Genomic DNA, 66,526 nt, shown 5'->3' on the forward strand with positions numbered 1-66,526 from the left:
TCATGGCCGCAGGCGCTCACCTGGGGCAGGTAGGCAGCCTCACCTGCGCCTTAAAGGGGCAGCGACCCCTTTCTTTATTTGGAGGTGGCTTTCCCGCCTCCCAGGGAATACCCGGAGCGGGGGTTCAGCTGAGGCGCATGGATGCGATCCTGCGGCGTGAGCAATGTGATCCCGGTCACCCGCCGCGTCCAACCACGCAGATGCTGCCCACATCTGGGTTGTTTCCCCGCAACGGCCCGGGAGCATCCGTGTGCCGGGCACGCGCCCGCTCGGAGCGCAGCAATAACGAGGCGGACAGCGCGGAGCTGCGGCAGCCGGCGCTTCCCGGCGTTTATGGCGGTGCCCGGGGCGCTCAGAGGGCCAGGCAGCACGGGCGCCGCTCCGGCTGTGCCGGCGCCGCGCTCCCGGCGCTCCCGCCGGCGAGCTCCACGGTGCCGTCGGGGCCGCCGCGCTGCTTCCGCTCCTGCACCTTGCCGAAGATCTCTGCAAGAGAGCGGCGCCGCGGCGGGGACCCGGCTCAGCGCCCGGTTGCCCCCGGAGCCGCTTCGCTCCGCTCCGCTCCCTTGGGTGCCCGGGAACACCCTGAGCGTTTGGGCAATTTCCTCTTGCCCAAGACCCATGTAGCGCTTTGCCCCGATGCTCCCGGCACACGCTGCTCCCAGATACACCCCTGCTTTGGCGGGATGCACATTGCACTGGGAACAGGCGGATCAGGGGACTAGGGAAGAGGATGAGCATGGAGCATCCTGGCGGCCGCCCCTACCCTTGAGGATGCTCTCGAAGGCGAGCTCCACGTTGGTGGCGTCCAGCGCCGAGGTCTCGGTGAAGAGCAGCCCGTTGCGCTCTGCGGGGACAGGGGTGAGCGGAGCCGCCGTCCCCGTCCCCGTCCCCACGGCGGCCCCTGCCCGGCACCTGCGAACATCCTGGCCTCCTCGGTGGGCACCTCGCGAGCTTGCGCCAGGTCCGTCTTGTTGCCCACCAGCATGACGACGACGGCGGCCTCGGCGTGCTCGTAGAGCTCCTTGAGCCAGCGCTCCACGGCGTCGTACGTCTGGTGCTTGGTGATGTCGAAGACCACCAAGGCGCCCACGGCCCCGCGGTAGTACCTGGGCACGGGGCACGGAAATGAGCCCCCCTCGCAGCGGGCCGGCCCGTCCCCGTCCCCGCGGCCCTTACGCGGAGGTGATGGCGCGGTAGCGCTCGAGCCCGGCCGTGTCCCAGATCTGCGCCTTGACGGCGGCGGTGCCGAGCAGCACGGTGCGCGTGGAGAACTCCACGCCGATGGTGGTGCGGCTGTCGTGGTTGAACTCGTTGCGGGTGAAGCGCGACAGCAGGTTGGTCTTGCCCACGCCGGACTCGCCCACGAGCACCACTGCGTGGGGACACGCGGGGCGGTCACGGGGAGCGCGCGCGGCCCCCCCGTCCTGCCGCCGGCCACCGCTCACCCTTGAAGACGAAGTTGTAATCCTCCTCGGCGGCGCCCATCTCCGCGGTGTTCCGGCCGCGCCGGCGAGCGCCGCTCTCCTCCTTCCCCTTTGCGGGGCACCGCGCGGGGGGACAAGTTTCGGCGGCCGAGCGGAGGCCGCGGCGCCGCCGCTTGCGTTGACTCAAGGGGTGGGGAAGGCGGTGGCGCAGGTCGGGCAGGTAATGTCACCGCCGGGACCGCGCGCGGCAGGAGGAGGAGGAGGAGCTGCAAAGCGCTGCCCCGGCACTGGCACCGCCGGCCCGGCCGCCGCCGCCGCGGGCCCCGTGCGTTCCCGCGTCTCTGCTGCCATCGTGCGAGAACCGGGAAGAGCAAGGGAGAGTCGGCAGCAAGCGGGGACCCAGCTCCGGGTTAGGCCCCAAAGGGCTCATGCATCTTGCAAGCTGCCCATGCATTTTGCTCTATTTTGCTGTATTTCGCTGCATTTTGCTCGTCACAGAGCCCAGCGGACCCCAGCCCACTCCCAAATGCAGGGCCAAATCCTATGACTCTTCATTTAAAAAACAAACACACGCAAGGTAGGGAACAAGCATCAGCCACGATTTTATTCTCCCCTTCCCTCCCGCTCCCCATATTTTTCAAGGCAGGACAAAACACCAGGATCGGTTCCCGTATTCCTGTGCCGGCTCCGGAGGTGGAAGCAGACGGTGACGGCCTCGGAGCGCTCAGGACGCGGCCACCTGCGTCAGTGGCTCCTCCAGGTACTGGACAAGAGCTTGCGCCTGCGAGCGGAGAGTGCCGTGAGCTCCAACCCGCGTCCCGGCGGCTTTGATTTAATTGCACTTTAATTTAATTGCACTTTAATTGCACTTGGGGGCTTCAAAGAAGCAGCATTTTAGTGCTGGGGCTGGCATGGGAGGTGCCATAGCAGCCCCTCACCCTTCTCCATCATTTCTATTCCCATCTTTAGGGGATTTGCACAATATTCCCTGTTTTCCCCCCGGCACCGTGTGGCAGCTCCCGCCTTACCTTGGCTTTCAGCATCCCAAATCCGACCGTCTCTTTGGCGTACATGCACAGCAGCAGGTTTGCCACGCGCGTGATGGCGACCCGACCCTCCTGCGGGAGGGAAAAAGGGGAAAAATAATTTAAAAACAACCCCAGAAGCCAAAGGAGGCGGGGGGGGCGGGGGGACGCACCATGCAGTCCATGAGGATGAACTTGAGGTTGTCCTCGTTGAAGGCCTGGTGGCCGTTCTTGTCATAGGCCACCCAGATGTTGCTGGCGATGGCCGCGGTGACGCGGGCGTCTGTGTCCCCGTAGCCGGAATAGGCGAGCAGGGAGCCCTCGTTGTTCAGGAGCCTGCAGGAGAGAGCGGGAGCCTGGAAAACCCTGGGAAAGGGTGGGAAAGGAGCGGCGGGGGGTCCGCGATGCTCCGCAGCGGGATCACCCCCTTCCTCCCGCCTCGGGACCCCGTCCCAGTCCCGATCTCCCCACGCAGGAGCGTTTCCCAGGGGGTTTTCCAGCCGGGGCGGCTCCGATGGCGGCTCGGCCGCATCCCGCAGCGGGCGGGATGGCCGCACTCACAGGGTGCTCTGGACGCCGCCGGTGTTGGCCTGGCTCAGCACCTGCGTGAGCGCCTTGGGGCGCAGCATGGTGGCCCCGCTGGCGACCGGGCGGCGACGAGGGAGGCGGGCCCGGCACCCCCCCCCCCGCGGCAGCGGCGCCGCGCGCCGCCCGGAGCAGCCTGGGACTTGTAGTCCCGTCCCGGGCGATCCCGAGCGCTCCCGGCCGATCCCGGGTGCTGCCGGCCCATCCCAGGTGCTCAGCCCATCCCGGTGTACTCGGCCCATCCCGGGGTGCTCCCGGCTGCATCCCGGTGTGCTCAGCCCATTCCGGGGTGCTCAGCCCATCCCGGTGTACTCGGCCCATCCCGGGGTGCTCCCGGCTGCATCCCGGGGTGCTCAGCCCATCCCGGGGTGCTCCCGGCCGCGTCCCGGGGTACTCAGCCCATCCCGGGGTGCTCCCGGCCGCGTCCCGGGGTGCTCAGCCCATCCCGGGGTGCTCCCGGCTGCATCCCGGTGTGCTCAGCCCATTCCGGGGTGCTCCCGGCTGCATCCCGGTGTGCTCAGCCCATCCCGGTGTGCTCAGCCCATCCCGGGGTGCTCAGCCCATCCCGGGGTGCTCCCGGCCGCACTCCAGGATTCTCAGCCCATCCCGGGGTACTCAGCCCATCCCGGATCTCTCCTGGCTGCATTCCGGGATTCTCTGCCCATCCCGGGGTGCTCAGCCCAACCCGGAGCGCTCTTGGCTGCGTCCCGGGGTGCTCAGTGCATCCCGGGGTGCTCAGCCCATCCCGGTGTGCTCAGCCCATCCCGGAGTGCTCAGCCCATCCCGGGGTGCTCCCGGCCGCATCCCGGGGTGCTTAGCCCATCCCGGAGTGCTCTCAGCTGCATCCCGGAGTGCTCAGCCCATCCTGGAGAACTCAGCCCATCCCTGGATGCTCAGCCCATCCCGGGCTGCTCCCGGCTGCATTCCAGGGTGCTCAGCCTATCCTTGAATGCTCAGCCCATCCCAGGGTGCTCCCGGTCACTTTCTGGGGTGCTGAGCCCATCCTGGAGTGCTCAGCCCATCCTGGGATGCTCCTGGCTGCATCCTGGGGTTCTCAGCCCATCCTGGGATGCTCCTAGCTGCATCCCGGAGTGCTCAGCCCATCCTGGGATGCTCCTGGCTGCATCCTGGGGTTCTCAGCCCATCCCAGGATGGTCCTAGCTGCATCCCGGAGTGCTCAGCCCATCCTGGGATGCTCACAGCACTCCCCATGTCACAACCTGCATCCCTGCTTCCCCCCTTCCCCCCACGAGGGAGCCCGGCACTATCCTGGCCACAGATTCATGGAAAATCCATCTGGACCGAAGCAGGGAAGGTGGTGCAAGGCTGGGAACCCAGGATTTCCCTCCCTTCCTCCTGGCCCTGCAAAGCAGGCAGCAAAACGCTGCTTTTTGACCCCTGTTTTATATCCTTGCAAAAGTCTAGCGGGGAGCTCCACATTGCAGTGGGGAGGTCGCAGACAAGAACACTTGGGGGTAAGCAACCTCAGGGAGCAAAAATAAGCTGGAAAAGCCTCAATATAATCACTTGAAAAATCTGTATTTTTTGTTTTATCCAGCAAACCAGCCAGCCCGGGGCTGTTATCAGCGGGTGCAGACGGGCAGCAGCTCACGCGAAGCGGGCTGGGGCACCCAGGGAAAGACGCTGCCTGTAGATCCCGAGTAATTAAACGGCGTTAATGACACATGGCCCCAAAAGCGGCCGCTTTTGCCCCGTTTCGCTCGGCCCGCCCGCCGAGCGGCGCCCCCGGCGGGGTCCTCCCGCGCTGCCGTTCCCCTCCCGGCCGCCAGGGGGCGGCGCGGCGCGGCGGGGGCGCCGCTCTGCCGCGCGCGCCGCGCTCCTCTGGCCGCGGCCCGGGCTGGCGGCGAAGATGGCGGAGCCGAGTGGCGGTGGCGGCGGCCCCGGTTCCGGCCCCGGTTCCGGCCCCGGCGGGGAGGGCGCGGCCGAGCCGGGCGGCCCCCTCATCCGCGTCACGGTGAAGACCCCCAAGGACAAGGAGGAGATCGTCATCGCGGACGGCGCCTCCGTGCGCGAGGTGGGGGCGGCGGCGGCGGGGGGGGCGGCGGCCGGCGAGGGCGTTGGGCGGGTGTGAGGGCCCGGGGGGGGGAGGTTGGGTTTTGGGGGGGCAGAATCTGGATTTAGGGAAGGCGGGTGGGAACCCCCGGGGGAGGGGGCGGTTTGGGTGGGTGCGAGGAGCTGGGGGACGGATGTGGCTTCAGGGGACGTAGTGGGGGTGGGAGGGACGGCGGGGGTCTGTGAGGCTGGGGGCGGGCGGGGGGGGCCATGGGGCCTCGGCTGGGGTGGGGGGTGTGTGGGGTCTGGGGGGCTGTGAGGGAGCTGGGGAGGGGGCTTGGGAGGGCGAGAAGGAACTGGAGGCTTTGAGGGAGCCTGGGGGAGGGTTTGTGGTAAGGGGGGACACGGGGGAGTCTGGGGCGTTAGACGGGGGAGCCGGGGGGGATTGGCCTTTGGGGCGGGGGGCTCTGGGCAGGGCCCGGCGGGGGCGGCCGTGACGGGAGAGTCGGAGCCCGGAGCCGGGGGAGGCACCGGGGGCCCGGGCAGGGCTGCCCTTTACCCCGCTGGCCCGGGAAGGGCTGCGCAATCGGGGCCGCGCGGGAGGCCCGGCCGCCGCGGCCGCGCGGGAGGCACCTTCGAGGGCCCGTCCCGCCGAGGGGGGTCCCGGGCTGGAGGCGGCGGGCCGGGATTCGCCGGGAACGGCTCTGCCGAGGTGCCCGTCCCCGCGGGAGCCCCATGCGGATCACCGGGGCTCCGGTCGGGAGCGCAGCGTGACGGGGCTGCGCTCCGGGCGGCGCGGGGCACGCAGGGCCTGCGCTCTCCGGGGCTCTCCCGCTCCGTCCCGGCCGGCTCCCTGAGCCTGCCGGGATAAACAGGGTGTCCAGGGACCGCTCTGTTGAGGAGAAAACGCTGATTAGCTTCGTAAGCAGGTTGAGGCTTGGGCCCGCTCTCTGCAGCGTGGGCTGCACGGGTTATAACGCAAAGGCTTTAAGCTCCGCTAGGACAGGTGTTTGTCATCCCGGCGTTTCCGTGCGAATTCCCTCTTGTCTCTGGCTTCCAAGCGCAAAGCTCTTTCCTGCTAAGTGAACTTGGGAACGCGCTAGCCGAGGCAGCAGCGGTGATCTTGTTGGCAGGTGTTAATCCCACCTCGTTACACAGTTAGGAGGAGATGTCCGCGTTCGTGCTCGTGGGGAATACAGGCGCAGAAAGGGGAATTAGGAAAGACCTAGTTTATTTCCATTGGCTGGTAAAGAATTGTTCCCTTTTCCACAGAGCTCTGCCCTGTATTAAATCACAGAGAGTTGGGCTTTCCCTAGGAAAAAAAAAGAAAAGATTTTTCTTTCTTTTTATTTCCCGTTAATGCATCAGATATGTTCAGTAATTGGTGAATGAGTTGGCATGTGCACGGGCTGCTCCTGGGTGAAGTTCAGAGGGAGTGCCCGTTCCTCATGCTGTTTCCATAGGGAATGCGTTGTCTGAAATATTTGGGTTTCTGTTTTCGGGTCCTTTCCTGAAAAGTGCTCTGGTTTTGTTTTCTAGTTCAAAGAAGAGATTTCCAGGCGGTTTAAAGCCAAACAGGATCAGCTGGTTCTGATCTTTGCGGGGAAGATCTTGAAGGATGGAGACACTTTGAATCAACATGGGATCAAAGATGGGCTGACTGTGCATTTGGTCATTAAGACTCCGCAGAAGTAAGAACCGGTGCCGTGGGGGGCAGGGGGGACGTGGTGGATTTGGGCCATTTGTGAGCGGTGACAGGGATCTGGCAGGAGGAGTCCTTGAGGTTCCTGCTTTCCACGTAACCGGGGCTTATCCCTTGGCCTGTCTTTTTGCTGCTTGAACACATTCCCTGTGTAAATTTACAGGTACCTCAGGGGGCTGAGTCTTCTCTAACACAATTATAAACACAGCACACAAACATGAGGGTTTGGTAATTGTGCAGGGGCCCGCGTGAGCGTGGTGCTGCCGTAGCTCTGATAAATACGAGGCGTTAGCAAGAGTCACACTCCTGCTGAGCCCCCGTTGAATTTCAACGTGGCACATTCAGTACCTGGTTATTCTGCTAGTTCCTGTCACGCGCTCCACTCTTGGGCTCGTGCTGCCTTCCAGCTCCTGCAAACTCGTACAGGGCACGGAGAGCAGGACACACGGAGCACATTGATCCTGGGATCCTCGGAGAGAAGCTCTCCGTACACACGTGTCTGGATTCTGCATCTCCAGGCAGCCCGACAGGCTGGTGCCGTCTCCACAGCAAGCCCTGGTACCTGTGACCCGTTTCCAAGAGTAAACGAGAACGCTGCCCGCGTTGCTGGTTTTAGTCTCTAACAGCCATCGCTCGCTGAAGACCTTGCAGCCTCTTCCTGTGCACAGAGAAGCCAAGTGACCTCCCTGCAGCTTCCTCCTTCCCTCTCTTTTTGTTCAGCTTCCCACTTGCTTTGTTTCCCCACGTGCCCGGCCTCCTCCTCGGGGGCTTTCAGTTGACTTTTGGCAGCAATCAGTTGAATCTGGAAAATGGAAAGGGGTTTTCAGGTTAGATTTATGTAAGTCATGGAGTAACAATGAAAGAAGAAAGAGAATTAGAAACAGGAATCGTTCTTGGGAAAACAACTAGTTTTGGTTCTTTGTTGGTGGCATATATGTATTTTTTAATTTGGAGGGAGTAAGGTGGATTTTGTGGGTTAGTTCCGAAGTGCTTCTGCAGGGTTGTCCCTGCAGTGCCTGCAGATGCTTCGGAGTATCTTTAAATGTGGGGGTGTCTGGCCTTGGGCCTGGAGAGGAGCTGGGATCTCCAAGTGCCTGTGATCCAAGTGATCCAAGCCTCCCGGATCCAGGGATCCAGCACAGCCAGCAGCAAGGATGTGCACTCGCAGCCACGCTGTCCAGGAACATGTCGTAGTTTCATGGCACGGATGATATTAGCAGCTCGTGCCTCAGTTTCCCCCTCTCCAGAATAGAGCTAAATCTTCTTTTGTCCCCCAGGAGCACTGCTAGTAATGGAAGGAATTGCAGCAAAGCAGCTTCTGGCTTTCCTCATGCATTAGCCCTGCTCTAGCCTCCTGTGGCTCCCATCGGGGAGCAGGAGGATTTTCCTGTTTGGAGCAAGCTCGTTGCTCAAGGATATGGCTGAGGTAAATAGTTCAGTGCAATTCAAGGAAGAGCCAGCTGTAATTCAGAGTAAGACCAGTCAAGCCACTTGATGCAGGCCAGGATAAAATGTCAGGGCTGTTACGCATCACGATGGGAGGCTGATATTCCAACACATGGAAGGCATCTGGAAAACACAGCTGTGAATCTGTGCACACCGTGGTGGCTGCTGCTGGAACCACTGGCTTCATGGGTGACTTCAGAGTGCGGGGCACAGTCCTGTGTCCCCTACAGAAAGGACTCTGCTTAACTTGCCCGAATCTTAGGAATTTAATGATGTTTCTGTTTTTCCTTCTTGCAGAGTCCAAGATCCTACAGCTGCTGCTTCTGCCCCCACTGCTGCTTCCGCCCCCACTGCAACCCCTTCGTCTCCCGCTGCCCCGTCTCAGCCTTCCACGTCCGGCAGCGCCGGCTCGGACACGGGCAGCGGCAGCCGGCGGAGCAGTGGGTCAGGGACCATGGCAGGTACCGGAGACGGAGCCCCTCACAGTGCCGCGTCCATCCTGTGTAAGTGACGGTCGCCAGAGGAAGAATTACTTAGGATGAGAGCAAGGAGCTGGGGTTCTCGGCCCCTGGTAGTCGTCTCTGTTGCTTGCTATGGGCTTTGCATGAGGCACTTCTTCACTGTGCCTCAGTTTCCCTGCTCAGGGATCTGCAATCCCTTTTGGAAGCGCTCGGAAGCGTGTGTGGGATGTCCTCGCGCAGAGCTGGCTGCTGTGGGAGTAGGAAACCCGTAGGTGCAGCGCAGTCAGTTGATGCTCTCGTCCCCTTTTTGCAGCTGCCCACAGTTACTGACTCACGCCTCTCTCCCCGCCTGTTGTTCCTTCTCCAGCTGGTTTTGGTGGCATCACTGGGCTGGGCAACCTCGGGATGGGCTCCGCCAACTTCATGGAGCTCCAGCAGCAGATGCAGCGGCAGCTCATGTCCAACCCGGAGATGCTCTCTCAGATCATGGAGAACCCCTTGGTGCAGAACATGATGTCCAACCCCGACCTCATGAGGCAGATGATCATGGCCAACCCCCAGATGCAGCAGCTCATGGAGCGAAATCCGGAGATAAGCCACATGCTGAATAACCCAGAGCTCATGAGGCAGGTGAGTCAGCAAAGCCAGGACCTGTCTGAAACACAGCTAGGAGCATCTCTGGACTTGCCTTGGGGTCTCCTTGCAAGGCAGAGTGTAAATTCCAGCTCCAGTGAATTTGGAGATCTTTCTTTCTGCTGTGATCTTCCCCCCAAACAGATGGTGCTCTTGAGTTATATGAGTAGTTATGGATTGCAAGCACGTGGACTGAGTAATATCTCCCTTCCAGGACTACTGAATCCATCATGTGTTGGGCAAAAAGGATGCTGTGATATTCCCATTGTGCTGCATGCAAGGCGACTCTGTTCTGACTCAGGCATGGGAGCAAAACCAGTTGTGGTGAAGTGCAGCTGCTGCAAAAGCTCTTTGTTCCTCTCTGTTTCTCTTTGTAGATTGTTAAGTTAAAGACTACAGGGCTGTATGAACAATATCTTGCCACATATTATCAGTGGAGAGCACTAGTCACAGGCTGGGGCCCAAAATTCTCAATTTTGTCTCTGGTCCCAGCACAGAGAGACCCCGTTTCCTAGAGAACAGAGTGTAAGACCTCAAGCCTATCGGGAGTATGGAGGGAGAGTGAAAGCCCAGGTACTAAATAGCCCCTGCCAGGGCTCTGCTTTCCCCAGGCAGCCTCATCAGGAGCAGTTTCCAGGTTCTTGCTCAGTGAGACTAGTTTCTGTCTGCTTCTCAGTTACGTTTTTTAGGGCTGAGTCAGTTGTGCCCCAAATCTCAGACTTGCTGGACCAAACCACAGATGATCTGTACTTCAAATCCGCTCTGGAGGTTTCTTGTGCAGGGGTTACCCACCTGAAGTCTGGAGATGGTGAATCACTTGCTTTTCCTGAAACAGGAAGCATCCAAACTCCTCTACCTTCTCAGTTTTTGAATGCACTGCCTCAACTTGAGTGGGAACATATGGGTGTTAAATGTTTGGATGTCCTGATACTGCTTAGAAACGAAACAACCTTATCCAGCTGAGCTGAGGTTGTGAAGGAAGAGAGCTTAGCGAGGAGGGGAGGAGCCAGGATCCCTGGGCTCTCTTTGCTTGGATAAATGATCTCTGTGCTCTCTGGCTGCAAAACGGGTTTAATTATGCTCTTTCTTCTGGGAGCTGAGATTTAACTCCTTCAGTGCTGGACTAGATCAGCAGAATGGTATCACTGGCCTGCTAACCAGCCTCTCCATCCCCTGCTGTGCGTAGGCTTCAACTTTCCGCATTTCCCTCTTTCTCCCAGACCATGGAATTGGCTCGTAACCCTGCCATGATGCAGGAAATGATGCGGAACCAGGACCGGGCTCTGAGCAACCTCGAGAGCATCCCGGGAGGATACAACGCCCTGCGCCGTATGTACACGGACATCCAGGAGCCCATGTTCAGCGCGGCCAGGGAGCAGGTACGGCCGCAGCCGCCCCTGGGGCTGGGAACGGTCCCCGTGTCACATCCAGCCCGCTTGTCCCCTCCCCTGTTAGATGACAGACGGGAGGAGCACGTTGTGCCACGTTCCCGTTGCCGGCTTTTCCTACGGAGCCTGGTTTCTCCCAGCAGCACGGCTGCACGGACACGCTCCAGCGTAGCGTTACCTACCGGCGTGCCCAGCTGCTGGTTCTGCATCAGTGTTTTGCAACCCCGTATTTGGGAGCCAAATTCAGGGCTGTGGCTGTTTCTTGAGCCTCTTTCTGAATGCGGTGCGCTGAGGATTGCAGCTTTCTTGGAGGCAGATTATGGCACGTGTTTAGCAAGGGCTGGGCCTGGATGCACGTGAGGGGCTGTTCTTTAGTTCGTGCCGTGTTGGGGTTAGTCTCATGCTCTCCTTTAGGGCTGACTGATTAAGGTTGATCCTTTTTTTTTCCCCCCTAGTTTGGCAACAATCCGTTCTCTTCCTTGGCGGGGAATTCTGACAGCTCGAGCTCTCAGCCTTTACGGACAGAAAACAGGGAGCCGTTACCGAACCCCTGGAGCCCCACGCCGCCCGCTTCCCAAAGCCAGGCGCCCAGCAGCGAAGGGAACGCGGGCTCTACAACCCCTCAGAGCACCCCGACTGTATCCAACCCGTTTGGGCTGAACGCTGCTAACATCGGGGCTGGTACGTACGCAGGCGGCAAGCGGAGCAGCCTCCTGGCTGGGCAGGTAGCCAGATTTCCTTGGAGGGAGGTTCCCCGTCTGTGACTCTGCCAGATGGATGGTTCTAGCCCAGTTGGGAGTAATGGGTCATTCGTTGTGTGCCTGGCTGGGGACACTTTGGGACTCGGAGGTGTCCCTGCAGCTCGTGAGAGGACAGGAGGTGGCAAGCAAAGCACCACCGCTGTTCACAGCTGCATTTGCTGCTGGCCAGTGATGTCACCCTGTTGTGCATCATGTTGCATTGCAGCCACTGCAGCAGGGCTCAGCGTAAGGGGTTTATTTGCTTCTCTTCCCTTCCCCTTGCAGGCATGTTTAACAGCCCAGAGATGCAAGGACTTCTGCAGCAGATTTCCGAAAATCCTCAGCTGATGCAGAACATGATCTCCGCCCCGTATATGCGGAGCATGATGCAAACTCTTGCCCAGAACCCAGACTTTGCAGCACAGGTAAAAGTTGCAGCGTGTCTGCTACCCTCAGGCCTCAAGCACAACCCCCATGAGACCAGCCTGCTGCTATAGCTGGACAGGTTTCTCTTTGCAGGAATTTGAGCGTTGAGTGAATAGGCAGTCGGGTTGTATTTCTCGATAGCTTGAAGCCAGCCGTAGTCCTGAGCCCTAAGGCTTCAAAAATTCTCTGTATCTCGGTAGATCCCCAAAAAGAAGGCGGCAGCTTTCAGAGGGATGTGGGAATGGCCTCCCTCGGCCTGTGGGCGGCAGCCCCGGCTCAGCCCTGTTTCCAGGAATTGAGCTGGCTCATTCAGCCCCTGTTACCAGGGCAGTAAGCTGAAAGCCAGGGAGGGAGTCATGGGCACGTGTGACTTGCTGTTCGTGGTCTGGTTGCAGAGGGTTTAACAGCCACCCTCTGACCCTGCCTACGTGTGCTGTCTCTTGCTAGATCATGGTAAATGTCCCCCTCTTTGCTGGGAATCCACAGCTTCAAGAACAGCTCCGCCTTCAGCTCCCTGTCTTCCTGCAGCAGGTAAAGGCCCCTGTCTGGCCCTGTGCTGCTCTCAGCCCCTTTCATCCCGTAGGAAGGGGAGCATCTCAGCTGCCTGGTCGAGTGGGGTAGGAAGCATGTGGCTCCGGGGGGTTTGGGCTGCCGAGAAAGGGGTTTCCAAAGGGGAGAGAGAAACCAGAGCTTGTTTAGAATCTAAGTTGTCTAAAGGTGAACTTTAAATTAGGCTAGTTAAGCTATGTGAAACCCCAGTGTGGACAGTAAAAAATTAAGACAGCTAATTGCACTAGAGCAGCTGCTTCATTCGAATAAAATCACTCCGGCTCTGCAGGCGGATGCGCCCGGTTCTGCTATGATGCACTTAGCTCGTCTAGGGAGTCTGAGCTGACCTTTGTCCAGGTACCTCTGTGCAGATGAGCCCTTTTGCTTTCCTCCGCAGATGCAGAACCCAGACTCCCTCTCCATCCTCACCAACCCTCGCGCCATGCAGGCGCTCCTCCAGATCCAGCAGGGCCTCCAGACGCTGCAGACGGAGGCCCCAGGACTAGTGCCAAGGTAGTAAGTGCTTTAGAGGGGGGTTCTGCAGGCAGAACCCGCACGCTTGGTACCGGGAGCTGTTGATTCGGAGATCTTCTGTCCTGGGAATTTGTGTGTGCGCCTGCGGGCCTCTCTGAGCTCTAATTAGCACGGTCTGCTTGTTTGTACATGGTGTGGGAAGTCCTTGACCCTTTCCTTCTGCAAACGAAAAGGAAAAAAATTTGGGAAATGTTTGGTCCTCCCCGCCACCATCTTTTGCCTCTGGTATTTGGCATCGCCTCCCTCAAGAATTTTATCCCTGGGGAGAAGCACGAGATGCAGAGCCACAAGGCTGGGTGGGTGCGTTGGGGCAGCCCTCGGGCTCGCCCCTGAGCGCAGCCTGCTTTTCCCTGCAGCCTCGGTTCCTTCGGCATGCCTCGAATGCCCCCGTCCTCTACAGGAGGAAGCACAATCCCGGAGAACCCCGTTCCCTCCGCTTCGACGCCGGCCAGTGCCTCTCCAGCCGGGGGTGGTAACCCTCAGCAGCAGCTGATGCAGCAGATGATCCAGCTGCTGGCTGGAGGAAGCTCTCAAGTATGTACCACATGCCCACGTGCTCCTGGGGCAGCTCGGGGCTGAACCACACGCTTTTCTGATCCCACCTACTCCAGACTTGTGGGTCCCCAACAGGTTTTTCCTGGCTACGGTGATTTCTGCTAAATTGGCATGGTTTGGTGTCTCGGGATGGCTGGCTCTCTGGGGAACAGAGAGACCCTTTGAGGGGATCTAATCAGTGTATATAAATACCTCAAGGGAGGGAGTGCAGAGGATGGTGATGGTCTCTTTTCAGTGGTGGCCACTGATAGGACTAGAGGAAATGGCCGGAAACTGAAACATCAAAAGTTCCACAGGAACTTAAGGAAAAATCCCTTCCCAGTGAGGGTGCCAGAGCACTGGAACAGGCTGCCCAGAGAGGTTGTGGAGTCTCCTTCTCTGGAGATCTTCAAACCCGCTTGGCCGCAGCCCTGTGCCACGTGCTCTAGGTGACCCTGCGTGTGCAGGGGGGTTGGACTAGATGATCTCTAGAGGTCCCTTCCAACCCTAAGCATTCTATGATTCTATGGTTCTATGATTTGCACAGGCTTGAAGTTCAGGAATTAGAGGGACAGATCAAGTGCTGGGCATCCTCCTGCCAGCTCTGCTGTCGCCTGAGGTACTGATTTTGGGCTAGAGCTGTGTGCGCTGGCTGTTTTCATGTCCCTCGGAGAGCCTGGAGGGCTTCAGTATTGTGAAAATTGGTTTGGGGCCCCTGCTCAGCCCTTGTTACTGACCCTGCCCGCAGGAGCCACCTGTGCTCTCCGAATCCCAGCTCTTCCCGTCCTTTCCCTCCCGCAGGCGCAGAGTCCTGAAGTGCGATTCCAACAGCAGCTGGAGCAGCTCAACGCCATGGGCTTCATCAACCGCGAGGCCAACCTGCAGGCGCTCATCGCCACCGGCGGGGACATCAACGCAGCTATTGAGAGACTGCTGGGCTCCCAGCCTTCCTAAACTCCGGTCCTGCTGCCCCACAGACGTCAGCACACGCATCCATACACATGCACAGGGGGACCTTTCGAGAAAGCCCACCATCATTTTCATATCTGACAGCTGTCCATGTATTTAAAACAAAAAAAAAAAAGATACAGCTTAACCCCTGACCTTCCTACTAAGTTAAGATTTCATGTTGAAATGCTCTTTAACTGGCTTGTATGTGGATTCCAGTTCTCATCGTGGCCACAGAGACTTCAGATGTGTATTTTTTCCTAAATATGCCCTCTGTCTCAGACACTCTTCTTCTCTCTAGATGGTAGAGGCGATACTTCTAGTTACTTAACAGAATGATTGTGTTTTGAGTAGCTTGATTTTAACTGTACATGATTCCCTCCCCTAGACCTCGTTCCAGGCAAATATTTAAAATTGAAGCCAAGTTGGTTTTGGTTACTTCTCCCGGCATCTTATTGGGAATGGATCAAAAGAAAAATTGAAGTGACTTGGAAATTTCTGATGTCCTTTGTTTTAATATTTCCCTTGGATGAGCCGAGCCTGTGTCCCTTGCACACAGGTGTGTGCCCGATTTCCTCGTTAAAAGGGTTGATGCGCATGAAAAATACATTTGAACTATGGCCTTTTTATGCTGTGGGGATGGTGTAGGAGCCTTTAGGATGCCTTTAGGCATCAGGCTTGCTGTTCTTGAACCTGAGGTTGAAAGTGCTGTGCAGATGGAAGTGCTTTAAAGGGGTCTTCCCGCACGAGCAATCCAGTTCCTGTGCGGTGGCGTCAGAGGGGTGACTCTTGTGCTCAGCAGACTCGCTTATGAAAGTGTAAAAGCAAAAGGAAACAAACAGAGCTCTTCTCTTCACTGGAAAATGTTGAAGTTTTCATGTTCGGCCCCATTTAGCCCCATCATCTCTCTCTCCACCTCTTCTCCCCCCCATTTTGCTGTGTTTGAGTGTCACTGCTCTCCAAGAACCCCTTCCCCAGGACCAGCAGGGTGACACTTTCCCCAGAGCCTGCGTGGCTGTGTAATTTGCGTACCATTTTTATCAAAGAAAAATAAATGCGCACAACCATCCGTCTTCCTGCGCTCCATGTATCTTCCTTGATTGCTGCATTTAAGCTGATTGAGGTTCCCCTCGTCACCTGCCATTAATTAGTCCTGTGCCACTTCTGCCACCCGCTTCCCTCTTGTTGATGACTTGGGCCCTTGGGCAACCTGCCCACTTTTGGGGGCTTCCTTCCCTTTCTGACACTTAACTAGTAAGAAATGCTCTTGGGTGAAGTTTGGCACTACCCAGTGCTGCTTTAGTAGCCTAAGTGCATCCAAGGGGGTGTAGGATAAACAGACTGGGTGAGTGCTAACGGCTGAGGGTGGAAAGGGGATTTGAGCCTGGCTTTTCCATAGGGAACATGGCTTGCCAGGAGCTGCCGCCTCGGTATATCCCGGCCAAGGATCTCCTTGGCTTTCCTTTGGGAATGCCAGGAAGGTGGTTTTGCAGCCCGAGCAGGACCAGGCAGGCCCTTGCATCCTGGCTCTCGCCAGCTCCCTCTGACCTTGGGTCCAAAGCCGGTGAGGAGGGAGCTTTCCAGTGCAACCTAAAGCCCCTCCGGGAGCTTTCCCTAATCCCTGCTCTTCAACCCCCATTTTAGAGGCAAAATTGCACTTTCTACCAACGTGTCCCTCTCTCCCAGAGGACCTGCCCCAAGGTGCTTCTTACCGGTGTTTTCCTTGTGCTTTTCTCCATTAAATAGAATTAATGCCTTTAAAATGCAATGGAAGGAGCAATTTCCTCAGCAGGTAGTGATGAATCCGGCTGATTGCTTGGAGTGATTTCTCCCGTAAAAGGACTTGTTTGTGCTTTGCAATTGTGCTTTGCAGACCTGGCAGGGGCACGTTGGGGCTGTGTTAACAACGCTTTGAGTTTATCCTGAACAAACACGTGCGAGGCGCACGTGCAAGGCAGTGGGTGCTGTGCAATGGCATAGGGTGCTGGTGTTGCATGCATTAAGTACTCGGCTGCAGTTTGGCAATGCACAACTGCCAGTGCGTGTGCAATCCCGCGTGTAGCAAATCCTGAGTGGGTTTGCACACAGGTCATGCAAGGCACAGCTTGCAGCACACAGCTCCCATGCACAGCACAGGTCGGTGCATGTGTGCATGCGTGTGCATGCAATGCAGGGCCAGCAGGCTGCATGCCTGCATGCAATGCACAACTGCCAGCTCGTGTGTGCAACGGCATGCATAGGTGCATGGGCATGTATATATGCAGCCTGCGTGTGCCTGCAGGCAAGGAACACACTGCTAACAGCATGTAGATGCAATGCAAAGAGCAGGTCGGTGTGCATGTGCGGCTGTGCATAGGTGTGTGCAACCCCGTGCATAGGTTTGTGTGCAAACCCAAGCAGAGATGCGGCTGTGCATAGGTGTGTGCAATCCGGTGCATAGGTGTGATAACCCCATGCACAGGTGTGCGCAACCCTCTGCATAGGTGTGTGCAATCCCGTGCATACGTGTGTGTAACCCTGTGCATAGGTTTGTGCAAACCCATGCATAGGTGTGCGTAACACGTATAGGTGTGTACAACCCCATGCATAGCTGTGCGCAACCCTGTGCATTGGTGTGCACAACCCCGTGCATAGGTGTGTGTAACCCTGCGCATAGGTGTGTACAGCCCCGTGCATAGGTGTGTACAATCCCATGCAGAGGTGTGTACGGCTGCGTGCATAGGTGTGTACAACCCTGTGCATAGGTGTGTACAATCCCATGCATAGGTGTGCATAACCCCGTGCATAGGTGTGTGTAGCCCCGTGCATAGGTTTGTGCAACCCCGTGCATAGGTGTGTGCAATCGTGTACATAGGTGTGTGCAATCCCGTACATAGGTGTGCGCAACCCCATACATACGTGTACACAGCCCCATACATTGGCGCGCACGCGCAATGCACACCCAGGGCGCTCCCCCCCGCCCCCGCACAGGGCGCGCCCTCTGCGCATGCGCCGACTTCCGTCTTGTGCCCCGCCCACCCGGCCCCGCCCATTCGCTCCCCCGCTCTGCGCGCGCAGGGCCCCGCCCCCACGCGCATGCGCAGTGTGCGCGGCGGCGGGGGCGCGTGAGGCGACTCGTGCGGCGCCGCGGGCAGCCCCGTCCCGTCCCGTCCCGTCCCGTTCCGTCCCCGCCGCCATGGGCCCCCCGGCGCCGCCGGGCCGCGGGATGCAGTTCGCCGAGCGGCAGCTGCTGCGGCACGGCTGGAAGCGAGGTGCGGCCCGGCCCCCCGGAGCGCCGTTCCCCGCCGGGGACCCGCATGTCCCCCCGCCAAGGAGAGCCCCAAACCTCCCCGTGTCCCGTCCGTCCGCAGGGGATCCCCCCCCCCCCCCAAACCTTCCCGTTTCCCCCCCACCTCCTCAGGTGTCCCCCAGCTCCTTCACGGTGCAGCCTCCCCCTTCCCAAGGCTCCCCTAGTCCCCTTTCACCAGCCGCCTGGCCCCAAACCCTCCCCACAGGGTTTGGGGTGATGCTGCAGCCACACAGCCACCCCCCCTTGCTGCCACCCCCGTGACGCCACCCCTTGTCCCCAGGCCGAGGGCTGGGCAAGCGCGAGGACGGCATCGCCGAGGCCATCCGGGTGAAGGTGAAGTGCGACACGGCTGGGGTAAGGGGGCAAGGCCGGGAGGGGGCGGCCCGGGGGGCGTCCGGCCGGCGATGCCACCCTCCGTGTCCCGCAGGTGGGCCACGACGCGGCGGAGCCCTTCACCTTCCACTGGTGGGACCACGTCTTCAACAAGTCGGCCGCCAACATCGCCGTGGAGGCCGCGCAGGTACCGCGGGAAGCCGCGATGCTCCCGGCCCTCCCGCCGTGCCCCCCGGTGCCGGGAGCCCCCGAGCGGCACCGTGACGGCTCCGCGTCCTAGGACGGCGTCTCCGTGAAGACGCTCTCCGAGCAGGACGCCGCGATCAGCAACAAGAAGCCGCGGCGGGCGGGCGGCGCGGCCGCCGTGCTGCTCTACGGCCGCTTCGTGAAGGTGAGCGGCCGCGGGGAAGGTGCCTTGGGCGCCCGCGCCTTCCTCCGCGCCCTTCCTCATCCTCGCCGCTCCCGCTGCAGGCGGCCACGCTCACGGCACGCGGGGAGGAGGCTGCGGAGCCGCCGGCCGCCTCGGAGAGCAGCGAGGAGGAGGAGGAGGAGAAGCTGGATCTCTCTTCGGCCAGGAGGCAAGGCCTGGGGAGCTGTTTGCACCTGATTCCTGCTGATTGCAGCTCTGGTGGGACAAGGCGGGGAAAGAGCAGAGCATCTTGTGCTGTGGGCCTGGATCCTGGTCCCCTGTGCAGGTCACAGCGCAGGGGGTGACATGTCTTGCGTCCTGCAGGCTGACGGACGAGGAGCTGATCCGAGCGTGCGGAGGTCGCACGGCGCACAAGTAAGTGGCTGGGGAGGGGGCTGCCCTCTCGGACTCCCCGCTCCTGCAGGGGCTTCGAAGGAGGCTGCGCTGGGTGGCACCGGCCCTGCCAGGCCCTGCCGGACGCCTGGGCCCCTTGCAGGGGCGCCCGGCACGGCCTGACCATGAGCGCCAAGCTGGCCCGCCTGGAGGAGCAGGAACGAGCCTTCCTGGCCGCGCACAGGCTGGAAAAGGGGCAGCCGGAGGCCCTGGAGAGCGGCCCCCCGGCAGAAAGGGGAAGGAAAAAGAAGAAAAAGAAACAGTCCAAAGACAGAGGTGAGGCCGAGCAGAGCCAGGAGGCCAGCGGGGAGGAGAGCAGAGCGCAAGAGGAAGAGAAGGTCACGAAGAGAAAGAAAAAGAAGAAGAAGCACAAAGAATTCGTCGAGAGAGAGGAGAGCGCAACAGAGGCACCGGCAGAAGAGTCAGGTCATGCTGGGCACAGCCCCAAGAGGAAGAAGAAGAGGAGGAAGAAGAGGCAGGAGGAGGCAGAGTGAAGGGGTGCCGGGGTTGCGGGCTCCTGATCCGGCCCCGGTGCACTTGCCGGTGCTGCTGGGACTCCGAGGTGCTCCCGGCGCCGCTGGAGCAGCCCTGTTTGCTCCTGGTGCCGGAGGGGACGGGCCAGCGCCGTCACCCACTGAGCCTTCCCGCCAGCGAGGGCCACCCTGCCCCTCAGCAGGCCTTGGACGTGTCCCCTTGCGCACGGGCCGTGAGGGGACAGACACCGCTGCTCTTTTTGAAGAGCGTCAATAAATTTTTATTGTAGAGAAACGGTGCCGCGGCCGGCAACGGCCCCAGTGCCGCGGAGCGCCGCGGCGCCGCGCGCTAGGCCAGCTGCTGCACGCAGTCGGTGCCGGGGTACGGCGGCAGGCCCAGCGCGTATTTCTCCTGCAGCGCCGCGGGCACGAAGCGGCCGCCGAGGAAGTGGTAGCGGCCGCGGAAACGCGCCGCCGCCTTCTTGGGCGCCGTGAGCGAGATGAGCGTGTCCGGCTGCAGCCCGTCCGCGCTGCCCTGCTCCACGTCCCAGCCTGCAGGGACAGGGGCAGCTCCAGCCGCGGGGGCGGCAGGGACCCTCCAAACGCCACACGCGCTGTCCCGAGCTGGGGACCGTCCCCCGACGGGCGCCCTGGCTCACCCGATGGGACGTCGATGCTGGCGATGGGGACGGTGACGCGCTTGAGGGTGTCCAGGATGCTGCCGAAGGGCTCCCGCACGGCTCCCGTGAAGCTGAAGCCAAAAATCGCGTCCACCACGAGGCCGTAGAGCTCGTCGATGAGCGCCGCCTGCCAGGGGCGAGGGACGGGCCGTCACGGCACCTCCGCGGAGCAGGCGCCGGCCGCGCCGCGCTCCGGCCGTCCTACCTCCGCGGGGAACTCGGCCAGGAAGGAGATGCCCATTTTCTGGCACTGGGTGGTCAAGCCTTCGAAGAGGGGCTTGTTGGGGCGCTTGGGGTAGTGCACGGTCGGCTCGTAGCCCTGCGAGGAGGGGAGGGAGCTGAGCGCGGCCGCGGGGACGCTCCGGCGCTCCCGGCATTCCCGGCCGCGGCAGCAAGAGACTCACAAACATCTTGAGGTGCCGGGCGCACACCAAGCCGTCGCCTCCGTTGTTGCCCGGCCCGCACACGACGAGCACCGTGGGCCGGCTCGTGGTGAAGGAGTCCGGCGGGTAAGCCTGGAGAGAGGGGGGAAGATGTTCTCCTCCAAGGCGGAGTGTCCCGGGATAGGCGGGATGCTCCGGCCGGGATGCGGGGGTTGCCCACCTTAGCGATGGCCGTGGCGCAGCTCAGCCCTGCCAGCTCCATCAGCTGGTCCACGCTGAACTTGTACTCGTTGAAGAGCTCCTGGTCGATGGCCTGAGCCTCGGCCTGCCTGGGGACAGGGAGGGCACCATGAGGACGGAATGGGCACCGTGGGGATGGGGACAGGGACAGGACAGGCACCGTGGGGATGGGGTGGGCACTGTGGGGACGGGAATGGGGACAGGACGGGCACCATGGGGACAGGGAGGGCACCATGGGGATGGGACAGGGACAGGACAGGCACTGTGGGGATGGGGAGGGCACCGTGGGGACGGGGATGGGGACAGGATGGGCACCGTGGGGATGGGACAGGGACAGGACAGACACTGTGGGGACGGGGATGGGGACAGGACAGGCACTGTGGGGACAGGGAGGGCACCATGGAGATGGGATAGGACAGGACAAGCACCATGAGGATGGGATGGGCACCGTGGGGATGGGGACAGGGACAGGAAAGACACCGTGGGGATGGGGAGGGCACCGTGGGGACGGGGATGGGGACGGGACGGGCACCATGGGGACGGGACAGACACTGTGGGGATGGGGATGGGGACGGGACGGGCACCATGGGGATGGGACAGACCCATGGGGACAGGGACAGGACAGGCACTGTGGGGATGGGGAGGGCACCGTGGGGATGGGGACAGGATGGGCACCATGGGGACAGGGAGGGCACCGTGGGGATGGGGACAGGGACAGGGACAGGACAGGCACCGTGGGGATGGGGAGGGCACCGTGGGGATGGGACAGGGACAGGACAGACACTGTGGGGATGGGGACAGGACAGGCACTGTGGGGACGGGGAGGGCACCATGGAGATGGGATGGGACAGGACAGGCACCGTGAGGACGGAATGGGCACCGTGGGGATGGGGACAGGGACAGGACAGGCACTGTGGGGATGGGGAGGGCACCGTGGGGACGGGGATGGGGACAGGACGGGCACCGTGGGGATGGGACAGGGACAGGACAGACACTGTGGGGACGGGGATGGGGACAGGACAGGCACTGTGGGGACAGGGAGGGCACCATGGAGATGGGATAGGACAGGACAAGCACCATGAGGATGGGATGGGCACTGTGGGGATGGTGACAGGGACAGGAAAGACACCGTGGGGATGGGGAGGGCACCGTGGGGACGGGGAGGGGGACGGGACGGGCACTGGGGATGGGACAGACCCATGGGGACAGGGACAGGACAGGCACCGTGGGGACAGGGAGGGCACCGTGGGGGTGGGACGTGGACGAGACGGGCACCATGGGGATGGGTACAGGGATGGGACAGGCACCGTGGGGATGGGGTGGGCACTGTGGGGACGGAGTGGGCACCATGGGGATGGGACAGGCATGGTGGGGACAGACTGGCATAGGGCACTGCAGGAAGCCTTTGGGCAGGGGGGCCGCCTGGGTCCCCCCAGCAGGGAGGGCCGACAAGTGAACAGGGTTGGGGCAGGAGGGGACGATGCTGGGCAGGGGAGGCCTGGGGGGCAGCGGCTACAGCCTGTTGTGTCCCCTGCACCCCCTGCCACCCTCTGCACCCCCTGCCACCCCAGGAACCCCCTGCCACCCTCTGCACCCCAGGGACCCCTGCACCCTAGGGATCCCCTGAACCCCCTGCCACCTTCTGCACCCGCTACTGCACCCCCTGCCACCCCCTGCACCCCAGGGTTCCCCTGCACCCCAGGGACCTCCCTGCACCCCATGCTCCCCCTTTGCCCTCCAGGGACCCCCCCGCACCGCTCCCTACACCCCAGCCCCCCCGCGCGGCGCTACCCGAGCAAGCGGGGCCCGCCGGGTCCGGCCATGTCGCAGTGGGGGCGGCCCCAGTCCCAGGCGCGTCCCCAGGGGCGGCTCGAGCACCGCCCGGCCCCCCGCGCCGCCGCCACCAGCAGCCCCAGCCCCAGCAGCGCCCGCGGCCCCGGCATGCGGCGGGCCCGGCCCGGCCCGGCCCGGTTCGGCTCCTCCCGCTCCGCTCGGCTCCTCCCGAGCCCGCTCGGCTCCTCCCGCTCCGCTCTGCTCCTCCCGAGCCCGCTCGGCTCCTCCCGCTCGACCCCGCTCGGCTCCTCCCGGCCCCGCTCGGCTCCTCCCGGCCCCACTCGGCTCCTCCCGGCCCCGCTCGGCTCCTCCCGGCCCCGCTCGGCTCCTCCCGGCCCCGCTCGTCTCCGTCCCGCCCCGCTCGTCTCCGTCCGGCTTCGCTCGGCTCTTCCCGGCTTCGCTCGGCTCCTCCCGAGCCCGCTCGGCTCTTCCCGGCTTCGCTCGGCTCCTCCCGAGCCCGCTCGGCTTCTCCCGCTCGACCCGGCTCGGCTCCTCCCGAGCCCGCTCGGCTCCTCCCGCTCGGCCCCGCTCGGCTCCTCCCGGCCCCGTTCGGCTGCCCCCGGCGGCGGGGCGGCACCGACGGGCCCGGGCCCCGCGGGACCCAGCGGCGACTCGGAACCCCCCCGCCCCGTCCCCCGGCCCCTCCGAGGCGCCCGCGGGGCTCGGCAGCCGGTGCACGTCCAGACCCGTCACGTTTGCCGGGGATGAGGCCCCGGGCAAGAGGCTCCCTACAAAACCCAGCTTTATTTGCAATTATTTTGGAAATAAAAATACGGCCCCAAAGCTGCTGTCGGCTTTGGAAACAGCGGCGCGTTGGAGCTCCGGACAAGCCCCCCAGGCGGGTGAGCAGCCTGTCCCACTCCGGCTCTGGATCCCGGTACCCGCGTCTCGGTGCCAGCCCCTGGCCGGGCTCGTGGGACCCCGCGGGTGTCACAAGAGGCTGCAGATGAGGGACGCGATGCGGCTCCTCTTGCGCCGCCGCGGGGAGCGGGATGCGGCCCCCGGCGCTGCTGCGCTGCAGTCGCCGCTCCCTGTTCTTCTGTGTGCATAAATATACGGGTATAAACGCGTGGATAACATGCAGCCCGGGCGCTGCTGTGCGATGAGCTGTGTCCGTGCTCCGCTCGCCCTCGCTCGCCTACCTGCGAGCCCCACGCGGGAGGCGAGCGCGGCTTCCTCGGCCTGGCCTGCGGCAACGCGGAAAGAGAAGGGCCACGAGGGGCTTAAACCTTGACTCCGAGGGAGATGCACGGAGGGGCTCGAGGGAACGGTCGGATTTGAATTTGCAAGCGGGGTTTTAACTGGACGGAGGGGAGGTTTGGGGTTCTCCGCTCCTTGCTGCTGAGCGGGTGTCAGTGTCCAGCAGAAGGCGACATCCGCCTGCAATTTTGCCGCTTTCTGGCTCATCCCAGTTTCTGGAAGGGGCCGAATCCGGCTCCGGGAGCGCGGCCCCACCACGGCGGCCGCGGCGACGCTCCCCGCTCGCCCTTCCCCTGCAGCCGCTCTCCGGCGGCGCCCGCTGCCCCTTTCCCGGCGGGAAGGCAGCGCTCCAGCTCCCTGCTCGGCCGGGCTCGCGGGCAGGCGGCTTCGTCCCGCGGGCAGGGACCAGCGGAGAGGCTCGGCAGGACGCGGCCGGGCAGGGACCGGCCACCGCGGCGGGTGCAGGACGGGGCCGGGCCAAGGCGGGCGGCGGGGACGCTCCGGCGGGCACCGGGCGGGAGGGAGCCGGGACCCACGCGTGACCGGCAGCAGCCGCCGCTCCGCGGGGAGAGCTCGCGCGTGACGGCGCCCGCCCGCTCGTCCCCCAGGCGCTCCACGGGGCGCCCGGCGGTGCCACCCGCTGTCCCGCCGCCTCGGGACTCCCCCCGGTATCGGGAAAACAGCCTCCTCGCGTCCTCGTAGCGCCCGCGGCTTTGCCGGGCGCTCCCAGGCGCGGCTGGGATGCTCCCGGCGCCCGGCTCGGTTGCCACTGGCCCTGCAGGTCGCCTGCCAGGCGGAGGGCGCGCGTTGCCACCGGGCAAGCGGCACGCAGGGCGCGCGGTGCCGAGGCCACCCCCCCGGGACGCGCAGGGAACCGCTTATCCCGGGAAGCTCGCGGGTCATTCTCCGTCACGGCCTCGCGGGGGCCCAGGCAACCCAGGGCATTCGCCAGGTTGCCAAAACACCGGCCCTGCGCCCGCTGGTCACCCAGGGCACCTGCGGGGGGGGCGACACGTGGCCCGTGGCTGCGGGACAGGGAGCAAAACCCCCGTCCACGCCGGCTTGACAGGGCCTGGCTGCTACGGAGCATGCAAATATATCGGGAAGTGCCTAGGGACGTATACACTACAAGCCAACTTAAAAGTACTTATATTGCACATGCAAATATATAAGCACTGCGGATCCCAGCTGAGAATGAAGGTGGCCCAAGGGCCCCTCCTGCCCTCCTGCTGCTGCCCCCGCGGGCTGCTCTGTCCTTCTCCTCCGGCTCTGCTTCCCGGCATCGGCTCTGCGGCCTCGGAGCCAACAGCTTGAGCGGGAGAATGGAGAAAAGTCTTGGGAGCTTTTGGCTGCAAAATAAATACAGGAAAAAAGTTTCTTCGTGGAGATGCCCATCCCAGACTCGCCAGAGCTCCCCTGATCCATGTGGCTGCTGGAGGGAAGGAGAGGGGAGCACTCACCGATCGCCCTCCCTTGGGGTGCCGGGGGGCGCGGGGCAGCCCATGGCTGCCGGGAAGGAGCACAGCAGCCATGGCCCGTCCGGCTCCGGTTTCCCGGCCATCGGAGCCGGGACACGTGGATGGTGCTGCGGCAACTCGGCTGCCACCAGCCGGGCCCTGGGGAGCGCTGCGCATGGGGTAGGATCCCCAAATCCTTGGGGATGGGGAGCTGCTCCCAGGCCCTTGTGAGCATTCCCGTGCACCTTGGCATTAGCAGATCCCGGTGTCATCCTGGTTCATCCAGACCCTGTGCGCCTCCCTGTGCATCCAGGCTTGCGGGATTCCCATTGCGCACGGAGCTTTGTCACCCTCAGCGCCTCCATCTCCCTGTGCACCCACAGCCTGGTGCACCCAGACCCTGGTGCACCCAGGCCCTTCACTGCATGCCGGGTGTCCCCCTTTCCTGGGGTACCCATATCCCGGTGCCCCCTATCCTGGAGTTCCCCCAGCTTGGTACCCCCTATCCCAGGGTACCCATATCCCGGTGCCGCCTGTCCTGGTGTACCCATATCCTAGTGCCCCCTCTTTCCTGGGGTGCCCCTATCCGGGTGTCCCCTATCCTGGTGTTCCCCCAGCCTGGAACCCCCTATCCTGGGGTACCCGTATCCCGGTGCCCCCTATCCTGGGGTACCCCATCCCGTGCCAGTCCTATCTCGCTGCACCCCTGTGCGCACGGAGGCCTCAGGGATGTCACGAGTTTGAGGAAGAGCAGCTCGACTGAGAGGTGCCAGAGCCCTGCGACCACCTGCCCAGAGGCTGCGGAGTCTCCTGCTCCGGAGAGCTCCAAACCCGCCTGGACACGGACCTGTGCAGAGGGCCAGGGTGCCCCTGCTTGTGCGAGGGGATGGATTAGGGGATCTCCAAAGGTCTCCACCAACCCCATTCGTTGTGTGGCACCATGTACTGTAGAGGAACCCAACACTGGGCTCCTCTTACAATGAACAACTGGGCTCCATCATAATGAATAATTACTTTTATTATTATTATTATTAGCTGTCCATGCTCTTGCTAATGCACTTCAGCATACAGTTAGCTTTAATCAGCACGAAGGAACACGAATGACTTCACTCACTGCCCGTCAGTTCTGCCAGGCCCTTTTCCACAAGGCTGCTCAGTGGCTGGCCAGCCTTGTCCTGTACTGATATATGTTTTTAATTCCTGCAGGTCTATGACTTTACGCTCATCGTTTTGGAAGTTCATGAGCTATGTCAGAGCATTCTCCACATTGTCAGGCTCCTTATCAATGGCGGGTGACTTTTAAATGAACAAGGTGCACTGCCTCACATAAACACTTCTCAGATTGGTACCATGCACAGACTTGGTGAGGGAACACTCCATCCCACTGTGTAGAATAATGAATAACATGCCGAACAGTCCAGACCACAGTATAGACCTCAGAGGATGCCCGTAGTCTGAAACCAATAGTCCGGACAGCTTACTATTCACCTTAGAGTCCACTCACCCTATCCACACCTCCCTGGTCTGGCTGCAAGGGTGTTATAAGAGGTTTATTAGGTTATGTGCGATAATGCAAGCACCAAGCAACACAGAGAGATAATGGCAGGTGGGTGAACTGAAATCTCCAGGTCCTCACAAAAGAGGGATCAACCCATCAAGGCTGCATCTGCCCTAGAACAGAAAAGTTCAGAGGCAAAATGACAGGTGGGAAAACCCGCGTGATCTGCTCAGGTAAATGGAAACCCTTTCCGTGCTCTTCCCGAGGCTGTTCCAGGGCAGCAATCCACGCCAATGTCCGGGTATGAAGCACATCAGGATAAGTCAGTGCCCTGTGTGCTGGGTGGCCCTGCTGGAGCAGGGGGCTGGACAGGATGATCCCTAGAGGCCCCTTCCAACCTCAGCCGTTCCGTGATTCCGTTTCTCCCCCGTGACCTGTGTGCGTGTGACCCGGGACATACCCTGGCCAGGCCTGACCACACCACACTGTACATGGAATCGGAGAAGCACTGTGGGTGGGAAAGACCCAAGATCACCGAGTCCAACCATCAACCCTTCAACACCATGCCTGTTTGTTAAACCATGTCCTCAAGTGCCTGATCTATACATCACCTGTTTTCTGCCTCCAAGAATTTGCCCAACCAGTGAAATGTTCCCAATGAATGTTTTTTTTCCAGCTACTGAGGTTGGAATTTCTTTATCCTAACAGCAAGAGTAGCAGCTGGGCTTTGGGACTTGGTAAAAGGAAGGGAAGGGGCTTCATATAATGTAGATGATGGGAGACTGTGAAGGGAGAGAGGGGCACGTAGGGAAGGAGACTTCTTGACATGAGGGTGAGCTGGGCATTGCTCATCCTTTGGTCTGTACAAGAACAGAGCCCTGGGGGACTTTAGGGAGGTGTTACGGCCACCTGAGGCTCTGGAAGAGCTCCTTCATGGAGCACCCACCTGGAAAGGAGGGCCCAAAGTGCCTGGGGTGCCGCTTCCTTCTGCCTTTCACTTTGTGGTGCCCTTCGAACAAGCACAGGCCAAGTCCTGGAACAAATCATAGAATCATAGGATCATGGAATGCTGAAGGTTGGAAGGGAGCTCTAGGGATCATCCAGTGCAGCCCCCTGCACACGCAGGGTCACCTAGAGCACGTGGCACAGGGCTGCGGCCAAGCGGGTTTGAAGATCTCCAGAGAAGGAGACTCCACAACCTCTCTGGGCAGCCTGTTCCAGGGCTCTGGCACCCTCACTGGGAAGGAATTTTTCCTTAAGTTCCTGTGGAACTTTTGGTGCTTCCGTTTGGGGCCGTTTCCTCTAGTTGTGTCGGTGGCCACCAGTGCAAAGAGGCCGCCCCATCCTCCTCACGGCCTCCCTTGAGGTACTTCTAGACACTGCTCAGGTCCCCTCTCAGCCTTCTCTTCTCCAGCTGAACAGGCCCAGCTCCCTCAGCCTCTCCTCACAGGGCAGATGTTCCAGGCCCCTCCTCATCCTCGGAGCCCTGCGCTGGCCTCTCTCCAGCAGCTCCACATCCCTCTTGTCCTGTGGAGCCCAGAACTGGACACAATCCTGCAGATGTGGCCTCAGCAGGGCTGAGCAGAGGGGCAGGATCCCCTCCCTGGACCTGCTGCAGACGCTCTCCTTAACGCAGCCCAGGATCCCATTGGCCACGATCCTTCCTGGCCATGAGGGCACCTGCTGCCTCATGGTCACCTTGTCACCCACCACGATGCCCAGGTCCCTCTCTGCAGAGTAGGTGCAGGTGGCACCAGCGCGTTGGGAGGACTCCCCAAGGAGCGTGGAGCCATTGGCGATGGCAAGGACCGGTGTGGGCAGGCAGAGGGCAGGACGAGCACTGGGCTGGTGGGGTGACAAGGAGATCTGGTGGCAGATGCCCCATGGCTGAGCAGCCCAACTAGGTAGTGTGAGCAGTGTCGGGGTGCCATGGTGGCCCCACACATTGCACCACCTTGTGTCCCACCACACTGTGGGGCTGTGGGCATCGCGTGGGCCCTTCTCCTCTGCGTGGGGTCTGTGTGAGGTCACAGAGGGGCCTTTCCAGACCCAGGAGGCCCCTCCTGGCACATACACAGCCTCGAGAGCGGGAGGAGGTGGCAGCTGCTGGCAAGGGGCAGCATGGTGCAAACATGGGCAACCTGGGCCACCGGCCACCTTGGTGCCTCCCTCCTCCTCCTGACCCTGCGTGCCTGGGACGCCCGGGCTGCTCAGCGGGGAGCACCAGGCCCAGGTAGGACGGGGGGCACGTGAGCACGGGGACAGCGTCGCTGCCGCCAAGCCCCAACGCTCCAGAGCAACGTGGTGGCCATGGCCGGGGTGGCCATGGAGGAGCCGCTTTGGAAAACCAGCAGCCTGCTGGGCCAAAGGACCCAATATTGGCTGACTTGTGATAGGAAAAGTCTTATTTAAGGCTGCACTGCACTCCTGAGGATGCCAGTTGCCCAACTGGCAACTGGATGCCCAACGGGACGCTCAGAGAAACAGGGGGTGCCAGAGAAGGCTCAGCCTTTCCCTGGCCAGTGCGGTATGTGGAAGGGAATGTAACCTACCGTTTTTACCCTACACTGCTCCTGTTTTGTTTCTGCATCTTTCCTGCATGTTAGAAACCTCCTGGAAGAGAAAGCTTGGAGAGGCAGGCTGTTTGGGTGGTCCTTGATGGGTGGAGGACGTTGAGGAAGGTTTTGAGAGGCACCAGGTCCTGGCCAAGGAATACACACACAGACCCCTTTGCAGCTTTGAGAAACTAGGCCTGCATATACATGACAGGTAATTGCCTGATCCACTTCCTTGCAGCACAATCCCCCTCAGAAAGCTGCATCCAAACATTCTCGCTTGTTTTTCCTGGTTGCCGTCCCTCTAGGCTACACTTACTCACCTGAATGCTGTTCTCAAGCCTCAGGGAGACCCCATGGGAAGGCAGGATTCACGTTCCTGCAAGAAGAACCACTCACAGAGTCTATGGAAGTGAACTTCAACTCCATACTACCTCTTCAGGTCTCCACAGATCCAAATCCCAGGACAGAATCGCTGCATCTTCTGATGTCGTGTTTGAAGTTGCCAAGGAGCAGGGAACAGACTTGCCGCGAGCGCATGGTGTGTCCATCTCCCTCTGCTATCCCTAATGGTTGGTGAGGCCGAGGTTTTACAAACATACCTGGATACGGCACAAAAACCCTTCCTCTTCACAAGGATCTTTTTTCCCAGCTGGATTGGCAACACCCCTGTCCTATCTTCTTCAAAGTAAATGATTCAAAAGCATTGCAGGATTGCTCCAGAGGTGTAAGCAAGAAGATGGCATGCAGTGCATCTGGTTTGAGCTTCTGCCTTGGTCTTCTGGAAGCTGTTGTGATGCCCTTGTATTTTCTCCCTATGCGAAACGTTGTTTGCACTAGTGACCAAGTCACACTCTCTGCTCCCCACTTCTCTGCCCTGAACACACATAGAAAAAGTGCTTTTGTTTTTAAACTTCTTGAAAGCAGAGGAGGCTGCCCTTGGAAGCAGTTCTTCAGGCATCTGGATATGTGTAACTGTTCGAGTAATTCAGTGGTGGACAAGCCTTCTGAGCAGAGTATTTGGGAGAATACTTGGAAGGTTGCACTTAGGACAGTTGCACAAGAGGATCCTTTACCACAGCAGAAGCAATCATCTGGATGAGCCAGGAGACTCTTTTTTTTGGGTTTTAATCCAACAGGTTTCCTATGTAGAGATGAACCCCTCCCTTTGAAGAAGTGGTTTTAAGCCAATGCCTGCACTTCACTTCCTGAGGAGTAGCTTTAACCTCCAGACTGTGAGATTGTACATGCAGAAATGAGGAAAAAACACCCATTAGACACAGGATCTGACCAATATCTTCATTAAAGAAAAAGTATCCTCCTTTGAAGCTCCACGTTCTGCATCAGAACATTCTCATGCCTATTTCATGTCTAGGTCTTACCCTTGCTGCTCTGAACCTTCAGGGAGACCCCATGGGTAACACTATATATTTACTGACAAGAAGCAGCATTTCCCTTTCCATACATTACTGCTGTTAAACATAACTCAACCCTGTCTCTTCAGGCTTCCACAGACCTAAACCCCACGACAGAATCGCTGCCTCTTCTGATATCTTGTACGAAGCTGCTGAGGAGATGGGGGTGGACGTGCAGAGGGCACAAGGTGTGTATATTCCCCCTGGGGGTTGCTAATCGTAATGATTATTACAGCCAAAGTTTTAGAAAACTGCTCTCTGGTTCCTCAGACTTTCTCCCAGCTGTGCCCTCTACACCTTTTTTTTTCTGCCTGCTTTTAAGTGAATAATTTGAGGGCATCATAAAATTGGCCAAGGAAGTGCTAAGTGGCAGGTATCAAAAAGACCACCTGCACCACACTAAAGCAACACATGGTTTTGGTGTCTGCCCTAACTCTCTGGAAGCTTTTTGTACCCACTTGAAAAAGTATTAGCACAAGTGAATCGGCTTCCTTTGAAAACTGAAGATGCAACTGCCCAGGTCAGAGATTACTGAAGATCCTGCTCCTTGCTGTTTTCCAGACAAGTTTTTATCAGCTCACAAGGAAGCAGGTTGTTCATGGATTCAGCTGGCTCCTGGCTGGTCCTTTCTGTAAATCCTTGGGTAGACAGTGAGGGCAGGAGGGAATCTCTCTGCCTCTCACCAGGTCCAAGCTGTAAAAGAGTCAAAACTGCCATAGTTGTAAGAGCAGCCCTGGAGCTCTAAAGCAAGGCTTCATACCATATTTTTCTGTAAGAGCAATAAGAAACCAAGGGCTGTGATACCAGGACTTTTGCTCACGGAGCATAGTAACAAAGTACTGCAGAACCATTCCTGGGACCATCTTGGCTAAGAAGTAACGCATGCAGAATCTGCCCCTCTAACACATAAAACCGTATGACTTCCTCCAGCAGGTGTGGATAGCGAGAACAAAACGAAGGCTGCGGAAGACAAGGAGCTCCAAAAGCCCCGTAAACCAACCCCTGCAGTAGTGTTTGGCTTGATATTGGCTGGCATTGTGCTGGGCTGCTTACTTGCTTTGCTGCTGTGGAAGAGAAAACAGTGAGTGGTTTCCTCACACATGTTTCTGTAGAACTCATTGGCAATGAAGTGCCTCTTACTGAGTACTCCGGAGGGCTAAGTTAGCTGTTGACGATATTCTATTGAGGTGTCCCGGTTTGTTTTCTTTTTAACTGGCCTCTTCATTCATTCCTATGAACATTCTTTCCTGAGTCCTTCTTTTGTTACTGCAGAGAAGAAGTATTACCTAATACTGATGCTGCTTATAAAAGTAAAGACACAGAAACTGAAGGAGGCGGCAGGAGTTCAAGGGAAACAAAAGAGGGTGAATTTGCCCCAGAAGAGGAGAACATCTGCAACAGCTGCAATGCACAAGTGCATTTACGCATAGACATGACCTTGTCACCCAGTGCTGATAATTCACATACTTCAACTAAGCCTAGATGCTGGTGCAACTCAGATCCTGGTTGTGACTCTCCATCCAACGTATGCACTTGTTCACATTCATCAGAAGAGGAGGAGAATGTGTCCAGAATATCTGGGGATGATGGGTCAAAATGTGGGCGTTCTCACTAACAGCTGGGATTAGATTCCTCCTCTGTGTAGACCACGAAGAGCTCTGAGTGGAGCATAGGTGTCTCCTGTAGATACATCCAGAAAAGTTTAACCACCTTCACTTGACATGGTATGATCATATCTTTGTCCTGTTTGTGTTGAAGGTCAGCTTCTCTTCTGCAAGCATGGTGGTAAATTAATAAAGTCATTTTGAAGCTGGGATTACTTCTACCAGGACTACAATTACCTGTGGGTTATGGGGGCTCCAATGGCAAGTGGGAAATGAGCCAACATAGCTTGGTCTGCCTTTTTCCTCTCCAAGAAAACATTGCTAGACTAAAATTGAGCGGGTCCTTGGCTATTCCAAAGACGCTGCTATAGAGAAATGCAGTACCAATGCACGCAAGCACTCAGGTTAACCAAAACAGAAAACCAAGCTTTTACTGACAGAAACACAAACAGCATTCACATAAATACGAACGGCACAGCCTGAGCCTCTTCCTCCTCCTTGGGCTAGTCATGCTTCAAGTTAGCATTAGGTCTGTCAAATATCCGTGCCCAGTCTCTGGGATCTTTAATGAGTGTCTCTCTCAGACCTTGCATCCTTCTGGGGGATGCTGAGGGGCCATTCCCTCCCTCCTCTTTTCAACACTGCTGGAAATCACAGAATTACAGAATGCTAAAGGTTGGAAGGGACCTCTAGACATCAGTGAAGAAGAAAGGGCAAAAGGGACCAAATGGCAAAAACAAGAACCGACTGAACCCAGGTCAAGTCGGATGTGTCTTGCTGACTAGGCACAAGAACAAGTCAAAGGGGACCTTTTCTGTGATGGGATATCTCCAGTTATGCAAGCCTCGGATGAGGCTGGATTGGCTATCGGGGCGCGTGTAAGACCCATGTACTGCCTTGTTTGCTTGTAAACAGGAGGTTGTAACCCCATAAAATGGCTATTGGCCATGAGCTTTTAGGAGCACGGAAGCGCCGGGAGGCTGAACGAAATCTCGTAGGGCCCCCCGTCCCAGGGCGCATGGAGGCCCCGAGAGGCTGCATGGAAGCCCGAAGGGTCCCCCTGGCCCAGGCTTGACACCAGACTCACAGATCATCCAGTTCAACCCTCCTGCTCCAGCGGGGACACCCAGTGCACGTAGCACAGGGTCCAGCCAGGCAGGGTTTGAAGATCTCCAGAGAAGGAGCCTCCACAACCTCTCTGGGCCGCCTGTTCCAGGGCTCTGGCACCCCCACAGTAAAGTAGTTCTTCCTCACATGGAGGTGGAACTTCTTCTGTTTCAACTTACACCTGTTACCCCTTGTCCTGCTGCCGGCCACCACAGAGAAGAGCCCTGCCCCATCCTCCCTTCAGTCACCCCTCAGGTACTTGAACATGTTGATCAAGTCTCTTTGGTCTTCTCCAGATTAAACAGGCCCTGCTAGCTTAGTCTTTCCTCATATGACAAATGCTCCAGTCCCTTAATCATCTTTGTGGCTGTTCGCTGGACCCTCTCTAGAAGCTCAATGTCCTCCTTGTCCTGGTGCGGCCTCACCAGAGCTGAGTAGAGGGGCAAAATCACCTCCCTTGACTTGCTGACAACGCTCCTCTTGATGCAGGCCAGGATCCCCTTGGCCTTCTTGGCCACGAGGGCACATTGCTGCCTCATGGATAACCTGTGGTCAACCAGGACTCCCAAATCCCTCTCCACAGAGCTGCTTTCCAACAGGTCCACCCCTAATCTGTACTGGTGCCTGGGGTTATTCCTGCCCAGGTGCAGGACGCTGCACTTGTCCTTGTAAATCAAAGGCAGGCAGCGCTGTACACCACAGCAGGATGATGGCATCGAGAGCATGAGGCTGGAAGAGGACATGCAGTTCTCAGCATGGCACACAACTAGAGAGGAGAAGATCCTTGCCTTTCACAAGAAGATCCTTGCCTTCCTCATCACAAGGATGAGGAGGGGCCTGGAACATCTGCCCTGTGAGGAGAGGCTGAGGGAGCTGGACCTGTTCAGCTGGAGAAGAGAAGGCTGAGAGGGGACCTGAGCAGTGTCTAGAAGTACCTCAAGGGAGGCCGTGAGGAGGATGGGGCGGCCTCTTTGCACTGGTGGCCACCGACACAATGAGAGGAAACGGTCCCAAACGGAAGCACCAAAAGTTCCACAGGAACTTCAGGAAAAATCCCTTCCCAGTGAGGGTGCCAGAGCCCTGGAACAGGCTGCCCAGAGAGGTTGTGGAGTCTCCTTCTCTGGAGATCTTCAAACCCGCTTGGCCGCAGCCCTGTGCCACGTGCTCTAGGTGACCCTGCGTGTGCAGGGGGCTGCACTGGATGATCCCTAGAGGTCCCTTCCGACCTTCAGCATTCCATGATTCTATGATTCCTGAAGAACTGAGTTACTCTGGCCAGAAAGAGGAAACGGTGCAGAGGGAGGCAAACAGAGCAGAGAGACCAGAAGCTGGAGGAAGGAACGTGCCTCTTGGGGAGGGCTGTGGGGGGTGTTTTGGCTGCAAGCTGGCGGTGGGACAGCGGCCCCTTCCTCTCCTGGACGAGAGCTGTCCCTAAAGGCCTGGGGACACCCCGGCAGGGCAGCGGGCGGGCGCAGCTCCCCTGTGACCCGCTCCGCGCTCACAAAGGGTCGTCCCTATATCATGGCGCCGCTGCCAGGCCCCGGCCGCACTTCGCTGCGCGGCAGGGCCGTGTCCGGGCGCCGCTGGCCGCTCTTCCCTGGAGAAGCCGCTTTGCCGCACCCAGGAGAAGGCAGCGGGAGGAAGCAGCACCGTTTGGGGCCTGCTTGTGAAGTGCAGCCTTCGTGGAGAGCCTTGGAGACGAGGCGATCCCAGCTCACCCTCCAGCTCGGGGAGATACCCAAAGCAAGGAGGGAGAGAGATGGAGTTTGAGGGGCCTGTCATCTGCCCCATCCTCAGGCAGCTCAACCGCAAAGGTAGGGTCTTCAGGAGCTTCTGGAGCTCATCTCCCAGCCGTATCAGGCACAGAAAGAGCTGTGGAGCCCTGAGCATGTGTGCGGTGCTGGCACAGGGCTCATGCTGCAACAAGAGCCCTGTCCAGGCCTTCCCAGGCCACCCACAAGCAGCAGGTCCTCGCACCAGGGCTTGGGTTGATGACAGCTCTACCTGTGGTCTCCTTGCTTTGCTTGTGCTGGCTGCTGCTGAGCTTGCTGACCCACAGCACGCACCACGGGCCTCTCGTTTGCTTTCCAGATGTCATCAGGATTTGGGCTGCTGTATCTCATTATATTCGGATGCAGCTGCTGCTCAATAAGGTGGGATTTGGCTCCTCTTCCTCCCAGCTTCAGCCCCTACAGCAGCACTGAAATGCCCCCAGGCTGTGCCAAGCGCTTGGTCTTCTCCTTCTTTGAAAATGGAAGAAAAAACCCAAGGGGACATTGGAAGGGATCAGCATGCCACACACCCGTTTCTCCATTCATTTGGCCCAAAATTACAGTCGAGATCCAGAGAGAGAAAGTGGGCCTCCTTCCTGGGCCTTCTGCCTTTCCCGCTGCTGGGGAAGGAGCACACAGACACCCCGGCAAACGCTTCTGCCTTCATGGCCTTTCTGGGAAAGCTCTTGGAGTTCCAATCCGGAGCAGAGAGGTTGTCTTAGCATCACATAGGTGCTCTCTAGAGCTCTGGAGCGTGGCCCCATCCTCGCTCTGCCCTCATGCAGGAAAGGCAGCGCACCAAGAGCCCCCTCTCCTCGCTCCTGTGGGTCAGCAGTCTCTTCTTACAGCCAACCTGAGCCTTCTTCCCTCCTTTCTCTTTCTCATCTCAGGCAGTGAAAATAACAGGAATCGGCACGTTCTTCACCGTGAAGGAGAAGTTTGACGGTGCCGACAGGAATGCTCCTCTCTTTTTTCGGAGGCCTGCATTCCTGCCCTCGGAGGCTTTTGTGACGCTCCGGGGGCTCAATCCTCCTGACGAGAAGGTTCTTGGTAAGCAGACAGGGGAAAGCCTGGCTTCTCCTTGCCGTGGCTTCTCGGGAGCTCACTGCTGCTCAGAAGGGATGCAGAGAAGCCCGCCGCTCACCCAGAGCTCTCACAGTGACCTGCTTCCTCTGCCCTTGCCTTCCAGGAAAGAGGAGAATCCTCCGGCTAAACTACCCAAGGATTGCCTTGGAGGCCGTATTTGCTCCAGACACGGTGCAGGCATGTGTAGAGGAGACCATCTTCCTCTTCTCCTGCTACCTTCTGGACGGGAGGAACGTCGAATTGGTTCTCCAGGACATGGGCGTCCTCTCTGTCAGTGGCAAGGATGTGTCGATGAGCTACTATGACAAATTTCTCCTCGCTCTGGACCCGAGCACAAATCTTATCAAAGCTCTGGCCAGTGTAAGTTGTCCCAGTCATTCCTAGAGCCCTGGGGACATGGGATAATAGTAACGAGGGAGCGGTGGGTGAGAGGGCTTCGGAGAGAGCCTCCTCTTTGAGCAGGGGAAAAACTTGCTGTCCTCATGGGTGAGGACATCCTTTCCTTGGCATTGGCTTTCATGACTGTGTCTCTGCTGCAGAATCCACAGACAGAGGACTTGGTCATACCCACCGACAACGTGGTGGAATGTGACATATGTCCCGCGTGCGTCCTCATCTTTCCAGGGTGAGTATCTCACCTCGGCTGCCCTTCCCTCACCAAGCAAACAGCTTGGGGGGAATCGGACTTCAAAAACACCTTGGAGACCAGTCTCTGCCCTGGGGACATGCATTGCAATAGGAGATGTGAGATGATCGGCCATGGCCAGGAGGAAGGAGCACTCTGCTCTCCAGCTCTGCACTCACCAAGACCCCCCAGAACCCCTGCACAACCTGACCCTCAGTGCAAGCTGCAAAAGGGAGGTGCTGCTCTTGCACCCAACTGCTCTCATCCTCTGCCTTGTAGGGTTGCCACTTATTTGGCAGAGAAGATCCCTGTGCCCTCACCGGAACCCCCCACGCAGCCAAAGGGGGGCAAGGAGAGGGAAGGGAAGCCCCTGGAAAGAAAGGAGGAGGAGGAGCAGCATGCAGCAGGCAAGGCAGAGCTGCCCAAAGAAGGTACGTTCAGCCTGCAGAAGTCCAAGGGAAGAGGGCTTTGCTCTCCCCATCTACCTCCTAGCAGGAGGTGCAGAAGGCAGCAGTACCTTCTGCTCCGAGGGCTGCACGCAAAGGAGGAGAGGCGGCTCACGTGAGCTGCTTTATGGGAACCCTCTTCCTCCATACAGGTTTCATGGTTTTCTTGTCTCTCCCCACAGGCACTTCTCCTGCCAAGCTCCTCCTCAGAAAAAAACAGCGTCCTCCACCCAAGATGGCTGGGCCCAAAGGGCAGCAAGAGGAGGCCAAGGAGGACAAAACCAGGAAGCAGTGTCTCTGGTGAGCCCCTTGGAAGAATGGCTCTGGCTACCAATGGGCTCTGGGAGGGCTTGGAGCACTTGGACACAGGGTCAGGAGTCCCCCTGGGAGACTGGAGATCTGAGGTCCCCTGACAAGTGCCTCCTCTCTGAGTGATTGCTGCCATGCAGACCCCTGAGTGACTCGCACGTCACCCTTCGTCTTGGACCTTTCTTCTCTGCAGGATCAAGGCTGAAGGTCCTTCAGAAAGAGCAGCCTCAGCCTCAGGACACTGTCTTGAGCCCCTGCAGGGGAAAAAAGTGGGAGGCAGCAGCAAGAAGAGCCCCACTAAAGGTAATGTCCAACTGTGCTCCTTCCAGGCGAGGATGGGAGCCTTTCCCTGCCTTCCAGCACACAGCATGGGCCTGGAAAGACGGAGCGGGGCACATTCCAGGCACAGCAAGGGCCAAGAGCTCCTGGAAAACAGGGCTCCACGGCTCACACGGACACTGCCTCAAAGAGGGGCTTCACAGGCCCCAGCACATCCCTCTGCACATCGCTGCAGCTCCACGCAGCACAGCAATGCTCTTCTCAAGGGCTTTCTCGTCTCCTCCTTGCAGCCAGCGGTCCTGCCACATGTTTCCCCAGCCAAGAGGCGCTTCCTCCGCTCGGCATTGCTGGGTGTGAGGATGAGGAAGGCAAGAGGCAGGCTCACAAGAGCAAGAAGCTGTCTCTGAGGTGAGCCTCTTGCAGGAGTGCTGCCCATGGGCTCTCGTAGGGCTTTGTGTCCCGGGTGTCAGGGCTACACTGCCAACCCAAGGAGCCCTGACAAGCAGCAGGTCCTTCCTGAGGGACAGCTGAGCTGCAGACCCCTGAGAGACTCACATGTCACCCTCCATCTCATGCCCTTCCTCCTTCCAGGGCCAAGACTGCAGTCTGCAGACAAAAGGAGGACCTTCCTGCTCCTCCAGAAAAACCAGCATCGGCCACGGGACACATTCGAGAGCCTGTGGAGGGGAAACAAGCAGCTGGCAACAGCAGCAGGAAGAGCCCCAGAACAGGTAATGTCCCATTGTGCTCCTTCCAGCCAAGGTGGGATCCTTCTCCTGCCCTCCTGCACATTTTCCACACTGCGGCTTCCCGTGAGGAGCTTCTCTGTGCAGGAGGCAGCGCACCCCGAGGCCCTTCCCCTGCTGCCCAGACCCACAAACGCTGCCTCCGCACGCAGCACACCAAGGGGGTGACTCCTCTCACACAAGCCGTGCAGGGGCCAAGTTCAGGGCCCATGGAAAGAAGTCTCCTGAGCTCCCCCTGTCCACTCCTGACAGGCAGCGCTGCCTCCTGCCACCTCCTTGGCCGGGAGCAGCTGGCTCCAGCCAAGCTCGCGGAGCAGGAGGACCAGGAAGACGACGCGAGAGGCAAAAGGAAGAAGCGCTTGCAGAGGTGAGGCTCTGCGAGGGGCTGAGGGTGCTCTGGTGCTCTGCAAGGGCCGTGGTTCACAGCACCGGCCCCTTCTCCCCGTTCCCTTTGCATCGCAATGAACTGCTGGTGCTGCCCGTGGAGGTGCTGGAGCAGCACACCCAGGGAAGGGACCTGCTCGCTCATGTTCTCCAACGCTGCTGTGTCTTTTCAGTCGTCTTCCTGCAATCCAGGGCAGCAGCGCACCGGGCAAGAGCGTCAAGCAGGCAGCAACCGCTCCGGTTAAAATCATCTATAGCTGCCCTAAAAGTGGCAGGAAGGAGGAGGAGCAAAACGTACGTGAGACATTTACCTAATATGCATATCATTTATATGTATATGGTTGGATGGGTAGGGAAGCACAAGTTTTGTAAGCATTTCTTGTTCACAGAATGGTGGGGACTCGCTCCTAGGTGCTCTGAGCAAGAACAAACCCACAACCAACTCTTGCTCTTGCTCTCAGGTGCCGACAATGGAAGCGACCAGGGTTGCCCCAAAGAAAAAAGGGAGACCTCAACCCTCGGCCGATGTGCAGACCATCACCGGCACAGAGAAATCCGTCCCAAAAGAAAAAGTAGGCACGAGGGTTGTGCTTGCCTTGCGGGTGGGCCTAGCGGGGAGGAAAAGAGCAAGAGTGGAGCAAGGAGACAGCATCTGACACAGCCTTTCCCTGAGTCAACACTTTGGCCCTTTCCACGGACAGGAAAACTGCCTGGGAACAAGTCCTTGTGCTGCAGCACCGTTCTAAGAGCGTCTGCTCTCCTTTACAGAAATCCTCCACTACTAAGAAAAAGGAGGCCGGGGAGAAACACGTGCAATTCCTTCTCCCCGAAGGACACTGAGATGGCCCCAGCAGGTCAGTGTGCGCCAGCTCCAGCCGCGCTCTGGGCAGGGCAGGGGCTCTGGGCCGCCCGCAGGACACGCGTCCCTGTCCCTGCGCTCGGGAGCCTCTTGCCAGGCAGCACTCGGCAGCCCCCAGCCACTGCCATCCCCTCCCTCCTCAACATGAGGCCCTGGAGGGTCCTTCCAGTTGGACATGGATGTGCCGGGCATGGGGGCAGCACGGGCAAAGAGTGAGGACGGAGCTCTCTGGGAAAGAGTGTCTTTGTCCTGTCATCATGGGAGCATTTTTCCATGGATTCTGCAGACCCCGCATGCTGGAATCACCCACACCCATCACATTTAAGCAGCGTGGCCTTTCTCCCCCCTCCAACAACACCTTTCCCTCCGTCCCCAAGAACACCGCTGAGAAGAGGGCTGTTTCCTGGCCCTATCTCCTTGGGACTTGGCAGTGGGGTTGGGAGTCATCTCTGGCCTCACACAGCCCTGATGCCCAAGGCAGAGCTCTTGGCTCTGGTGGTGCCCATCACAGGGGCACACGTGCTGGACACCATGGTTGCACCAGCAGCAGCACAGCCCAGAACACCTGCTCCCAACCCAGCCTGTGCTCCTTGTCTGCCACGTCCTGGCACCTAACACTCAACACCTGCTTTTTGCTCCACAGCTCTGCCATCATCACCACCCGCCTGTTCGAGGACACTCCTCAATAAACCATGTTCCTCCAATGCTGTGGGTCTCTCCATGTGCAATCGGCCTCACCTTGACCCTACGGGACTGTCCAGCCCAACGCAGCAGCCCCAGCTGCATAGAGGGGACCCTGAGGAGCACTCAGCACCCACCATCCTCCCCGTGTGGCCACGGTGCTGAGCACAGTCACCGCCTGCTCTTCCACCCGCGCCTGGTGCCGCAGGGCAGGACGGGAAGGGACCCGCTGGGCACAGGGCAAAGGGACGGCGACAGCAGGAACCTGCTCCAGCTGCCGCGTAGCCCGGCCGTCCCCGCGCTGGGCACAAAGCGGAGGAGATGCTGAGCTCTCTGCGAGCCCCCGTTGGCGCTGGGACACGAGCACCTGGGATGCTCCCTATGGGATAATGTGCCACCACTGGGAAGCAGCCCCTCCGCTCCCAAGTGGGACCCGGGCTGCACTGCCCTGCCCTCGGGGACACCCTGCTCTGCTCTGCGGCAGGGACTTCCTCGCGGGATGGAAGCCAGGCCTCCAGGAACACGGGCTCTGCTCCTTGGGCCCTCCTGTCCCCAGGGAAACCAGCACCCAGGGGCCCTCCCTGCCCTCACGCACCCTGGTGCCAGCACAACGCCCAGGGCTCTGGGGGACCCTGCCCTGCTGCACAGACCATGCTCACACCACCCAGCCCTGCCCCACTGGAAGGCCCCACAACCCCCACGAGTTTTTCAACCCAACCAGCCCACCCGTACAACAACCTCTACAGCTGTGACAGACTCTTCTTCCCTCTTGCTTCTGCCTCACGCTGAGTCCTTTGTAGCACCATCGTTTGGGTGGCCTCAAGTAGCGCTGTTCTTACAGAGCACTGTGAGAGCCTCCCCTCTCATGCTCTACACCCTGTCCTCCAGGTTTCAGCTCAGCTGGCTCACACTGACCCCATGATGAGCCCTCTTTGTCCTCCCCCCTCACCAAGGACCACAAATCATGGTGGCTCCTCCAGCTCTCCATGTGGAGCCTTTCTCCTGCTGTAACGAGGCACAGGCTTCCAGCCTTCCTCATCTCCACACCTGCTCTCTACCACCACTTTGCCCATGCTCTGTAGTTCACCTTCCTCCTACCCTTTCTGTAGCTCACGCTCCTCTCTGCAAACTCCACAGACCCTGGACACCCTCTTCTTCCCTCATGGTGCTCACCTCTCCCTCACTTTGTTTTCACACTCACCTCCCAGCTTCCCAATTTATTAGGGAGCCACTGGCCTTCCTGCTCCCTGACTTGGACTCTTCAGCTTGCACACCAGAAGACTCATATGACAAATGCTGCAGTCCCTTAATCATGTTTGTGGCTGTTCGCTGGACCCTCTCTAGAAGCTCAATGTCCTCCTTGTCCTGGGGAGCCCAGAACTGCACCCAATACTCCTGGTGCGGCCTCACCAGAGCTGAGTAGAGAGGCAAAATCACCTCCCTTGACTTGCTGACAACGCTCCTACTGATGCAGGCCAGGATCCCATTGGCCTTCTTGGCCACGAGGGCACGTTGCTGCCTCATGGATAACCTGTGGTCAACCAGAACTCCCAAATCCCTCTCCACAGAGCTGCTTTCCAACAGGTCAACCCCTAATCTGTACTGGTGCCTGGGGTTATTCCTGCCCAGGTGCAGGACGCTGCACTTGTCCTTGTAAATCAAAGGCAGGCAGAGCTGTTCACCACAGCAGGATGGTGGCATCGAGAGCATGAAGCTGGAAGAGGACATGCAGTTCTCAGCATGGCACACAACTAGAGAGGAGAAGATCCTCGCCTTCCTCATCACAAGGATGATGAGGGGCCTGGAACATCTGCCCTGTGAGGAGAGGCTGAGGGAGCTGGGCCTGTTCAGCTGGAGAAGAGAAGACTGAGAGGGGACCTGAGCAGTGTCTAGAAGTACCTCAAGGGAGGCCGTGAGGAGGATGGGGCGGCCTCTTTGCACTGGTGGCCACCGACACAACTAGAGGAAACGGCCCCAAACGGAAGCACCAAAAGTTCCACAGGAACTTCAGGAAAAATCCCTTCCCAGTGAGGGTGCCAGAGCCCTGGAACTGGCCCCAGCAGGTCAGTGTGCGCCAGCTCCAGCCGCGCTCTGGGCAGGGCAGAGGCTCTGGGCCGCCCGCAGGACACGCGTCCCTGTCCCTGCGCTCGGGAGCCTCTTGCCAGGCAGCACTCGGCAGCCCCCAGCCACTGCCATCCCCTCCCTCCTCAACATGAGGCCCTGGAGGGTCCTTCCAGTTGGACATGGGTGTGCTGGGCATGGGCAGCACGGGCAAAGAGTGAGGATGAAGCTCTCTGGGAAAGAGTGTCTTTGTCCTGTCATCATGGGAGCATTTTTCCATGGATTCTGCAGATCCTGCATGCTGGAATCACCCACACCCATCACATTTAAGCAGCGTGGCCTTTCTCCCCCCTCCAACACAACCTTTCCCTCTGTCCCCAAGAACACTGCTGAGAAGAGGGCGGTTTCCTGGCCTTTTCTCCTTGGGACTTGGCAGTGGGGTTGGGAGTCATCTCTGGCCTCACACAGCCCTGATGCCCAAGGCAGAACTCTTGGCTCTGGTGGTGCCCATCACAGGGGCACACGTGCTGGACACCATGGCTGCACCAGCAGCAGCACAGCCCAGAACACCTGCTCCCAACTCGGCCTGTGCTCCTTGTCTGCCACGTCCTGGCACCTAACACTCAACACCTGCTTTTCGCTCCACAGCTCTGCCATCATCACCACCCGCCTGTTCGAAGACTCTCTTCAATAAACCATGTTCCTCCAATGCTGTGGGTCTCTCCCTGTGCCATCGGCCTCACCTTAACCCTACGGGACTGTCCAGCCCAACGCAGCAGCCCCAGCTGCATTGAGGGGACCCTGAAGAGCACTCAGCAGCCCCATCCTCCCTGTGCGGCCATGGTGCTTAGCACAGTCATCGCCTGCTCTTCCACCCGCGCCTGGTGCCGCAGGGCAGGACGGGAAGGGAAGGGACCCGCTGGGCACGGGGCAAAGGGAGGAACCTGCTCCAGCTGCCGCGTGGCCCGGCCGTCCCCGCGCTGGGCACAAAGCGGAGGAGATGCTGAGCTCCCTGTGAGCCCCCGTTGGCGCTGGGACACGAGCACCTGGGATGCTCCATACGGGATGATGTGCCACCACTGGGAAGCAGCCCCTCCGCTCCCAGGTGGGACCCGGGCTGCACTGCCCTGCCCTCGGGGACACCCTGCTCTGCTCTGCGGCAGGGACTTCCTCGCGGGATGGAAGCCAGGCCTCCAGGAACACGGGCTCTGCTCCTTGGGCCCTCCTGTCCCCAGGGAAACCAGCACCCAGGGGCCCTCCCTGCCCTCACGCACCCTGGTGCCAGCACAACGCCCAGGGCTCTGGGGGACCCTGCCCTGCTGCACAGACCATGCTCACACCACCCAGCCCTGCCCCACTGGAAGGCCCCACAACCCCCACAAGCTTTTCAGGCCAACCAGCCCTCCAGTACAACAACCTCTACAGCTGTGACAGACTCTTCTTCCCTCTTGCTTCTGCCTCACGCTGAGTCCTTTGTAGCACCATCGTTTGTGTGGCCTCAAGTAGCGCTGTTCTTACAGAGCAATGTGAGAGCCTCCCCTGTCATGCTCTACACCCTGTCCTCCAGGTTTCAGCTCAGCTGGCTCACACTGACCCCATGATGGGCCCTCTTTGTCCTCCCCCGCACCAAGGACCACAAATCTTGGTGGCTCCTCCAGCTCTCCATGTGGAGCCTTTCTCCTGCTGTAACGAGGCACAGGCTTCCAGCCTTCCTCATCTCCACACCTGCTCTCTACCACCCCTTTGCCCATGCTCTGTAGTTCACCTTCCTCCTACCCTTTCTGTAGCTCATGCTCCTCTCTGCAAACTCCACAGACCCTGGACACCCTCTTCTTCCCTCATGTTGCTCACCTCTTCCTCACTTTGTTTTCACACTCACCTCCCAGCTTCCCAATTTATTAGGGAGCCACTGGCCTTCCTGCTCCCTGACTTGGACTCTTCAGCTTGCAGACCAGAAGACTCCTATGACAAACGCTGCAGTCCCTTAATCATCTTTGTGGCTGTTCACTGGACCCTCTCTAGAAGCTCAATGTCCTCCTTGTCCTGGGGAGCCCAGAACTGCACCCAATACTCCTGGTGAGGCCTCACCAGAGCTGAGTAGAGGGGCAAAATCACCTCCCTTGACTTGCTGACAACGCTCCTCCTGATGCAGGCCAGGATCCCCTTGGCCTTCTTGGCCACGAGGGCACATTGCTGCCTCATGGATAACCTGTGGTCAACCAGGACTCCCAAATCCCTCTCCACAGAGCTGCTTTCCAACAGGTCAACCCCTAATCTGTACTGGTGCCTGGGGTTATTCCTGCCCAGGTGCAGGACGCGGCACTTGTCCTTGTAAATCAAAGGCAGGCAGCGCTGTACACCACAGCGGGATGGTGGCATTGAGAGCATGAGGCTGGAAGAGGACATGCAGTTCTCAGCATGGCACACAACTAGAGGAGAAGATCCTTGCCTTTCACAAGAAGATCCTTGCCTTCCTCATCACAAGGATGATGAGGGGCCTGGAACATCTGCCCTGTGAGGAGAGGCTGAGGGAGCTGGGCCTGTTCAGCTGGAGAAGAGAAGGCTGAGAGGGGACCTGAGCAGTGTGTAGAAGTACCTCAAGGGAGGCCGTGAGGAGGATGGGGCGGCCTCTTTGCACTGGTGGCCACCGACACAACTAGAGGAAACGGCCCCAAACAGAAGCACCAAAAGTTCCACAGGAACTTCAGGAAAAATCCCTTCCCAGTGAGGGTGCCAGAGCCCTGGAACAGGCTGCCCAGAGAGGTTGTGGAGTCTCCTTCTCTGGAGATCTTCAAACCCGCTTGGCCGCAGCCCTGTGCCACGTGCTCTAGGTGACCCTGCGTGTGCAGGGGGCTGCACTGGATGATCCCTAGAGGTCCCTTTCAACCTTCAGCATTCCATGATTCCTGAAGAACTGAGTTACTCTGGCCAGAAAGAGGAAACGGTGCAGAGGGAGGCAAACAGACCAGAGAGACCAGAAGCTGGAGGGAGGAATGTGCCTCTTGGGGAGGGCTGTGGGGGGTGTTTTGGCTGCAAGCTGGCGGTGGGACAGCGGCCCCTTCCTCTCCTGGACGAGAGCTGTCCCTAAAGGCCTGGGGACACCCCGGCAGGGCAGCGGGCGGGCGCAGCTCCCCTGTGACCCGCTCTGCGCTCACAAAGGGCCGTCCCTATATCATGGCGCCGCTGCCAGGCCCCGGCCGCACTTCGCTGCGCGGCAGGGCCGTGTCCGGGCGCCGCTGGCCGCTCTTCCCTGGAGAAGCCGCTTTGCCGCACCCAGGAGAAGGCAGCGGGAGGAAGCAGCACCGTTTGGGGCCTGCTTGTGAAGTGCAGCCTTCGTGGAGAGCCTTGGAGACGAGGCGATCCCTGCTCACCCTCCAGCTCGGGGAGATACCCAAAGCAAGGAGGGAGAGAGATGGAGTTTGAGGGGCCTGTCATCTGCCCCATCCTCAGGCAGCTCAACCGCAAAGGTAGGGCCTTCGGGAGCTTCTGGGGCTCATCTCCCAGCCGTATCAGGCACAGAAAGAGCTGTGGAGCCCTGAGCATGTGTGCGGTGCTGGCAAAGGGCTCATGCTGCAACAAGAGCCCTGTCCAGGCCTTCCCAGGCCACCCACGAGCAGCAGGTCCTCGCACCAGGGCTTGGGTTGATGACAGCTCTACCTGTGGTCTCCTTGCTTTGCTTGTGCTGGCTGCTGCTGAGCTTGCTGACCCACAGCACGCACCACGGGCCTCTCGCTTGCTTTCCAGATGTCATCAGGATTTGGGCTGCCGTCTCTCATTATATTCGGATGCAGCTGCTGCTCAATAAGGTGGGATTTGGCTCCTCTTCCTCCCCTTCAGCCCCTACAGCAGCACTGAAATGCCCCCAGGCTGTGCCAAGCGCTTGGTCTTCTCCTTCTTTGAAAATGGAAGAAAAAACCCAAGGGGACATTGGAAGGGATCAGCATGCCACACACCCGCTTCTTCATTCATTTGGCCCAAAATTACAGTCGAGATCCAGAGAGAGAAAGTGGGCCTCCTTCTCCTGCTGGGGAAGGAGCACACAGACACCCCGGCAAACGCTTCTGCCTTCATGGCCTTTCTGGGAAAGCTCTTGGAGTTCCAATCCGGAGCAGAGAGGTTGTCTTAGCATCACATAGGTGCTCTCTAGAGCTCTGGAGCGTGGCCCCATCCTCGCTCTGCCCTCATGCAGGAAAGGCAGCGCACCAAGAGCCCCCTCTCCTCGCTCCTGCGGGTCAGCAGTCTCTTCTTACAGCCAGCCTGAGCCTTCTTCTCTCCTTTCTCTTTCTCATCTCAGGCAGTGAAAATAACAGGAATCGGCACGTTCTTCACCGTGAAGGAGAAGTTTGATGGTGCCGACAGGAATGCTCCTCTCTTTTTTCGGAGGCCTGCATTCCTGCCCTCGGAGGCTTTTGTGACGCTTCGGGGGCTCAATCCTCCCGACGAGAAGGTTCTTGGTAAGCAGACAGGGGAAAGCCTGGCTTCTCCTTGCCGTGGCTTCTCGGGAGCTCGCTGCTGCTCAGAAGGGATGCAGAGAAGCCCGCCGCTCACCCAGAGCTCTCACAGTAACCTGCTTCCTCTGCCCTTGCCTTCCAGGAAAGAGGAGAATCCTCCGGCTAAACTACCCAAGGATTGCCTTGGAGGCCGTTTTTGCTCCAGATACGGTGCAGGCATGCGTAGAGGAGACCATCTTCCTCTTCTCCTGCTACCTTCTGGATGGGAGGAACGTCGAATTGGTTCTCCAGGACATAGGCGTCCTCTCTGTCAGTGGCAAGGATGTGAGCATGAGCTATTACGACAAATTCCTCCTTGCTCTGGACCCGAGCACAAACCTCATCAAAGCTCTGGCCAGTGTAAGTTGTCCCAGTCATTCCTAGAGCCCTGGGGACACGGGATAATAGTAACGAGGGAGCGGTGGGTGAGAGGGCTTCGGAGAGAGCCTCCTCTTTGAGCAGGGGAAAAACTTGCTGTCCTCATGGGTGAGGACATCCTTTCCTTGGCATTGGCTTTCATGACTGTGTCTCTGCTGCAGAATCCACAGACAGAGGACTTGGTCATACCCACCGACAAGGTGGTGGAATGTGACATATGTCCTGCGTGCGTCCTCATCTTTCCAGGGTGAGTATCTCACCTCGGCTGCCCTTCCCTCACCAAGCAAACAGCTTGGGGGAAATTGGACTTCAAAAACACCTTGGAGACCAGTCTGTGCCCTGGGGACGTGCATTGCAATAGGAGATGTGAGATGATCAGCCATGGCCGGGAGGAAGGAGCACTCTGCTCTCCAGCTCTGCACTCACCAAGACCCCCCAGAACCCCTGCACAACCTGACCCTCAGTGCAGGCTGCAAAAGGGAGGTGCTGCTCTTGCACCCAACTGCTCTCATCCTCTGCCTTGTAGGGTTGCCACTTATTTGGCAGAGAAGATCCCTGTGCCCTCACCGGAACCCCCCACGCAGCCAAAGGGGGGCAAGGAGAGGGAAGGGAAGCCCCTGGAAAGAAAGGAGGAGGAGGAGCAGCATGCAGCAGGCAAGGCAGAACTGCCCAAAGAAGGTACGTTCAGCCTGCAGAAGTCCAAGGGAAGAGGGCTTTGCTCTCCCCATCTACCTCCTAGCAGGAGGTGCAGAAGGCAGCAGTACCTTCTGCTCCGAGGGCTGCACGCAAAGGAGGAGAGGCGGCTCACGTGAGCTGCTTTATGGGAACCCTCTTCCTCCATACAGGTTTCATGGTTTTCCTGTCTCTCCCCACAGGCACTTCTTCTGCCAAGCTCCTCCTCAGACAAAAACAGCGTCCTCCACCCAAGATGGCTGGGCCCAAAGGGCAGCAAGAGGAGGCCAAGGAGGACAAAACCAGGAAGCAGTGTCTCTGGTGAGCCCCTTGGAAGAATGGCTCTGGCTACCAATGGGCTCTGGGAGGGCTTGGAGCACTTGGACACAGTGTCAGGAGTCCCCCTGCGAGACTGGAGATCTGAGGTCCCCTGACAAGTGCCTCCTCTCTGAGTGATTGCTGCCATGCAGACCCTTGAGGGACTCACACGTCACCCTTTGTCTTGGACCTTTCTTCTGTGCAGGGTCAAGGCTGAAGGTCCTCCAGAAAGAGCAGCCTCAGCCTCAGGACACTGTCTTGAGCCCCTGCAGGGGAAGCAAGTGGGAGGCAGCAGCAAGAAGAGCCCCACCAAAGGTAATGTCCAACTGTGCTCCTTCCAGGCGAGGATGGGAGCCTTTCCCTGCCTTCCAGCACACAGCATGGGCCTGGAAAGCCGGAGCGGGGCACGTTCCAGGCACAGCAAGGGCCAAGAGCTCCTGGAAAACAGGGCTCCACGGCTCACACGGACACTGCCTCAAAGAGGGGCTTCACAGGCCCCAGCACATCCCTCTGCACATCGCTGCAGCTCCGCGCAGCACAGCAAGGCTCTTCTCAAGGGCTTTCTCGTCTCCTCCTTGCAGCCAGCGGTCCTGCCACATGTTTCCCCAGCCAAGAGGCGCTTCCTCCACTCGGCATTGCTGCATGTGAGGATGAGGAAGGCAAGAGGCAGGCTCACAAGAGCAAGAAGCTGTCTCTGAGGTGAGCCTCTTGCAGGAGTGCTGCCCATGGGCTCTCGTAGGGCTTTGTGTCCTTTGGGACAGGTGTCAGGGCTACACTGCTAACCCAAAGAGCCCTGACAAGCAGCGGGTCCTTCCTGAGGGACAGCTGAGCTGCAGACCCCTGAGAGACTCACACGTCACCCTCCATCTCATGCCCTTCCTCCTTCCAGGGCCAAGACTGCAGTCTGCAGACAAAAGGAGGACCTCCCTGCTCCTCCAGAAAAACCAGCATCGGCCACGGGACACATTCGAGAGCCTGCGGAGGGGAAACAAGCAGCTGGCAACAGCAGCAGGAAGAGCCCCAGAACAGGTAATGTCCCATTGTGCTCCTTCCAGCCAAGGTGGGATCCTTCTCCTGCCCTCCTGCACATTTTCCACACTGCGGCTTCCCTTGAGGAGCTTCTCTGTGCAGGAGGCAGTGCACCCCGAGGCCCTTCCCCTGCTGCCCAGACCCACAAACGCTGCCTCCGCACGCAGCACACCAAGGGGGGGACTCCTCTCACACAAGCCGTGTAGGGGCCAAGTTCAGGGCCCATGGAAAGAAGTCTCCTGAGCTCCCCCTGTCCACTCCTGACAGGCAGCGCTGCCTCCTGCCGCCTCCTTGGCCGGGAGCAGCTGGCTCCAGCCAAGCTCGCGGAGCAGGAGGACCAGGAAGACGACGCGAGAGGCAAAAGGAAGAAGCGCTCGCAGAGGTGAGGCTCTGCGAGGGGCTGAGGGTGCTCTGGTGCTCTGCAAGGGCCGTGGTTCACAGCACCGGCCCCTTCTCCCCGTTCCCTTTGCATCGCAATGAACTGCTGGTGCTGCCCGAGGAGGTGCTGGAGCAGCACGCCCAGGGAAGGGACCTGCTCGCTCATGTTCTCCAACGCTGCTGTGTCTTTTCAGTCGTCTTCCTGCAATCCAGGACAGCAGCGCACCGGGCAAGAGCGGCAAGCAGGCAGCAACCGCTCCGGTTAAAATCATCTATAGCTGCCCTAAAAGTGGCAGGAAGGAGGAGGAGCAAAACGTACGTGAGACATTTGCCTAATATGCATATCATTTATATGTATATGGTTGGATGGGTAGGGAAGCACAAGTTTTGTGAGCATTTCTTGTTCACAGAATGGTGGGGACTCGCTCCTAGGCGCTCTGAGCAAGAACAAACCCACAACCAACTCTTGCTCTTGCTCTCAGGTGCCGATAATGGAAGCGACCAGGGTTGTCCCAAAGAAAAAAGGGACACCTCAACCCTCGGCCGACACGCAGACCATCACCGGCACAGAGAAATCCGTCCAAAAAGAAAAAGTAGGCACGAGGGTTGTGCTTGCCTTGCGGGTGGGCGTAGCAGGGAGGAAAAGAGCAAGAATGGAGCAAGGAGACAGCATCTGACACAGCCTTTCCCTGAGTCAACACTTTGGCCCTTTCCACGGGCAGGAAAACTGTCTGGGAACAAGTCCTTGTGCTGCAGCATCGTTCTAAGAGCGTCTCCTGTCCTTTACAGAAATCCTCCACTACTAAGAAAAAGGAGGCCGGGGAGAAACACGTGCGATTCCTTCTCCCCGAAGGACACTGAGATGGCCCCAGCAGGTCAGTGTGCGCCAGCTCCAGCCGCGCTCTGGGCAGGGCAGGGGCTCTGGGCCGCCCGCAGGACACGCGTCCCTGTCCCTGCGCTCGGGAGCCTCTTGCCAGGCAGCACTCGGCAGCCCCCAGCCACTGCCATCCCCTCCCTCCTCAACATGAGGCCCTGGAGGGTCCTTCCACTTGGACATGGGTGCGCTGGGCACGGGCAAAGAGCGAGGACGGAGCTCTCTGGGAAAGAGTGTCTTTTTCCTGTCATCATGGGAGCATTTTCCCATGGATTCTGCAGACCCCGCATGCTGGAATCACTCACACCCATCACATTAAAGCAGCGTGGCCTTTCTCCCCCCTCCAACACAACTTTCCCTCTGTCTCCAAGAACACTGCTGAGAAGAGGGCTGTTTCCTGGCCCTATCTCCTTGGGATGTCCTTGGCAGCGGGGTTGGGAGTCATCTCTGGCCTCACACAGCCCTGATGCCCAAGGCAGAGCTCCTGGCTCTGGTGGTGCCCATCACAGGGGCACACATGCTGGACACCATGGCTGCACCAGCAGCATCACAGCCCAGAAGACCTGCTCCCAACCCGGCCTGTGCTCTTTCTGTGCCTCGTCCCGGCACCTGACACTCAACACCTGCTTTTTGCTCCACAGCTCTGCCATCATCATAACCCGCCTGTTCGAGGACACTCCTCAATAAACCATGTTCCTCCAATGCTGTGGGTCTCTCCCTGTGCAATCGGCCTCATCTTGACTCTACGGGACTGTCCAGCCCAACGCAGCAGCCCCAGCTGCATTGAGGGGACCCTGAGGAGCACTCAGCAGCCACCATCCTCCCCGTGTGGCCACGGTGCTGAGCACAGTCACCGCCTGCTCTTCCACCCGCGCCTGGTGCTACAGGGCAGGATGGGAAGGGAAGGGACCCGCTGGGCACGGGGCAAAGGGACGGCGACAGCAGGAACCTGCTCCAGCTGCCGCGTGGCCCGGCCGTCCCCGCGCTGGGCACAAAGCGGAGGAGATGCTGAGCTCTCTGCGAGCCCCCGTTGGGGCTGGGACACGAGCACCTGGGGTGCTCCCTACGGGATGATGTGCCACCACTGGGAAGCAGCCCCTCTGCTCCCAAGTGGGACCCGGGCTGCACTGCCCTGCCCTCAGGGACACCCTGCTCTGCTCTGCGGCAGGGACTTCCTCGCGGGATGGAAGCCAGGCCTCCAGGAACACGGGCTCTGCTCCTTGGGCCCTCCTGTCCCCAGGGAAACCAGCACCCAGGGGCCCTCCCTGCCCTCACGCACCCTGGTGCCAGCACAACGCCCAGGGCTCTGGGGGACCCTGCCCTGCTGCACAGACCATGCACACACCACCCAGCCCTGCCCCATTGGAAGGCCCCACAAACCCCACAAGTTTTTCAGGCCAACCAGCCCTCCAGTACAACAAGCTCTACGGCTGTGACAGACCCTTCTTCCCTCTTGCTTCTGCCTCACGCTGAGTCCTTTGTAGCACCATCGTTTGCATGGCCTCAAGTAGCGCTGTTCTTACAGAGCAATGTGAGAGCCTCCCCTCTCATGCTCTACACCCTGTCCTCCAGGTTTCAGCTCAGCTGGCTCACATTCACCCCATGATGAGCCCTCTTTGTCCTCCCCCCACACCAAGGACCACAAATCATGGTGGCTCCTCCAGCTCTCCATGTGCACAGGCTTCCAGCCTTCCTCATCTCCACACCTGCTCTCTACCACCCCTTTGCCCATGCTCTGGAGTTCACCTTCCTCCTAGCCTTTCTGTAGCTCACGCTCCTCTCTGCAAACTCCACAGACCCTGGACACCCTCTTCTTCCCTCATGGTGCTCACCTCTCCCTCACTTTGTTTTCACACTCACCTCCCAGCTTCCCAATTTATTAGGGAGCCACTGGCCTTCCTGCTCCCTGACTTGGACTCTTCAGTTTGCACACCAGAAGACTCGTATGACAAACGCTGCAGTCCCTTAATCATCTTTGTGGCTGTTGGCTGGACCCTCTCTAGAAGCTCAATGTCCTCCTTGTCCTGGGGAGCCCAGAACTGCACCCAATACTCCTGGTGCGGCCTCACCAGAGCTGAGTAGAGGGGCAAAATCACCTCCCTTGACTTGCTGACAACGCTCCTCCTGATGCAGGTCAGGATCCCATTGGCCTTCTTGGCCACGAGGGCACATTGCTGCCTCATGGATAACCTGTGGTCAACCAGGACTCCCAAATCCCTCTCCACAGAGCTGCTTTCCAACAGGTCAACCCCTAATCTGTACTGATGCCTGGGGTTATTCCTCCCCATGTGCAAGACGCTGCACTTGTCCTTGTAAATCAAAGGCAGGCAGAGCTGTACACCACAGCAGGATGGTGGCATTGAGAGCATGAGGCTGGAAGAGAACATGCAGTTCTCAGCATGGCACACAACTAGAGAGGAGAAGATTCTTGCCTTTCACAAGGAGATCCTTGCCTTCCTCATCACAATGATGATGAGGGGCCTGGAACATCTGCCCTGTGAGGAGAGGCTGAGGGAGCTGGGCCTGTTCAGCTGGAGAAGAGAAGGCTGAGAGGGGACCTGAGCAGTGTCTAGAAGTACCTCAAGGGAGGCCGTGAGGAGGATGGGGCGCCCTCTTTGCACTGGTGGCCACCGACACAACTAGAGGAAACGGCCCCAAACGGAAGCACCAAAAGTTCCACAGGAACTTAGGGAAAAATTCCTTCCCAGTGAGGGTGCCAGAGCCCTGGAACAGGCTGCAGAGAGGTTGTGGAGTCTCCTTCTCTGGAGATCTTCAAACCCGCTTGGCCGCAGCCCTGTGCCACGTGCTCTAGGTGACCCTGCGTGTGCAGGGGGCTGCACTGGATGATCCCTAGAGCCCCCTTCCAACCTTGAGCATTCCATGATTCTATGATTCCTGAAGAACTGAGTTGCTCTGTCCAGAAAGAGGAAACGGTGCAGAGGGAGGCAACCAGACCAGAGAGACCAGAAGCTGGAGGAAGGAACGTGCCTCTTGGGGAGGGCTGTGGGGGGTGTTTTGGCTGCAAGCTGGCGGTGGGACAGCGGCCCCTTCCTCTCCTGGACGAGAGCTGTCCCTAAAGGCCTGGGGACACCCGGGCAGGGCAGCGGGCGGGCGCAGCTCCCCTGTGACCCGCTCCGCGCTCACAAAGGGCCGTCCCTATATCAGGGCGCCGCTGCCAGGCCCCGGCCGCACTTCGCTGCGCGGCAGGGCCGTGTCCGGGCGCCGCTGGCCGCTCTTCCCTGGAGAAGTCGCTTTGCCGCACCCAGGAGAAGGCAGCGGGAGGAAGCAGCACCGTTTGGGGCCTGCTTGTGAAGTGCAGCCTTCGTGGAGAGCCTTGGAGACGAGGCGATCCCTGCTCACCCTCCAGCTCGGGGAGATACCCAAAGCAAGGAGGGAGAGAGATGGAGTTTGAGGGGCCTGTCATCTGCCCCATCCTCAGGCAGCTCAACCGCAAAGGTAGGGCCTTCAGGACCTTCTGGGGCTCATCTCCCAGCCGTATCAGACACAGAAAGAGCTGTGGAGCCCTGAGCATGTGTGCGGTGCTGGCACAGGGCTCATGCTGCAACAAGAGCCCCGTCCAGGCCTTCCCAGGCCACCCACAAGCAGCAGGTCCTCGCACCAGGACTTGGGTTGATGACAGCTCTACCTGTGGTCTCCTTGCTTTGCTTGTGCTGGCTGCTGCTGAGCTTGCTGACCCACAGCATGCACCACGGGCCTCTCGCTTGCTTTCCAGATGTCATCAGGATTTGGGCTGCTGTATCTCATTATATTCGGATGCAGCTGCTGCTCAATAAGGTGGGATTTGGCTCCTCTTCCTCCCTTCAGCCCCTACAGCAGCACTGAAATCCCCCCAGGCTGTGCCAAGCGCCTGGTCTTCTCCTTCTTTGAAAATGGAAGAAAAAACCCAAGCGACATTGGAAGGGATCAGCATGCCAGACACCCGCTTCTCCATTCATTTGGCCCAAAATTACAGTCGAGATCCAGAGGGAGAAAGTGGGCCTCCTTCTCCTGCTGGGGAAGGAGCACACAGACACCCCAGCAAACGCTTCTGCCTTCATGGCCTTTCTGGGAAAGCTCTTGGAGTTCCAATCCGGAGCAGAGAGGTTGTCTTAGCATCACATAGGTGCTCTCTAGAGCTCTGGAGCGTGGCCCCATCCTCGCTGTGCCCCCACGCAGGAAAGGCAGCGCACCAAGAGCCCCCTCTCCTCGCTCCTGCAGGTCAGCAGTCTCTTCTTACAGCCAACCTGAGCCTTCCTCCCTCCTTTCTCTTTCTCATCTCAGGCAGTCAAAATAACAGGAATCGGCACGTTCTTCACCGTGAAGGAGAAGTTTGACGGTGCCGACAGGAATGCTCCTCTCTTTTTTCGGAGGCCTGCATTCCTGCCCTCGGAGGCTTTTGTGACGCTCCGGGGGCTCAATCCTCCCGATGAGAAGGTTCTTGGTAAGCAGACAGGAGAAAGCCTGGCTTCTCCTTGCCGTGGCTTCTCGGGAGCTCACTACTGCTCAGAAGGGATGCAGAGAAGCCCGCCGCTCACCCAGAGCTCTCACAGTGACTTGTTCCTCTGCCCTTGCCTTCCAGGAAAGAGGAGAATCCTCCAGCTAAACTACCCAAGGATTGCCTTGGAGGCCGTATTTGCTCCAGATACGGTGCAGGCATGTGTAGAGGAGACCATCTTCCTCTTCTCCTGCTACCTTCTGGACGGGAGGAACGTTGAATTGGTTCTCCAAGACATGGGCGTCCTCTCTGTCAGTGGCAAGGATGTGACGATGAGCTACTATGACAAATTTCTCCTTGCTCTGGACCCGAGCACAAATCTTATCAAAGCTCTGGCCAGTGTAAGTTGTCCCAGTCATTCCTAGAGCCCTGGGGACACAGGACAAGAGTAACGAGGGAGCGGTGGGTGAGAGGGCTTCGGAGAGAGCCTCCTCTTTGAGCAGGGGAAAAACTTGGGCTGTCCTCATGGGTGAGGACATCCTTTCCTTGGCATTGGCTTTCATGACTGTGTCTCTGCTGCAGAATCCACAGACAGAGGACTTGATCATACCCACCGACAAGGTGGTGGAATGTGAAATATGTCCCGCGTGCGTCCTCATCTTTCCAGGGTGAGTATCTCACCTCGGCTGCCCTTCCCTCACCAAGCAAACAGCTTGGGGGGAATCGGACTTCAAAAACACCTTAGAGACCAGTCTGTGCCCTGGGGACATGCATTGCAATAGGAGATGTGAGATGATCGGCCATGGCCGGGAGGAAGGAGCACTCTGCTCTCCAACTCTGCACTCACCAAGACCCCCCAGAACCCCTGCACAACCTGACCCTCAGTGCAGGCTGCAAAAGGGAGGTGCTGCTCTTGCACCCAACTGCTCTCATCCTCTGCCTTGTAGGGTTGCCACTTATTTGGCAGAGAAGATCCCTGTGCCCTCACCGGAACCCCCCACGCAGCCAAAGGGGGGCAAGGAGACGGAAGGGAAGCCCCTGGAAAGAAAGGAGGAGGAGGAGCAGCATGCAGCAGGCAAGGCAGAGCTGCCCAAAGAAGGTACGTTCAGCCTGCAGAAGTTCAAGGGAAGAGGGCTTTGCTCTCCCCATCTACCTCCTAGCAGGAGGTGCAGAAGGCAGCAGTACCTTCTGCTCCGAGGGCTGCACGCAAAGGAGGAGAGGTGGCTCGCGTGAGCTGCTTTATGGGAACCCTCTTCCTCCAATACAGGTTTCATGGTTTTCTTGTCTCTCCCCACAGGCACTTCTTCTGCCAAGCTCCTCCTCAGACAAAAACAGCGTCCTCCACCCAAGATGGCTGGGCCCAAAGGGCAGCAAGAGGAGGCCAAGGAGGACAAAACGAGGAAGCAGTGTCTCTGGTGAGCCCCTTGGAAGAATGGCTCTGGCTACCAATGGGCTCTGGGAGGGCTTGGAGCACTTGGACACAGGGTCAGGAGTCCCCCTGGGAGACTGGAGATCTGAGGTCCCCTGACAAGTGCCTCCTCTCTGAGTGATTGCTGCCATGCAGACCCCTGAGGGACTCGCACGTCACCCTTTGTCTTGGACCTTTCTTCTCTGCAGGGTCAAGGCTGAAGGTCCTCCAGAAAGAGCAGCCTCAGCCTCAGGACACTGTCTTGAGCCCCTGCAGGGGAAAAAAGTGGGAGGCAGCAGCAAGAAGAGCCCCACCAAAGGTAATGTCCAACTGTGCTCCGTCCAGGCGAGGATGGGAGCCTTTCCCTGCCTTCCAGCACACAGCATGGGCCTGGAAAGACGGAGCGGGGCACATTCCAGGCACAGCAAGGGCCAAGAGCTCCTGGAAAACAGGGCTCCACGGCTCACACGGACACTACCTCAAAGAGGGGCTTCACAGGCCCCAGCACATCCCTCTGCACATCGCTGCAGCTCCGCGCAGCACAGCAAGGCTCTTCTCAAGGGCTTTCTCGTCTCCTCCTTGCAGCCAGCGGTCCTGCCACATGTTTCCCCAGCCAAGAGGCGCTTCCTCCGCTCGGCATTGCTGGGTGTGAGGATGAGGAAGGCAAGAGGCAGGCTCACAAGAGCAAGAAGCTGTCTCTGAGGTGAGCCTCTTGCAGGAGTGCTGCCCATGGGCTCTCGTAGGGCTTTGTGTCCTTTGGGACAGGTGTCAGGGCTACACTGCCAACCCAAGGAGCCCTGACAAGCAGCAGGTCCTTCCTGAGGGACAATTGAGCTGCAGACCCCTGAGGGACTCACACGTCACCCTCCATCTCATGCCCTTCCTCCTTCCAGGGCCAAGACTGCAGTGTGCAGACAAAAGGAGGACCTTCCTGCTCCTCTAGAAAAACCAGCATCGGCCACGGGACACATTCGAGAGCCTGTGGAGGGGAAACAAGCAGCTGGCAACAGCAGCAGGAAGAGCCCCAGAACAGGTAATGCCCCATTGTGCTCCTTCCAGCCAAGCTGGGATCCTTCTCCTGCCCTCCTGCACATTTTCCACACTGCGGCTTCCCTTGAGGAGCTTCTCTGTGCAGGAGGCAGCGCACCCCGAGGCCCTTCCCCTGCTGCCCAGACCCACAAACGCTGCCTCCACACGCAGCACACCAAGGGGGTGACTCCTCTCACACAAGCCGTGTAGGGGCCAAGTTCAGGGCCCATGGAAAGAAGTCTCCTGAGCTCCCCCTGTCCACTCCTGACAGGCAGCGCTGCCTCCTGCCGCCTCCTTGGCCGGGAGCAGCTGGCTCCAGCCAAGCTCGCGGAGCAGGAGGACCAGGAAGACGACGCGAGAGGCAAAAGGAAGAAGCGCTCGCAGAGGTGAGGCTCTGCGAGGGGCTGAGGGTGCTCTGGTGCTCTGCAAGGGCCGTGGTTCACAGCACCGGCCCCTTCTCCCCGTTCCCTTTGCATCGCAATGAACTGCTGGTGCTGCCCGAGGAGGTGCTGGAGCAGCACACCCAGGGAAGGGACCTGCTCGCTCATGTTCTCCAACGCTGCTGTGTCTTTTCAGTCGTCTTCCTGCAATCCAGGGCAGCAGCGCACCGGGCAAGAGCGGCAAGCAGGCAGCAACCGCTCCGGTTAAAATCATCTATAGCTGCCCTAAAAGTGGCAGGAAGGAGGAGGAGCAAAACGTACGTGAGACATTTGCCTAATATGCATATCATTTATATGTATATGGTTGGATGGGTAGGGAAGCACAAGTTTTGTAGGGGATTCTTGTTCACAGAATGGTGGGGACTCGCTCCTAGGCGCTCTGAGCAAGAACAAACCCACAACCAACTCTTGCTCTTGCTCTCAGGTGCCGATAATGGAAGCGACCAGGGTTGCCCCAAAGAAAAAAGGAACACCTCAACCCTCGGCCGACGTGCAGACCATCGCCGGCACAGAGAAATCCGTCCAAAAAGAAAAAGTAGGCACGAGGGTTGTGCTTGCCTTGCGGGTGGGCGTAGCAGGGAGGAAAAGAGCAAGAATGGAGCAAGGAGACAGCATCTGACACAGCCTTTCCCTGAGTCAACACTTTGGCCCTTTCCACGGGCAGGAAAACTGTCTGGGAACAAGTCCTTGTGCTGCAGCATCGTTCTAAGAGCGTCTCCTGTCCTTTACAGAAATCCTCCACTACTAAGAAAAAGGAGGCCGGGGAGAAACACGTGCGATTCCTTCTCCCCGAAGGACACTGAGATGGCCCCAGCAGGTCAGTGTGCGCCAGCTCCAGCCGCGCTCTGGGCAGGGCAGGGGCTCTGGGCCGCCCGCAGGACACGCGTCCCTGTCCCTGCGCTCGGGAGCCTCTTGCCAGGCAGCACTCGGCAGCCCCCAGCCACTGCCATCCCCTCCCTCCTCAACATGAGGCCCTGGAGGGTCCTTCCACTTGGACATGGGTGCACTGGGCACGGGCAGCACGGGCAAAGAGTGAGGACGGAGCTCTCTGGGAAAGAGTGTCTTTGTCCTGTCATCATGGGAGCATTCTTCCATGGATTCTGCAGACCCCGCATGCTGGAATCACCCACACCCATCACATTTAAGCAGCGTGGCCTTTCTCCCCCCTCCAACACAACCTTTCCCTCTGTCCCCAAGAGGGCTGTTTCCTGGCCCTATCTCCTCGGGACTTGGCAGCGGGGTTGGGAGCCGTCTCTGGCCTAACACAGCCCTGACGCCCAAGGCAGAGCTCTTGAGCACCACCAGAGCCATCACAGGGGCACACGTGCTGGACACCATGGCTGCACCAGCAGCAGCACAGCCCAGAACACCTGCTCCCAACTCTGCCTGTGCTCTTTCTGTGCCTCGTCCCGACACCTAACACTCAACACCTGCTTTTTGCTCCACAGCTCTGTCATCATCACCACCTGCCTGTTCGAGGACACGCCTCAATAAACCATGTTCCTCCAATGCTGTGGGTCTCTCCCTGTGCAATCGGCCTCATCTTGACTCTACGGGACTGTCCAGCCCAACGCAGCAGCCCCAGCTGCATTGAGGGGACCCTGAGGAGCACTCAGCAGCCACCATCCTCCCCGTGTGGCCACGGTGCTGAGCACAGTCACCGCCTGCTCTTCCACCCGCGCCTGGTGCTACAGGGCAGGATGGGAAGGGAAGGGACCCGCTGGGCACAGGGCAAAGGGAGGGTGACAGCAGGAACCTGCTCCAGCTGCCGCGTAGCCCGGCCGTCCCCGCGCTGGGCACAAAGCGGAGGAGATGCTGAGCTCTCTGCGAGCCCCCGTTGGGGCTGGGACACGAGCACCTGGGGTGCTCCCTACGGGATAATGTGCCACCACTGGGAAGCAGCCCCTCTGCTCCCAAGTGGGACCCGGGCTGCACTGCCCTGCCCTCGGGGACACCCTGCTCTGCTCTGCGGCAGGGACTTCCTCGCGGGATGGAAGCCAGGCCTCCAGGAACACGGGCTCTGCTCCTTGGGCCCTCCTGTCCCCAGGGAAACCAGCACCCAGGGGCCCTCCCTGCCCTCACGCACCCTGGTGCCAGCACAACTCCCAGGGCTCTGGGGGACCCTGCCCTGCTGCACAGACCATGCACACACCACCCAGCCCTGCCCCATTGGAAGGCCCCACAAACCCCACAAGTTTTTCAGGCCAACCAGCCCTCCAGTACAACAAGCTCTACGGCTGTGACAGACTCTTCTTCCCTCTTGCTTCTGCCTCACGCTGAGTCCTTTGTAGCACCATCGTTTGCATGGCCTCAAGTAGCGCTGTTCTTACAGAGCAATGTGAGAGCCTCCCCTCTCATGCTCTACACCCTGTCCTCCAGGTTTCAGCTCAGCTGGCTCACATTCACCCCATGATGAGCCCTCTTTGTCCTCCCCCCACACCAAGGACCACAAATCATGGTGGCTCCTCCAGCTCTCCATGTGGAGCCTTTCTCCTGCTGTAACGAGGCACAGGCTTCCAGCCTTCCTCATCTCCACACCTGCTCTCTACCACCCCTTTGCCCATGCTCTGGAGTTCACCTTCCTACTAGCCTTTCTGTAGCTCACGCTCCTCTCTGCAAACTCCACAGACCCTGGACACCCTCTTCTTCCCTCATGGTGCTCACCTCTCCCTCACTTTGTTTTCACACTCACCTCCCAGCTTCCCAATTTATTAGGGAGCCACTGGCCTTCCTGCTCCCTGACTTGGACTCTTCAGTTTGCACACCAGAAGACTCGTATGACAAACGCTGCAGTCCCTTAATCATCTTTGTGGCTGTTGGCTGGACCCTCTCTAGAAGCTCAATGTCCTCCTTGTCCTGGGGAGCCCAGAACTGCACCCAATACTCCTGGTGCGGCCTCACCAGAGCTGAGTAGAGGGGCAAAATCACCTCCCTTGACTTGCTGACAACGCTCCTCCTGATGCAGGTCAGGATCCCCTTGGCCTTCTTGGCCACGAGGGCACATTGCTGCCTCATGGATAACCTGTGGTCAACCAGGACTCCCAAATCCCTCTCCACAGAGCTGCTTTCCAACAGGTCAACCCCTAATCTGTACTGATGCCTGGGGTTATTCCTCCCCATGTGCAAGACGCTGCACTTGTCCTTGTAAATCAAAGGCAGGCAGAGCTGTACACCACAGCAGGATGGTGGCATTGAGAGCATGAGGCTGGAAGAGAACATGCAGTTCTCAGCATGGCACACAACTAGAGAGGAGAAGATTCTTGCCTTTCACAAGGAGATCCTTGCCTTCCTCATCACAATGATGATGAGGGGCCTGGAACATCTGCCCTGTGAGGAGAAGCTGAGGGAGCTGGGCCTGTTCGGCTGGAGAAGAGAAGGCTGAGAGGGGACCTGAGCAGTGTCTAGAAGTACCTCAAGGGAGGCCGTGAGGAGAATGGGGCGCCCTCTTTGCACTGGTGGCCACCGACACAACTAGAGGAAACGGCCCCAAACGGAAGCACCAAAAGTTCCACAGGAACTTAGGGAAAAATTCCTTCCCAGTGAGGGTGCCAGAGCCCTGGAACAGGCTGCCCAGAGAGGTTGTGGAGTCTCCTTCTCTGGAGATCTTCAAACCCGCTTGGCCGCAGCCCTGTGCCACGTGCTCTAGGTGACCCTGCGTGTGCAGGGGGCTGCACTGGATGATCCCTAGAGCCCCCTTCCAACCTTGAGCATTCCATGATTCTATGATTCCTGAAGAACTGAGTTGCTCTGTCCAGAAAGAGGAAACGGTGCAGAGGGAGGCAACCAGACCAGAGAGACCAGAAGCTGGAGGAAGGAACGTGCCTCTTGGGGAGGGCTGTGGGGGGTGTTTTGGCTGCAAGCTGGCGGTGGGACAGCGGCCCCTTCCTCTCCTGGACGAGAGCTGTCCCTAAAGGCCTGGGGACACCCGGGCAGGGCAGCGGGCGGGCGCAGCTCCCCTGTGACCCGCTCCGCGCTCACAAAGGGCCGTCCCTATATCAGGGCGCCGCTGCCAGGCCCCGGCCGCACTTCGCTGCGCGGCAGGGCCGTGTCCGGGCGCCGCTGGCCGCTCTTCCCTGGAGAAGTCGCTTTGCCGCACCCAGGATAAGGCAGCGGGAGGAAGCAGCACCGTTTGGGGCCTGCTTGTGAAGTGCAGCCTTCGTGGAGAGCCTTGGAGACGAGGCGATCCCTGCTCACCCTCCAGCTCGGGGAGATACCCAAAGCAAGGAGGGAGAGAGATGGAGTTTGAGGGGCCTGTCATCTGCCCCATCCTCAGGCAGCTCAACCGCAAAGGTAGGGCCTTCAGGACCTTCTGGGGCTCATCTCCCAGCCGTATCAGACACAGAAAGAGCTGTGGAGCCCTGAGCATGTGTGCGGTGCTGGCACAGGGCTCATGCTGCAACAAGAGCCCCGTCCAGGCCTTCCCAGGCCACCCACAAGCAGCAGGTCCTCGCACCAGGACTTGGGTTGATGACAGCTCTACCTGTGGTCTCCTTGCTTTGCTTGTGCTGGCTGCTGCTGAGCTTGCTGACCCACAGCATGCACCACGGGCCTCTCGCTTGCTTTCCAGATGTCATCAGGATTTGGGCTGCTGTATCTCATTATATTCGGATGCAGCTGCTGCTCAATAAGGTGGGATTTGGCTCCTCTTCCTCCCTTCAGCCCCTACAGCAGCACTGAAATCCCCCCAGGCTGTGCCAAGCGCCTGGTCTTCTCCTTCTTTGAAAATGGAAGAAAAAACCCAAGCGACATTGGAAGGGATCAGCATGCCAGACACCCGCTTCTCCATTCATTTGGCCCAAAATTACAGTCGAGATCCAGAGGGAGAAAGTGGGCCTCCTTCTCCTGCTGGGGAAGGAGCACACAGACACCCCAGCAAACGCTTCTGCCTTCATGGCCTTTCTGGGAAAGCTCTTGGAGTTCCAATCCGGAGCAGAGAGGTTGTCTTAGCATCACATAGGTGCTCTCTAGAGCTCTGGAGCGTGGCCCCATCCTCGCTGTGCCCCCACGCAGGAAAGGCAGCGCACCAAGAGCCCCCTCTCCTCGCTCCTGCAGGTCAGCAGTCTCTTCTTACAGCCAACCTGAGCCTTCCTCCCTCCTTTCTCTTTCTCATCTCAGGCAGTCAAAATAACAGGAATCGGCACGTTCTTCACCGTGAAGGAGAAGTTTGACGGTGCCGACAGGAATGCTCCTCTCTTTTTTCGGAGGCCTGCATTCCTGCCCTCGGAGGCTTTTGTGACGCTCCGGGGGCTCAATCCTCCCGATGAGAAGGTTCTTGGTAAGCAGACAGGAGAAAGCCTGGCTTCTCCTTGCCGTGGCTTCTCGGGAGCTCACTACTGCTCAGAAGGGATGCAGAGAAGCCCGCCGCTCACCCAGAGCTCTCACAGTGACTTGTTCCTCTGCCCTTGCCTTCCAGGAAAGAGGAGAATCCTCCAGCTAAACTACCCAAGGATTGCCTTGGAGGCCGTATTTGCTCCAGATACGGTGCAGGCATGTGTAGAGGAGACCATCTTCCTCTTCTCCTGCTACCTTCTGGACGGGAGGAACGTTGAATTGGTTCTCCAAGACATGGGCGTCCTCTCTGTCAGTGGCAAGGATGTGACGATGAGCTACTATGACAAATTTCTCCTTGCTCTGGACCCGAGCACAAATCTTATCAAAGCTCTGGCCAGTGTAAGTTGTCCCAGTCATTCCTAGAGCCCTGGGGACACAGGACAAGAGTAACGAGGGAGCGGTGGGTGAGAGGGCTTCGGAGAGAGCCTCCTCTTTGAGCAGGGGAAAAACTTGGGCTGTCCTCATGGGTGAGGACATCCTTTCCTTGGCATTGGCTTTCATGACTGTGTCTCTGCTGCAGAATCCACAGACAGAGGACTTGATCATACCCACCGACAAGGTGGTGGAATGTGAAATATGTCCCGCGTGCGTCCTCATCTTTCCAGGGTGAGTATCTCACCTCGGCTGCCCTTCCCTCACCAAGCAAACAGCTTGGGGGGAATCGGACTTCAAAAACACCTTAGAGACCAGTCTGTGCCCTGGGGACATGCATTGCAATAGGAGATGTGAGATGATCGGCCATGGCCGGGAGGAAGGAGCACTCTGCTCTCCAGCTCTGCACTCACCAAGACCCCCCAGAACCCCTGCACAACCTGACCCTCAGTGCAGGCTGCAAAAGGGAGGTGCTGCTCTTGCACCCAACTGCTCTCATCCTCTGCCTTGTAGGGTTGCCACTTATTTGGCAGAGAAGATCCCTGTGCCCTCACCGGAACCCCCCACGCAGCCAAAGGGGGGCAAGGAGACGGAAGGGAAGCCCCTGGAAAGAAAGGAGGAGGAGGAGCAGCATGCAGCAGGCAAGGCAGAGCTGCCCAAAGAAGGTACGTTCAGCCTGCAGAAGTTCAAGGGAAGAGGGCTTTGCTCTCCCCATCTACCTCCTAGCAGGAGGTGCAGAAGGCAGCAGTACCTTCTGCTCCGAGGGCTGCACGCAAAGGAGGAGAGGTGGCTCGCGTGAGCTGCTTTATGGGAACCCTCTTCCTCCAATACAGGTTTCATGGTTTTCTTGTCTCTCCCCACAGGCACTTCTTCTGCCAAGCTCCTCCTCAGACAAAAACAGCGTCCTCCACCCAAGATGGCTGGGCCCAAAGGGCAGCAAGAGGAGGCCAAGGAGGACAAAACGAGGAAGCAGTGTCTCTGGTGAGCCCCTTGGAAGAATGGCTCTGGCTACCAATGGGCTCTGGGAGGGCTTGGAGCACTTGGACACAGGGTCAGGAGTCCCCCTGGGAGACTGGAGATCTGAGGTCCCCTGACAAGTGCCTCCTCTCTGAGTGATTGCTGCCATGCAGACCCCTGAGGGACTCGCACGTCACCCTTTGTCTTGGACCTTTCTTCTCTGCAGGGTCAAGGCTGAAGGTCCTCCAGAAAGAGCAGCCTCAGCCTCAGGACACTGTCTTGAGCCCCTGCAGGGGAAAAAAGTGGGAGGCAGCAGCAAGAAGAGCCCCACCAAAGGTAATGTCCAACTGTGCTCCGTCCAGGCGAGGATGGGAGCCTTTCCCTGCCTTCCAGCACACAGCATGGGCCTGGAAAGACGGAGCGGGGCACATTCCAGGCACAGCAAGGGCCAAGAGCTCCTGGAAAACAGGGCTCCACGGCTCACACGGACACTGCCTCAAAGAGGGGCTTCACAGGCCCCAGCACATCCCTCTGCACATCGCTGCAGCTCCGCGCAGCACAGCAAGGCTCTTCTCAAGGGCTTTCTCGTCTCCTCCTTGCAGCCAGCGGTCCTGCCACATGTTTCCCCAGCCAAGAGGCGCTTCCTCCGCTCGGCATTGCTGGGTGTGAGGATGAGGAAGGCAAGAGGCAGGCTCACAAGAGCAAGAAGCTGTCTCTGAGGTGAGCCTCTTGCAGGAGTGCTGCCCATGGGCTCTCGTAGGGCTTTGTGTCCTTTGGGACAGGTGTCAGGGCTACACTGCCAACCCAAGGAGCCCTGACAAGCAGCAGGTCCTTCCTGAGGGACAATTGAGCTGCAGACCCCTGAGGGACTCACACGTCACCCTCCATCTCATGCCCTTCCTCCTTCCAGGGCCAAGACTGCAGTGTGCAGACAAAAGGAGGACCTTCCTGCTCCTCTAGAAAAACCAGCATCGGCCACGGGACACATTCGAGAGCCTGTGGAGGGGAAACAAGCAGCTGGCAACAGCAGCAGGAAGAGCCCCAGAACAGGTAATGCCCCATTGTGCTCCTTCCAGCCAAGCTGGGATCCTTCTCCTGCCCTCCTGCACATTTTCCACACTGCGGCTTCCCTTGAGGAGCTTCTCTGTGCAGGAGGCAGCGCACCCCGAGGCCCTTCCCCTGCTGCCCAGACCCACAAACGCTGCCTCCGCACGCAGCACACCAAGGGGGTGACTCCTCTCACACAAGCCGTGTAGGGGCCAAGTTCAGGGCCCATGGAAAGAAGTCTCCTGAGCTCCCCCTGTCCACTCCTGACAGGCAGCGCTGCCTCCTGCCGCCTCCTTGACCGGGAGCAGCTGGCTCCAGCCAAGCTCGTGGAGCAGGAGGACCAGGAAGACGACGCGAGAGGCAAAAGGAAGAAGCGCTCGCAGAGGTGAGGCTCTGCGAGGGGCTGAGGGTGCTCTGGTGCTCTGCAAGGGCCGTGGTTCACAGCACCGGCCCCTTCTCCCCGTTCCCTTTGCATCGCAATGAACTGCTGGTGCTGCCCGAGGAGGTGCTGGAGCAGCACACCCAGGGAAGGGACCTGCTCGCTCATGTTCTCCAACGCTGCTGTGTCTTTTCAGTCGTCTTCCTGCAATCCAGGGCAGCAGCGCACCGGGCAAGAGCGGCAAGCAGGCAGCAACCGCTCCGGTTAAAATCATCTATAGCTGCCCTAAAAGTGGCAGGAAGGAGGAGGAGCAAAACGTACGTGAGACATTTGCCTAATATGCATATCATTTATATGTATATGGTTGGATGGGTAGGGAAGCACAAGTTTTGTAGGGGATTCTTGTTCACAGAATGGTGGGGACTCGCTCCTAGGCGCTCTGAGCAAGAACAAACCCACAACCA

The 66,526-nt window shown here is 59.1% G+C and overlaps 5 protein-coding genes across 8 annotated transcripts; 2 read left to right on the forward strand and 3 right to left on the reverse strand.

Moving 5' to 3' along the window:
* Positions 1–352: 352 nt before the first annotated feature.
* RAB25 (RAB25, member RAS oncogene family) lies at positions 353–1,487 on the reverse strand. The gene is made up of 5 exons (XM_088537329.1): positions 1,446–1,487; positions 1,177–1,372; positions 913–1,106; positions 764–844; positions 353–483 (listed from the first exon to the last, which is right to left on the reverse strand). Exons 1-5 carry the CDS (start codon positions 1,483–1,485, stop codon positions 353–355), a joined length of 642 nt encoding a protein of 213 aa, XP_088393455.1. The 5' UTR covers positions 1,486–1,487.
* Positions 1,488–2,081: 594 nt separating this feature from the next.
* On the reverse strand, positions 2,082–3,099 carry LAMTOR2 (late endosomal/lysosomal adaptor, MAPK and MTOR activator 2). The gene is made up of 4 exons (XM_088537355.1): positions 3,011–3,099; positions 2,623–2,785; positions 2,453–2,542; positions 2,082–2,205 (listed from the first exon to the last, which is right to left on the reverse strand). Exons 1-4 carry the CDS (start codon positions 3,076–3,078, stop codon positions 2,149–2,151), a joined length of 378 nt encoding a protein of 125 aa, XP_088393481.1. The 5' UTR covers positions 3,079–3,099; the 3' UTR covers positions 2,082–2,148.
* A 1,789-nt stretch (positions 3,100–4,888) lies between these two features.
* On the forward strand, positions 4,889–14,903 carry UBQLN4 (ubiquilin 4). Of its 4 annotated transcripts, none has more exons than XM_088537325.1 (11): positions 4,889–5,069; positions 6,587–6,738; positions 8,493–8,698; positions 9,024–9,286; positions 10,510–10,668; positions 11,133–11,358; positions 11,703–11,842; positions 12,291–12,374; positions 12,790–12,908; positions 13,283–13,460; positions 14,262–14,903. In XM_088537325.1, the coding sequence occupies exons 1-11, from the start codon at positions 4,905–4,907 to the stop codon at positions 14,412–14,414; spliced, it is 1,845 nt and encodes a 614-aa protein (XP_088393451.1). In that variant the 5' UTR covers positions 4,889–4,904; the 3' UTR covers positions 14,415–14,903. The 4 variants fall into 4 exon arrangements, with proteins under 4 accessions (XP_088393451.1, XP_088393452.1, XP_088393453.1 ...); XM_088537328.1 differs by having other exon boundaries at positions 4,891–5,069; positions 12,790–12,905; XM_088537326.1 differs by lacking the exon at positions 12,291–12,374.
* Positions 14,904–17,565: 2,662 nt separating this feature from the next.
* Positions 17,566–19,337, forward strand: GPATCH4 (G-patch domain containing 4). Its single transcript, XM_088537308.1, has 7 exons — positions 17,566–17,659; positions 17,978–18,051; positions 18,125–18,217; positions 18,311–18,421; positions 18,502–18,608; positions 18,764–18,814; positions 18,936–19,337. Exons 1-7 carry the CDS (start codon positions 17,584–17,586, stop codon positions 19,324–19,326), a joined length of 903 nt encoding a protein of 300 aa, XP_088393434.1. The 5' UTR covers positions 17,566–17,583; the 3' UTR covers positions 19,327–19,337.
* A 312-nt stretch (positions 19,338–19,649) lies between these two features.
* NAXE (NAD(P)HX epimerase) lies at positions 19,650–22,569 on the reverse strand. The gene is made up of 6 exons (XM_088537332.1): positions 22,400–22,569; positions 20,589–20,697; positions 20,390–20,500; positions 20,191–20,304; positions 19,965–20,112; positions 19,650–19,857 (listed from the first exon to the last, which is right to left on the reverse strand). Exons 1-6 carry the CDS (start codon positions 22,549–22,551, stop codon positions 19,655–19,657), a joined length of 837 nt encoding a protein of 278 aa, XP_088393458.1. The 5' UTR covers positions 22,552–22,569; the 3' UTR covers positions 19,650–19,654.
* Positions 22,570–66,526: the final 43,957 nt, after the last annotated feature.

This window comes from Tinamus guttatus, unplaced genomic scaffold (assembly GCF_059628265.1).
Source record: "Tinamus guttatus ecotype Peru unplaced genomic scaffold, ASM5962826v1 Tinamus_guttatus_pri_ptg000744l, whole genome shotgun sequence".
Lineage (NCBI taxonomy): Eukaryota > Metazoa > Chordata > Aves > Tinamiformes > Tinamidae > Tinamus > Tinamus guttatus.

Excerpts from the sequence above, each read along its gene's own strand:
- GPATCH4 (XM_088537308.1), top strand. The coding sequence starts at position 17,584 with ATGGGCCCCCCGGCGCCGCCGGGCCGCGGGATGCAGTTCGCCGAGCGG. Across the intron at positions 18,218-18,310 it reads TCGCCGTGGAGGCCGCGCAG|GACGGCGTCTCCGTGAAGAC; the intron begins GTACCGCGGGAA and ends TCCGCGTCCTAG. Across the intron at positions 18,815-18,935 it reads GGAGGTCGCACGGCGCACAA|GGGCGCCCGGCACGGCCTGA; the intron begins GTAAGTGGCTGG and ends GGCCCCTTGCAG.
- RAB25 (XM_088537329.1), bottom strand. The coding sequence starts at position 1,485 with ATGGGCGCCGCCGAGGAGGATTACAACTTCGTCTTCAAGG. Across the intron at positions 1,373-1,445 it reads TTACAACTTCGTCTTCAAGG|TGGTGCTCGTGGGCGAGTCC; the intron begins GTGAGCGGTGGC and ends GTCCCCACGCAG. Across the intron at positions 484-763 it reads CTTCGAGAGCATCCTCAAGG|AGATCTTCGGCAAGGTGCAG; the intron begins GTAGGGGCGGCC and ends GCTCTCTTGCAG.
- NAXE (XM_088537332.1), bottom strand. The coding sequence starts at position 22,551 with ATGCCGGGGCCGCGGGCGCTGCTGGGGCTGGGGCTGCTGGTGGCGGCG. Across the intron at positions 20,501-20,588 it reads GCGCCACGGCCATCGCTAAG|GCTTACCCGCCGGACTCCTT; the intron begins GTGGGCAACCCC and ends CCCTCTCTCCAG. Across the intron at positions 19,858-19,964 it reads CAGCATCGACGTCCCATCGG|GCTGGGACGTGGAGCAGGGC; the intron begins GTGAGCCAGGGC and ends CTGTCCCTGCAG.
- LAMTOR2 (XM_088537355.1), bottom strand. The coding sequence starts at position 3,078 with ATGCTGCGCCCCAAGGCGCTCACGCAGGTGCTGAGCCAGGCCAACACC. Across the intron at positions 2,786-3,010 it reads GGCGGCGTCCAGAGCACCCT|GCTCCTGAACAACGAGGGCT; the intron begins GTGAGTGCGGCC and ends TCTCTCCTGCAG. Across the intron at positions 2,206-2,452 it reads TTGGGATGCTGAAAGCCAAG|GCGCAAGCTCTTGTCCAGTA; the intron begins GTAAGGCGGGAG and ends CTCCGCTCGCAG.
- UBQLN4 (XM_088537325.1), top strand. The coding sequence starts at position 4,905 with ATGGCGGAGCCGAGTGGCGGTGGCGGCGGCCCCGGTTCCGGCCCCGGT. Across the intron at positions 9,287-10,509 it reads ACCCAGAGCTCATGAGGCAG|ACCATGGAATTGGCTCGTAA; the intron begins GTGAGTCAGCAA and ends TCTTTCTCCCAG. Across the intron at positions 12,375-12,789 it reads TCCCTGTCTTCCTGCAGCAG|ATGCAGAACCCAGACTCCCT; the intron begins GTAAAGGCCCCT and ends TTTCCTCCGCAG.